We start from the raw sequence: 72,089 nt of genomic DNA, 5'->3' as shown, positions 1-72,089 counted from the left end.
AGGCTATGGCTGCACGCTGCAGCTTTTAGCCACACGACTGTGCCGCTACAGCCGTGCTGCTGACAGGCGCGCAGTGTTGCTGCTGTTTGTCGGCAGGAGAGAAGTGCCAGTGTAGACTAAGCCTGAGACTGTTACTCTTGGAGAAGAGACGACTGGGGGGGGGAAATATGGTAGAGGTCTATAAAATCATGACTTGTGTGGCGAAAGTAAATAAGGAAGTGTTATTTCCTTATAACACAAGAACTAGGGGTAACCCAGTGAAATGAACAGGCAGCAGGTTTAAAACAAATAAAAGGAAGTATTTCTTCACACAACACACAGTCAACCTGGGGAACCCCTTGCCAGAGGATGTTGTGAAGGCCAAGACACTAACAGGGCTCTAAAAAGAACTAGAGAAGTGCATGGAGGACAGGTCCCTTAGGGGCTATGTAGTGAGGCGGCCTGGCTCCCGACGGCCTCTGAGAGAGAGGAACCAGAACAGCCACCTCAGTGGGCGGAGCCACCTCAGTGGGCGGAGCCACCGCCGCCTGTTCCCGCCCCCCGGAAGTCAAGGGGCGGGACAGGAAGTATAAAAGCCCGGCCTCAACCCTCAGTTAGAGCCCAGCGGCCGGAGAGGACGGACGCTCCTGTTCAGGCTCCTGACTGGCCGAGCCTGCCCAGGGCAAGGTACCCGGACGCGGATGGACCAAGCCTCCCTCAAGCAAGGTACCCGGACGCGGACAGACCGAGCCTCCCTCGAGCCAGGTACCCCGAGGTGGACTGGCCGAGCCTGCCCCGAGCCCGGTACCCCGAGGAGCTGCCCGAGCGTTCCTGTGACCCAAGTCCAGAGGAGCAGCCCGACGTAGACCGCTTTCAGCTCACCGAGGAGCCCATGGTATGGGACCCCGCTGCCGAGCCCAGCGACGAGCAGGTACCCGAGGAGGGGGAGATGGAATGCAGCCCGGGGGTAGCCGAACCCTGTCCGGCTGAGGGCACTGACGTGCCCATGTCAGTGTGTTGCGGCCAGGATCCCCACTGACTGCAGCGGATCCACGCCGCTGTTAGGGCCCCGGGCTGGGACACAGAGGAGTGGGTGGGCCTGTGTCCCCCCTGCCACCCCACTCACGGGTGGCAGCCTCCCCCTCCTACCAGCAGGCAGGCAGAGAAGCCTGCACTTACCTGGGCTTCTTGAACTGCTGCCACAGCTCAGTTCCTGTTACAAGGCCCTGAGCCTTGAGCTATTGTTTGTTGCCCTGCCCTGACTGAGGGCCTGGGCCTCCTGAGACTGATGCCGCTGCTCTGCTCCTGCTACAAGGACCTGAGCCTTGAACTGTTATTGATACTCAGCTCCTGCTACAAGGACCTGAGCCTTGAACTATTGTGTATTGCCCCACCCTGGGGCTTACTGACTCTTGTGGCTCAGCTCCTGAGACAAGGACCTGAGCCCCTGGGACTATTGGTTGTTGCTCCACCCTGACCTAGGGCTGGGGATTACTGAACTATTGTTATTACTCAGCTCCTGATGCAAGGACCTGAGCCCTGAACTGTTATTGATACTCAGCTCCTGCTACAAGGACCTGAGCCTTGAACTATTGTGTATTGCCCCGCCCTGATTAAGGGCCTGGGCTTCCTAAGACTATTATTGTTGCTCAGTTCCTGAGCCAAGGACCTGAGCCCCTGGGACTATTGGTTGTTGCTCCACCCTGACCTAGGGCTGGGGCTTACTGACCATTGTTGCTCAGCCCTGCTGTGAGGAGCTGAGCTAGAACTGCTGTGTTGCTGCCCCGCCCTGACTGAGGGCTTGGGCTTAAACTAGTGACTTTGTTGCTCAGCCCTGCTGTGAGGAGCTGAGCTAGAACTGCTGTGTTGCTGCCCTGCCCTGACTGAGGGCTTGGGCTTAAACTAGTGACTTTGTGTGCTCAGCCCCTGCCTGAGGGTCTGAGCTAGAACTGCTGTGTTGCTGCCCCGCCCTGAGCTAGGGCTTGGGCTTTACAGACGTAGACTGCTGCTCAGCCCTGTAGTGGGATCTGAGCTCCCTGGATTCTGGTGTGCTGCCCCGCCCCGACCTAGGGCTTGGGGCTTACTGACTGGGTAACTGCTCAGCTCCGGCTGCCAGGACCGGAGCCTAGACCTAGTGTCTGCTGTCCCGCCCTGACTGAGGGCTGGGGCTCATAGCAGGAACTGTGTGCCTTCTGTTCTGCCCCTGCTTGAGGGGCAGAACCCCAAAACCCTTCAGAACCCGGAGACTGATAGGGCCGTGTAGTGAGGCGGCCTGGCTCCCGACGGCCCCTGAGACGGCACGGCCCCTACCTCGGACTATTACACGCTATTAGCCAGGATGAGTGGGATGGTGTCCCTAGCCTCTGTTTGCCAGAATCTGGGAATGGGCAACAGGGGATGAATCACTTGATTCCCTGTTCTGTTCATTCCCTCTGAGGCACCTGGCATTGGCCACTGTCAGAAGACAGGATACCGGGCTAGATTGGCCTTTGGTCTGACCCAGTCTGGCCGTTCTTATGTTCTCTGTTCCCCCATTACTGAGCCGCCCTCTCCCTGTTGCAGAAACAGACGGCAGCTGAGAGGCAGAAGATCGTCTGGGAGTGGCAGGAGCTGCGAGGGTTTCTGGAGGAGCAGGAGCAGCGGCTACTGTCCCGGCTGGAGGAGCTGGAGGGAGCCATTGTCCAGCGAAGGGATGAGGGCGTCTGCAGCCTGTCCTGGCAGATTTCCCTGCTCAGCGAGAGGGGAGGAGACGAGGGGCAGCAGCCGCTGAACCAACCCCTGCAGGTCAGGCTGTCATTGCAATGATCATACACAGCGTTTCTCTAGGCGCTTCTGAGCCCTAGACCCCAAAGCTCTTTACAGAGTGGGATCAGGGGCATTATCCCTATGGGACAAATGGGGAAAGTGAGGCAGAGGGAGCGGCAGAGCCCTGCCCAAGGTCACCCAGTGAGTCTGGCAGCGGTGCCAGGGATGGGCCCTGGGAGTCCTGGATGCTGCAGCCCCAAGACCTTCTCTCCTGGAAATGTCTCTCTGCGTTTGCTCTTGGAGGGTGAAATCCCCTCCCCCACCATGCTGAGGTCCCGAGCCAGGCCCAAGGCCCCTGTCACTGCAGGTTAATGGGTTTAGTGGGGCCAGGGGCCTTCTGGGTCTCTCAGCCCTGGGGGGAATTTGATTCTCAATGCAGAGAAATATCTTCTGCCTGTAAAGTGCCTGGGGAGAAGATTTCCACAGTGGGACCTGCCCGCAGGGATTGCTGGGGCTGGTAGGGGGGCAGCAGCTCTGGGAATGTAAACCTGAAATTCCCCTACTGCCCGAGGCCTCAATGGTGACCCCTGCAGAGCAGGAGGCCTCCCCGCCCAGGGACACTCCCCCTGACGGCCTCCTCTTTCTCTCCTCTTTAGGGTGCTGGGAGCACTGGGGGCAGGTAAGTCCTGGGCTCCATTTCGCTCCCCCTCATGGGCCGCTAGGTTTGATAACTGCACTGAATAGGAAGCTGCCCCCTGCCCTGGGAGCGTGTGATTCTGGCTCCCCTAGTGGCTGACTCAGGTAGGAGACGAGCCGGTTACTGTCTGGTCGCTCATGAGGTCACAGCAGGGCTGCTAGACCCAGGGCCAATGGGACAGACCAGGCCTGTCTCCTGGACTGACGTGGCCGCGTCACGTACTCAGAGGGCGCAGAATCTCAGCTTTCGCATTTGTTACAGTGAGTTGCCGGCCCTCAGCACCTCCCCAGTGTAAACGGAGACAGTGTTGCCTTGCTGGGGCTGCCAGCAGCCTGAAGCCGTAGCTCTGAGAGCGTGAACTCTCCTGTCCCCTGTTAATGTCATTGGGGTGTCAACTGAAATGGCAGCACTTTGATGCGAACATTAAACGTTCCCTGGCTGATCACTCGCGCAGATGGAACGGGGAGAGGGCGGGAGTGAAGCCTTTGTGGGGTGGGAATAGGGGGTTGCTGTAGGGAGGGAAGAACAGAGGAGAGACAACAACAAGGAAGCGGGAGAGAAATGGGGAAAGGAGGGTGGGAAAGGCAGGGAAACACAGGGAAGAACCAGTAGGGCCCTACAGGGGTGTCCAGGAGGGGGCTGTTTTCCTCCTGAGTGACACTGAACGTGACAAACAAAGACTTGGCAAAATACTAAGAACTAAAATTTATTTCCCATACAAAGGGCAGATTCTCCCCTTGTTCTTTGTACGTGGGTGTCCCATGGAGAGCAGTGGGTGTTCTGCTGTGAATGGAGCAGGGCACAGAGTCCTAACCTGATGCCCTGGCCACTGGCCGTAATGGACAGGGCACTGTGGCCCTCTCTGCCAAATGAGCTGGATGCCCCAGGGTTACTGCTTCAGCTGAAGGGTTGGGGGGTTTTGGCATTAAAGGGCCCACGTTCATTCCCTGCTGGAGTGCTGGGCTCTGTCTGTGGCCACTGTCAGCATGTAGGACCTGCCCACTCTTTGGTCTGTGTCTCCTCCCTTTCCACATAATCCCCGTGCTGGTGCCCCTTGTTCCTGCAGTAACCCAGCGTAGGGGGTGGCTCTGCCCCCCACAGAACCAGAGCGTCCCTGAGAAAGCTCCTGAACAATGTCTCCGTTCCTTGCTCTAGTGTCTCCCCACTTCCCGTCTCTCTGGGGAGCACAGGGCTGGGGTTTGACATTGACTATCTCAGGCTACAAAGCTCAGATCCAGGTTTCGTGAAGTTTGGGGGTTGCTGGGCTCAGGGTCTGGGGCTCAGGCCTATTTCTCACCCCTCCTTTCCCCAGCAGGGAGGACGGGACGTTTCGGAAGCCAGAGCCGTTGTTTGCGGAGCTGGAGAAGAGACTCAGCGATTTCTCTCTGCAAAGTGCCGTGCTGCAGGAGGTGCTGCTGGGATTCAAAGGTGAGTTGGAGTCTGGGGGTGGCGTCTCCTCTGGTTAGAGCGACCCTGACCCTTGGGAGGAGTCGGGGACTCTAGTGATGTCACTGATCCTGGGCTCCATCTCACAGCCCAGCTCAGCGAGTCGCCCTTCCCCATGGAGCAGCCCTGTGGGGCTGGCTCTGTCTGCAGCGGCTGCGTTATCGGCCTCTGATCTCTGTCACCATCTCGTCGTTAACAGCAGTTCCATTAATAAGCAATGGGGATTTCTCCATGAATGTGAGGGCCTGAATTCTCACCTCTCCCATCTTCTCCTTCCCCTAGAGACGCTGCGACAGGAGCTGGGGAGCGACACAGGTACATGTCTGTCTCTGACGGGCCGTGGGGAGATTTCAGACTCATAACCATGTTAGCGACAGGGGATTGCAGCCTCCAGCCCCGATGTGCAGCTGGAAATGGTGGAACAATGTGAAGCCGGGTGACCCCCGTGGCTGACTCACTCCTGCCGTGACGTGTGACAGGGATTCAGAGCGAATCCGGATCTCAGGGGTGTGTTTCCCTTTGGGGAAAGGAACAACCACCCAAATGGTGTGAGAGAGGATGAAACAAGGACAATAATCTCCAGACCCTGAGGCGTCTGAGAGCTTCTACGAGCGAGTGGAAGTGATCAGATGTGGGCAGCAGAGTCTCGGGCGTGAGGAGGGGGGGGGTCACGTTTTTCATACTGACTTCAAAAAAAGGGGTCCCCCCCGTTTTTTTTTTCTTTTGGCAAACCCCTGACAGTTAGCAAGGAATAAGAATAAAACCCGTAACAAGGCCGATCCTATAGAACGTGCATGTGTGCGTCTCAAGAGGCTGATGGAGAAGGGGTGTCCCTGAGGGCGAAACGTGCAGGAAGTGAGATTTCCTTTGCTGAAGATGATAAGAAATCCGTCCCCCTGTGCTGGGGGAATGTGCCGACAGGCTCAGATCCAGTTCCTGTCTCGGCACCGGACGGGTTTTGCGTGGTTCCCCCTCTGCTGTCTCCCAAAACTAAGTGATTGCAATAGCAAATGAAATTGAATGTGGATAAATGTAAAGTAATACACGTTGGGAAAAATAACCCCAACTATACATACAATATGATGGGGGCTAATTTAGCTACAAGTCAGGAAAGAGATCTTGGAGTCATCGTGGATAGTTCTCTGAAGATGTCCACACAGTGTGCAGAGGCGGTCAAAAAAGCAAACGGGATGTTAGGAGTCATTAAAAAGGGGATAGAGAATAAGACTGAGAATATATTATTGCCCTTTATATAAATCCATGGTATGCCCACATCTCGAATACTGTGTACAGATGTGGTCTCCTCACCTCAAAAAAGATATTCTAGCACTAGAAAAGGTTCAGAAAAGGGCATCTAAAATGATTAGGGATTTGGAGAGGGTCCCATACGAGGAAAGATTAAAGAGGCTAGGACTCTTCAGCTTGGAAAAGAGGAGACTAAGGAGGTGTATGATAGAGGTCTATAAAATCATGAGTGATGTTGAGAAAGTGGATAGGGAAAAGTTATTTACTTATTCCCATAATACAAGAACTAGGGGTCACCAAATGAAATTAATAGGCAGCAGGTTTAAAACAAATAAAAGGAAGTTCTTTTTCACACAGCACACCGTTAACCTGTGGAACTCTTTACCTGAGGAGGTTGTGAAGGCTAGGACTACAACAGGGTTTAAAAGTGAACTGGATAAATTCATGGAGGTTAAGTCCATTAATGGCTATTAGCCAGTATGGCTAAGGAATGGTGTCCCTAGCCTCTGTTTGTCAGAGGGTGGAGATGGATGGCAGGAGAGAGATCACTTGATCATTGCCTGTTAGGTTCACTCCCTCTGAGGCACCTGGCACTGGCTAGTCAGTAGACAGATACTGGGCTAGATGGACCTTTGGTTTGACCCAGTGTGTCCGTTCTTATGTTCTGTCCTGGGGAACCATCTCAGATTTAAAGGGTCTCGGTGGGTTTAGCCCTGGTGGGAGGGGATGGGTCTGCACTGCCACAATGGAGTTGAAAACGTCTCTGCAGAGAAAGCGCCAGTGAGACTTGTGATGTGAAATGACCTAAAGTCTGATCCGAAACCCGCCCCCCGCAAATAACCCTTCTCGCCCCGACAGGCTGCAGAATAACATTCCCGGGTCCCTCCAGATTCTCCCAGCCTGCCCGGGGAAGGGAAATGGATGCAGCAGACCTGGCTCAGGTAGGGATGCTGAGGATATGCGGCGGGGCGGGGGTGGGGGGGGGAGGTTCCTGTACGAGCCAGAGGGACAGGGAAGACACGGGAAGTGGGAGTTTGATTTAAGGGTGGGAGGGTGCAGGCCGTGCACGGGGTGGAGAAATGGAGGGGGACAAGGTGTGATGGACCTACTGGGACTTGGTAAACCTAGGGCCGAGTTTTTAGGAAGAGCCACGTGGCGGTTGGGTTGTGGGTGGGACTCCCCTGACGCTGTATCCATTTGATGGGCTCCTCTCCCCCAGGAATAGTGGGGCTGTGAGTGGGGCATCAGGTTCTGAGTGTTGGACTCTTGCTCTTTCAGGGGCTGGTGACCTTCGAGGAGGTGGCTGTGTATTTCACCAGGGAGGAATGGACTCTGCTGGACCCCACTCAGAGAGCCCTCTACAGGGATGTCATGCAGGAGAACTGTGAGAATGTGACCTTGCTGGGTAAGGGTTCCTGACCCCTTGGTTCTTGGAAGGGGAAATGCAGAGTTAAGGTTCACGCTACCCCACAATGCCACCTCTACTCTGTCCTGTTTCAGCATCACCCCAATATGCCAGTGACACACACACAGCACCACAGACCCTCCCCTGCTGCAGAACAGTTTGAGAACAGCACAAAGTCGAACAACTTCTCTTGGCTGAGGCAAAACTTGGCTTTAGGTCCAGCCTAGCAAACAGAACTGTCCGATCCCTGGCCTGGCCCGCAGAGGTGGAGCCTACACCACACGAGCCATCTCAGACCTGCAAAGTATCACCGCGTCTTCGCCCCTGAGGGTTGAGAACGGCCAGGCTGGGTCAGACCAAAGGTCCATCTAGCCCAGTGTCCTATCTGCCGACACTGGTCAATGCCAGGTGCCCCAGAGGGAATGAACAGAGCAGGGAATCACCAAGGGATCCATCCCAGCTGCCACGGAGTGTGGGGGAGTCAGGGCCCTGCACCCCCACTCCCTGCGATTCACCATGACTCTCAGCCAGCCAGTAACACAGGTGGTTTATTAGACAATAGGAACACAGTCCCGAGCAGGGCCTGTAGGTACAACCAGCACCCCTCAGCCAGGTCCCTCTGGGGAGCAAGGAGCTTAGACCCCAGACTTGGGGTTCCTCCCTCTTCCCAGCCAGCCCCAAACTGAAACCCAAAACCCCTCCAGCCGGCTCTCCCCCTTTGTCCAGTTTCCCTGCCCACCCCCCTTCCTGGCTCAGGTATCGTCCCTCACCTAAAGTCGTCCCCTGCTCTCCCATCCCCCGTGCAGACAGTCCCTGTAAAACTAAACGACGTTCCCAGGTCAATCCGCCCCGCTCCCTCCTGCGTCACACCAGCGTCCTGCAAATGATTCCTTCTGAGTCATTGCGTCTATGACCGTTCTCGAGGGCCAGCACGTGTTTTCCCCCAGGGTGCCGACACCGCTCACGGCAAGAACACACCGTTGTGCGCCTTTAGTGTTGCAACCTGCAACGCTCGGGAATGAAATGAGGCATCTTTGCTCCTTCAAGGATCCCACGCCCCTCCCTTTATATCAGTCACAGCTCTGCCAAGCTGCTCCAACGACTCCCTCCATCATCCAGTTACAGCTGGATCTGGGCACGCCGCTAGAGGGCGTGCGGATAAATGCTGGGATTCCCATCTCTGAACACAACACAAACAGTGGCACGTTCTCTTAGTCCTTCCTCATCTCTGTTACAAATTTGTAGATTTTATGGCCAAAGGGAGTATTCAGTTGTCTATTCTGACCTTCTGTATAACACCGACCGTAGCGTTTTCTGCTGTACCTTTTGTATTGAGTCGAACACCTTGCGTTAGACTAAATCATCATCCAGAAAGGCATCCAGTCTTGACTTGAAGACTCCCAAGAGAAGGCGAATCCCGTTTCCTCGGTAGCACAGTAACCTTTGCACCATCCTTACTGCACTGTGGTCAGGGGTTAGAGGGCAGAGTTAAGGTGATGTTGCCAGGATGGTATGAACTTTCACACTTCATTTCCTGGTTTTCAGAGCTCTACAATTAGTCACCGTCCACGTTCTGGAAGGACACACGGCAGCCCTTGGCAACCCTAAGTGAATTCCCTGAGCCTAGACTATCTTTTTTTTTTTTTTTTTTTTTTTTTTGGTTCAGGGTGTGAGTCTTCGTACTGTGTAAGCGTGTGACCGAGCGAAGTGTGCTGCCAGATTTGAAAGCGCAGACCAAGTCGTCATCTGCCGGTGGATATTAGAGCACTGTAAAATATTGCTCTTAGCCCAGAAATTGTGGTTTCGATGGGCACAATGCCCCAGAGGAGCTCCTGCAGAATGCAGGAAAAATGCATCACACGCAGTAGCTCCCTGAACCCCACCAACTCTTTCCACCTTCTGTGTGACTTTGTTTTTCGCTTGTCCTCTCTTTCTCGGAAAGAAGCAGGTGGTTTCCCTGCTGGCTGCAATCTTCACCTGCTAGGCCATGGAGCTACAGTCTCAGTGTTTTAAGGACTCCCCTGTGAGGATGATTGTCTGGCAGGGTGTTTTCCCAGCAGAGATGGAGTGTGTTCAGTCCCTCTTTAAGCAGAACGGCCTACACGTTTGAGCCTCCTTGGCGCTAGCCTCAGCATATTGCTAGGTTAAAATGGCCTTGGGTTAAAATAATAATACATTTGTGAGCAATCCCCTTGAGCTCACCTGATATCCTTTCCCCGTGCAGAGTTTCCAGTTTTCCCACCTGATGAGCTCTCTCAGCCTCAACAAGGCAAAGACCTGTGCGTCCCAGATCTCCATGATTCAGAGGAAAGCGAGATCCTGAGCGGTACCTGCCCAAGGGAAGAATCATTCAGCCAATTCGAAATCTGTCCATGGCTGAAGGAAACAGCTGGGATTCCCGACAGAGACCTTGGGAGTTCTCCGAGTTCAGGATTGTCTCCAGCAGGTATGTATCCTCCGGGCAGATGTCGCTCGTGACTTCCTACCTATCCTGTGCGACACCTGGCAGTAGCTCCCTCCTTCCCCTGCCTTCCCCTGAGTGCTTTGACGGGATTTACAGGCAGAATTGATTCCCCCCCTACCCCGTGGGAAAGAATTTTGGGGAAATTCAGTCCCTGAGTTATGTCCATCTTTCCAGCCCTTCTTTGGTTGACCAGGATGGTGATAGTGACCATGAAATGCTCAGGGAGATTAGAGAGGCTGTAAAAATAATCTCCGTAATGGGACATTTCAACTATCCCCATGTTGAGTGGGTCCATGTCACCTCAGGCTGGGATGCAGAGAGAAAGTGTCTTGACACCATAAATGACTGTTTCTTGGAGCAGCTATTCCTGGAACCAGAGAAGAGGCAATCCTTTTTTTAGTCCTAGGTGGAGCCAAGGATCTGGTCCAAGAGGTGAATGTAGCTGGACCACTTGGTAATAGCGCCCATAATATAATTAAATTCAACATCCCTGTGGAAGGGGGAAAACACCAAAGAACCCCACCATAGTAGCATTTAATTTCAGAAAGGGGACTGGCACCCACATGAGGACGTTGGTTTACCAGAAATTAAAAGGTACGGTCTCAAAAGAGAAATGCAAACTGCATGGAAACTTAAAAACATGACAGTGGAAGCCCAAATTAAGTATGTGTCCTAAATTTAAAAAAAAAACCTAGTAAGGCAACCAAGAAAGTGCCGCCGTGTCTAACCTACGAAGTAAAAGAAGCTGTTAGAGGCAAAAAGGAAGTAAAATCCTACTGAGGAAAATAGAAAGGAACAGAAACTGTGGAAAGCCACAGGAACCGAGCCTTTGTGGGTCACAACTGACAATACCCAAATTCAGGACAAACTGCTGAGAAATAGGGCAGAGAGACCCCAAAACAGGAGGTTATTTTCCCCTGAGAGATACCAGACCAGCAACAAAAGTAAACTTCCGTTTCACCCCACTGGCTAACAAGAAGTCAGAACAGCAGTTTCCTTGGGAATTCCAGTCCCTTGTGTCACCAACAAAAACACTAGACTAGAAATGAGTGGTTCTTTAAAACCAATTTCAGCAAATAAGAGGTTCTTCTGATCCCAAAGGACTAGCCACACACCCGGGTCAAATCAGATCTTACCCAAAAATCACGCTGCTGCTAATACTTTAGGATCTAAAATCTAAAGGTTTATAGAAAGAAAGAAAGAGGAGAGTTAAGAATAATTAAAAAGGGATAGAGAATAAGACAGAGAATATATTATTGCCCTTATATAAATCCATGGTACGCCCACATCTCGAATACTGTGTACAGATGTGGTCTCCTCATCTCAGAAAAGATATTCTAGCACTGGAAAAGGTTCAGAAAAGGGCAACTAAAATGATTAGGGGTTTGAAACGGGTCCCGTATGAGGAGAGATTAAAGAGGCTAGGACTCTTCAGCTTGGAAAAGAGGAGACTAAGGGGGGATATGATAGAGGTCTATAAAATCATGAGTGATGTTGAGAAAGTGGATAAGGAAAAGTTATTTACTTATTCCCATAATACAAGAACTAGGGGTCACCAAATGAAATTAATGGGCAGCAGGTTTAAAACAAATAAAAGGAAGTTCTTCACACAGCGCACAGTCAACTTGTGGAACTCCTTGCCTGAGGAGGTTGTGAAGGCTAGGACTATAACAGGGTTTAAAAGAGAACTGGATAAATCCATGGAGGTTAAGTCCATTAATGGCTATTAGCCAGGATGGGTAAGAAATGGTGTCCCTAGCCTCTGTTTGTCAGAGGATGGAGATGGATGGCAAGAGAGAGATCACTTGATCATTGCCTGTTAGGTTCACTCCCTCTGGGGCACCTGGCATTGGCCACTGTCAGAAGACAGGATACTGCGCTGGATGGACCTTTGGTCTGACCCAGTACGGCCGTTCTTATGTTCTTGGTTCAGACTTGTAGCAGTGATGGAATAAACTTCTGGCTTGATTAGTCTCTGGTTGCTTCTAGATAACTGGACGGTCCTCAGTCCCTGAGTCCCATCAGTATAAGTCCATAGTCCAGAGGTTTGAGTAGGAAAGAGGGTGGAGCAGGATAGAGACACGGTGGAGGTGTTTCCAGGGCCTTTTATAGCTTCTGCCACGTGGAGAGAAACCCATGGCTTCAAACAAAGCCCTCGGCACAGCTAGTGGAAAATTACAGGTCCAAGATGGAGTTTGGAGTCACGTGGCAATGCCTGACTTCACTTAGTCCTGGCAGGAAAGTCCATTAAGAATAGGGTGCTCAAGGCAGGACTAATCCCCAGATAGATTTTTGGCCCAAATCCCTAAATGGCCCCCTCAAGGAGTCAGCTCACAACCCTGGGTTTAGCAGGCCAATGTGCAAACCACTGAGCTATCCCTCCCCCCTTTAATGGGCCACGCAATTTGCATAGTCCCTCCAGGATGCGCTGGCTAACTACCGCGTGGGTGTTACCCCAGGAGCAAACGTTTGAAATACAGGTAGAGCCAATATTCATAACTACATGCATGCTAAGAGCATAATCATCTTCAGCAAATCATAGCCTTTCCATAGACATCTTCCATGCCCCATTTTGTAGAAGATTGGTTGCAAAGCTCTAACAACAGTGGTTGCAACAATGACCTATATGGTCATAGTTTAATCAGAGAACGTCACAACCACGTGTAAAAATATAACCTGGCAGGCCAAAAAAGAATTTGCAGAGCAGCTAGCCGAAGACTCAAAAAGTAACAACAACAAAATTTTGAAGCACGCCAGAAGCAGGACGCTTGCTAAATAGGATGCTTGCTTATAACAGCACTCAAGGATGATAAGGCCATTGTGGAGAAACTAAATTAATTCTTTGCGTCAGTCTTCCCTGCAGAGATTGTGAGGGAGATTCCCAGACCTGAGCCATTCTTTTTAGGTGGCAAATGTGAGGAACTGTCCCAGATTGAGGTGTCATTGGAAGAGGTTTTGGGAAAAATTATAAATTAAACTACAGTAAGTCCACAGGATCAGATGGGATTCACCCAAGAGTTCTGAAGGAAGTCAAATGTGAAATTGCAGAGCTGCTGACTGTGGTATGTAAGCTATCACTGAAATCAGCTTCTGTACCAGATGACTGGAGCATAGCTAATGCAATGCCAATTTTTTAAAAAAGGCTCCAGAAGCGATCCCAGCAATTACAGGCCAGTAAGCCTAACTTCAATATCGGGCAAATTGGTTGAAACTCTAGTAAACAGAATTATCAGACTCATAGATTAACATATTTTGTTGGGGAAGAGTCAACATGGCTTTTGTAAAGGAAAATCATTCCTCGCCAATCTACTAGAATTCTTAAGCAAAGTAAACTGTCATGGATTAAGAAGGAAGGTCCTCTCAGGATCTGGTTAAAAGAGAGGAAACAAACCAGGAATAAATGTTAAATTGTCAGAATGGAGAGAGATGAACAGTGGGGTCCCCCAGGGGTCTGTATTGGACCTGCGCTGGTCAGCATATCCATAAGTTATCTGGAAAAGGAGGTGACAAAATGTGCAGACAATACAAAACTACTCAGGAGAGTTTTAGTCCAAAGCAGATCCAAAGGGATCTCAGAAATCTGGACAACCGGGCAAGAAAATGGCAGATGAAATTTAGCGTTGATAAATGCAAAGTAACGCACATTGGGAAACAACATCCCAACCCTATGCACTGAATGACAGAGTCTAAGTTCGCTGTTACCACTCCAGAAAGGGATCTTGGAGTCACTGTGGATAGTTCTCTGAAAAGGTAACAATATTGGGGATTATTAGGGAAGGATAGATAAGATACAAGATATCATGTTGCCGCTGTATAAATCCATGGTGCATCCACATCTTGAATACTGTGCTCAGGTGTGGCCACCCCATTTCCAAAAAGATAAATTGGATTTGGAAAAGGTATAGAGAAGGTCACGAAAATGAATAGGGGTGTGGAACAACTTCCGCATGAGAAGAGATTAAAAACCCTGGCGTTTTCAGCTTGGAAAAGAGACGACGAAGGGAGGATATGATAGAGGTCTATAAAATCACGACAGGTGTGGAGAAAGTAAATAAGAAAATTTGGTTAACAGTGGCCTTCACACAAACAGTTTTTTTACAAAAACCTTCAAAAAATATACAGCAATTTTTATAGTAAGCAAAAAAAAGCATTACAAATTAAACCTTACTACATTTTGTAATTAAAACAGTGCACATTGTGGCCTGAGCCTTTAACATTCCTCTCATTTCCTTAACGTAAACCCAATACAAAATTCTATTTTTTACTTACTAAACCTTGAAACAAAAACATTGATATTTAACTGAAATGTCTAATTTATAATACATATAAAAAAACATTATAACTTTTCCATTATATAGATCTTCTAAAGACACTTTAAGTGGATGCATCATATCTTCTCCTCTTCTTCTACCATTGCGACTTCTATTCAGATTACCCATGAAACTGAACAATCCACCACCAAAATGTGAGAGAAAATATCGTCCATTCCACCACTTCCCCCCCCTATACACTGCGGGGATCGACCTAAGATACACAACTTCAGCTTCGAGAATAGTGGAGCTGATGTCAATGTATCTTAGGTCAACTTACCTCGCGTCCTCACGGCGCGGGGTCAACTGCCGCCACTCTCCCGTCGACTCCGCTACCGCCTCTCGCCGCGGTGGAGTACAGGAGTCGACGGCAGAGCGATCGGGGATCGATTTATCACATCTACACTAGATCCCCGATAGATGGATCACCACCCACCGGATAGTGTAGATGTACCCTTATTCTAAACCAAAAAAATAACCATAATCAATCTTAAAAATTATTCTAATCTGTCCCTGCCTTAACATCAATACAAACACTAGCAATCGATCAAATGCGTTTCTACCAATATCCCAAAAAAATCATTCCTTTTCGCTATTAAAAAAAAAACTAACAAAATAATTAAACCATACATTAATTCTTATAGTACTGTCAGAGAAAAACTCAGTTCTCGCTTTTTTGTTTGGATGCAGCAGAGTCAGATACTTTATTCTGTTTAGCAGCTACAACAGGGAGAGAGTGCACTAGGAGATAGGGTCTCCCCTTCCTAGACAGGTCTCTCAACAGGTAAACAATTACAGCAGCATTTATACTTTTGTTACGGACAATAATAAGCAACAGCTGCATTTTGTTTATACATAGATCATCCTGCTATCTTATTTTTCTCACTTCTAGAAGACGCCAGTCTACGTATTTTGCTATCAATGCAAGGTCGCAACCACTTCTCACACAGTTCTTTTCCACTTGCCTCACACAATCCTCGCTTCTACAGATCTCGCGTTATTAGGGTTACAGCTAGCCTGACTCTGGCTAACAGCTAGTCTGACTTTTGCTAACAGAGACTGTCATGCATTAAGATCCCCTACAAATCCCTGCCAATTCTTTCTCTACTTCCACACTCCCCCCTTTTGTACTTCTAGTACAACAAATATTTTCAAACCTCTATTTGCATTAAGCCGTGGATTTCAGATTTTACATCAGATGTTTCAACCTTAGGGGTTTTGATTGGATGTAATGACAATGCATAATTAGCATGGACATGAAAGGTATTACTTTTAGTACATCCTTTACAACAACATAATCCTAAGCTAACTAATAGCAATACAAGCAATAACATTTCCATAGCAATAATATGATGGGATTGTTATACAGTTTTGGTCACAAAGCACAATACATCATACTTAGTACATAAAATAGACACTCTATAAGCTGTATGAAAGGCATACTTTTCAACTTGATATATATTTTGAAACATGAATTTGCCCTTGTACTTCAGAGATTCTTTGAACCTCTGGTAACAACGAAAGCAAATCTTGAAACCATTCAGGTACTAAACTAGTCCAATTAAAGAGTATCTGGAACCTAAGGCTACTTACAAAATTGTATCTGCAGGCCAGTAAACAATATGATTGCCTGCAGTGGTAATGAGATTAAAATGTATATCTTGCAATGTGGTGGTTTTAACATACACACAGCTATCATTAGCTTGAAAAAGTAGGTCTCCTGTCAGGATAGTTCCTTGTCCTCTGTCCTCCCAGCAAACGTTATCATGAACAGTGACAACTTCCCCTGGCTTCAGTTTATGGATACACTGAAGCTGTAGGGATTCTAACAGCCAAAATGTCCATTGACTCCCTATTCCTATCCAAAATGTCAGGTGTTATTCTAGGGGCACTGACTATAAATCAGTTAGGTATACTAGGTGGTCTAATCTCCCAGATGTCTCGGTGAATAATCCAGTCCCACATGCATCCTCCCCATGGACCCGGCAAGATTCGATATGTGGGAGCCCACACCCCCCTAACCGGTCCATATGCTTGGAAGGAGCACTGTGAATGTCCACACTTCCACCCAGAAAGCGTCCAAGTATGTCTCCATGGCCGCAGATCAGATGGTTCCTGATGTGTCTGTAAGGACAGTGGGCCAAGTCTGGTGCTCAAGATCATTCCGAATAATCATAGATTTTTATTTCCACTGATCCATTTATTCGCCACTCAATTGTTTGCTTATATGGGATATCCTGAACTTTAAACATATTTTTTTCCAAACAATCTTTAAATAAATCACTAAAGTCTGAGGGCCTTGGCCATTGGTTTTATCAGATATATGGCATTGTCTGTATTTGGATGTATTACAGGGGTAATAGTGTAATGGAGGAGATGGGCAGGGGCAGTGGCAACAAGGTGCCTTTGGTACTTGTCATTTAAAAATCCAATTAAGGAGGGCAATACATGCTGAAGGATTTATCCAGAACACAGGGCGCAGCCTGTAGAATAAACCCCAAAATCCAATCAATACCACATTCCCAAGCAGGGGTCCCACAAATTTCTTCCTGCCAGTGTATAATTCTTTGTTCTTCTTCGAGTGCTTGCTCATATCCATTCCATGTAGGTGTGTGCGCGCCGCGTGCACGTTCGTCGGAGACTTTTTACCCTAGCAATTCAGTGGGTCGGCTGGGCGCCCCCTGGAGTGGCGCCATCATGGCCGCGGATATATACCCCAGCCGACCCACCCACTCCTCAGTTCCTTCTTACCGCCCGTGTCGGTCGTTTGGAACTGTGGAGTGCAGCGTAGCTGACCTCCACCTCCCTAGCATTCTCTCAATTTTCTATTCTTATTGTGTATATCGTTCTCTAAGTTGTTAATTTAGATAGAGTAGTTAGTGTTAGTTGATTAGTTACAGTTTAGTTAGTTAGTCGGGTTCTGGGCTTAGGCCCTCCCCGCCCGCGGTCGGAGCTCTTGCCCGGCTCCCCGGGATTCAAGCCGTGCTCGGCTTGTCATTGCCTGATGCCGACGGGGGATCCACATTCCTCCTGCTTGAAGTGTCTGGGGGAGTCGCACTTAACAGCTAAGTGCCCAATTTGTAAGTCGTTCAAGCCTCGATTCCACACCCACCCTCCTTCCCCACTGTCGGAGTAGCCGGCAAGAAGGAACTGAGGAGTGGGTGGGTCGGCTGGGGTATATATCCGCGGCCATGATGGCGCCACTCCAGGGGGCGCCCAGCCGACCCACTGAGTTGCTAGGGTAAAAAGTCTCCGACGAACGTGCACACACCTACATGGAATGGATATGAGCAACACATCTCGAAGAACAACAGTTACAACGGTGACTAACCGTCTTTTTCTTCACCAGGATCAGTTCTTAATGTCCTTTCTAGTCAGGAATTCCTGGACTTTGGCAATGGCAGTGGAGTGAATGTTCCTTCTTCTTTCCCGAAACAGTCGTGGTTCAGCATCCTACAGGGGAGAGGTTACCAGCACATCACCCTGTAATGGTTTTGCTTCTTCTAGAAAAATTCAAAGGCACAATAGATCTGTCAGTGGACAAGGGAGAGGTTACTAGCACTTTACCTTGTCCTTTTTCCCTGCTGTCCAGAAGGCACAGCAGAGCTAGAAGAAGGAAGAGACTAATCATCAGTAGGAGAATCCTCCCGAGGTGGAGGGGTCTTTTTTGAAGTGTGAATCATGGGTCCAGGCAGTTAGTCTTTGGCACTTCACAGCCATGCTGGTAGTCAGCAGGACTTAATAAGGGCCTTTTCAGCATGGAGTCAAAGCAGTCTTTCATTGGTGGACCTTTACATTGATCCAGTCTCCTGGTTCCAAGGAGTGGCAGGGCTGCTAGGGTCTTTGGGTAGCGCTTCTTTACCTGTGAGAAAAGAAACCTAACACGTTTCATTAGTGCCTGGCAGTGTTTTGCAGATCTCATAGCTGCTTGGGCACATTCAAGCCCCCCCTCTTTTCTTGGTTGTCAGCCAAGTCTTAGCTGTGAGCAGTGTCCTTGACTGGGGCCAGTGTCTTATCTTTAGCCTGAGCTTGCTAGTTATTTTTTTTCCAGTTAATTCATTCTGTTCTTTTTCCTTCTCCCCTTCTTGGCTTCTTTTAACCTACAAAGGAAACTTCCACTCTTCACTGATACACCTTTTCCCAACCATGAACACATAAACATTGCCGTTATACAGTACATTAGTCTTATTATGCAATGTATGCGACATATACCCTTCCACTGAAATAACTTTATTACAGAGCTTTGGCACAACAAGCCAGAACAAGCACACCCACTTTGAGGCGTTCACTCAATATAACCTCTAGTCCAATAGCTTCCCGCCATCCCCAGCCCTCTGGCTAGAAATCTGAGGTAGCCAGAATGAGCCCATGTACAATATGGGGAGTGAGTTAACTTTACATGTCCTTGCTTCCAAAGTGTTGGTATGCAAATTTTAACAACAATTTTCAATTAACAATCTGGCCAATGAAGTTTCTTTTTCTTACTTAAGGAAATGTATTAGACTTTAGTATATCACATTTTCCTGATTTATCCAAACACTTTGTATTCCAAGTTGAATAAAACAAGTATCTGCATTTTAATTCTTCTGTTTGATTTTTTTTTTAAACTAGACCATCCTATGAAAATATTCAACACAAGAATTCTGGCCACGAGACAAACACCACAAGACAGGACATAGAACACAAAACATAATTCCTATTGTGCCAGTACATGCATGGTACGTTAAATGCTGTTCAGCTGGCGTCAGTTTTCTCTGATTATCTGAAAGACAAAAACAGAGGTCTACCCCTTCTGGGCAGTCAATTATTGCTTAAAATATACAAATACCCTCGTTGATTTCTGGCAAAATAGAGGAATTACCCCATATTTTATTGTATGTGTTTCATAGGCAGCCTAGGTTTCAGTGGCTTCTACCTTATCAGTTAGATAATTTGCATTAATACAGTTGCTTTCTGGCTTGCTTCTGGATCCAAAGCTATTCACAGCTTAAAGATTCTTACCTTAAAAGGGACATAATTAACTTTACCAGAATTTTGATGGCTTTTTTTTTTTTTTCACATCTAACTCCTGCTTTCAAACACTGAAAGAAAAGCACTTCTTAGGCCTGGTCTACACTAGGGGAGGGGGTCGAACTAAGGTATGCGACTTCAGCTATGCGAATAGCGTAGCTGAAGTCGAACTACCTTAGTTCAAACTTCTTACCTGTCCAGACGCCGCAGGATCGAAGTCCGCGGCTCCCCCATCGACTCCGCCACCGCCGTTCGCGGTGGTGGAGTTCCGGAGTCGACGGGAGCGCGTTCGGAGCTCGAACTATCGCATCTAGATTAGACGCAATAGTTCGAACTCCGAGAAGTCGAACGCCACCCGTCGACCCGGACGGTAAGTATAGACCTACCCTTATAAGGCCCCTTAACGCCTAATAGGATTTCAATTACATAGCACTGTATACATTTCTTTAGCTAGTTCGACTAAATTGTTGATAGCCAAATAATTGCAATCTAATAATTTCTTTGCCTGAATTTATTTACAAACATTTCAAAGACACCAAGAACTTTCCTCTTTAGCACTTTTACAAAGTTCAACTGCTGTTCCCTCCAGCAACTACAGAGGTAACATCTCACTTCTTCCTTAAATCACTTGCTTGTCTCCCAACAGCCACTTTTATCAACTCAAACCACCATTTCAAGTATTGTCCTGGGTATTTGAAATCCCCATGCTTATACTTACTTACTCCTTCCTTCCACTACACCCTCAAAATTTTCCAACCTGTTTTCCAACTTGCTTTCCAACTTGCTTTTTTTGCAACAGTGTAGCATTGTTGACTCATATTTCGCTTGTGATCCACTGTGACTCCCAGATCCGTTTCTGCAGTGCTTCTTCCTAGGCCGTCATTTCCTGTCTTGCATGTGTGCAACTGATTGTTCCTTCCTAAGTACTTTGGATTTGTCCTTATTGAATTTCATCTTATTTATGTCAGACCATTTCTCCAGTTTGTCCAGATGATTTTGAATTTTAATTCTGTCCTCCAAAGCACTTGCAACCCCTCCCAGCTTATCGTCCACAAACCTGATAAGTGTAACACAGAGACTCTGTTACTGGGAGGGTTTCACCATGTCTCAGAGGGTTACACCCTGCTGGGTAGGGACTAGGCCTGTACTGGGTTAAGGTCACTCTGTCCTTCACAGTGTGGGAGAACCTAGAATGTCCATTACCAGAGAAAAATCCTGTGGGGAATCGACATATGGAAAGGACAGAAACCCTGTCTGAATTCTCTCACATTGCCCTTCTCACCCTGGCAGGCTACAGAATAACGTCCACGTTTCGCCCCAAATCATCCCCTCCTCCCAGCGGGAAGGAAATGGCTGCAATGGAGCTGGCTCAGGTAAGGGATTCTCAGGGAGCTGATGGTGGGTTCTGCTTGGAGGGAGAGGAGCAGTAAATGTATAGGAGGGTGGGAGGCAGGAACTATCTAGAGTGCGGAATGGGAGGGGAAAGGATGTGACAAACCTGCTGAGACTTGTATACTCTAGGGTGTGATGGGTTGTCACCCCGGGGTGCAGTCTGGGGGGCTTCTGGGAACCGCTGTGCCCTCGAACCCTCAAGCTGGGCTGGCCCTTCTCACGCTGCTTTGCTGGAGATTCAGCCAGCCTCTCCAGGGCCTGTTATCACCCAGCACGACAGCAGGTGGCGCCATACACCCAACTAAGCTACCTGAATGCTTTACCTAAACCACTCAAGGAGAGAGAGAAGACAACAGCCAATTTCCCAGCGATAAGTGTTAGCAAACAGATCAAAGCAGATTACTTAGCAAATAACCAAAAACTCAAACTAAGCCTAACATACTATCTGGATAGAATTTGAATTAGCAATTTCTCACCCTGACTGATGACTGAAGCAGTCCACCAAGTTTCCATACACAAGCTAGAAATCCCTTTACCCTGGGACCAACACTTCCCCGAGTTCAGTCTTTGTTCCTGAGGTGCTTCCAGGAGTTTTCTTGTGTGTGGAATGAGGCCAAGAGATGATGTCACACCCCACCTTATGTAGCTTTTCCATATGGCAGGAACCCTTTGTTCTAAACTCAGTTCCCAGTCCAGTTTGTGGAAAAATACAGGTACCAAAATGGAGTTTAGTGTCATATGGTCTGGTCGCATGGCCTGCTGAGTCATAGTAGCCATGACTCATAGGCTGGCTGAAACATTCCCAAGGAGGCTAAGCTCTTCCACGGTCCATTGTCTTTGTCGATGAGCCATGAACACTTTCTGTCTTCTTTCTTGTACCTGAAAGTCTCGTTGTGGATGTTACCCAGAGTAAGCACATTTGAAATACAGATACAGAGTCAATATCCATAACTTTAGACACGAACATGATACATGCACACAAATAGGACAATCCTATTCAGCAAATCATAACTTTTCCAATGACACTGAACATGACGCATCTTGCACAAAATGCATCATAATTATGTCCTAATCATTTGATAATCATACCACTATGCTGAATGTGGGGTGTAGTGTCAGGGCCTAATTTCAAGGCACAGGTGTTGGGAATGGAACTTCCCCTCTTTGTGGAACAGGAAATAACCCTCCAGCCAGGGCTGGGAAAACTTCCCAGACTCCCAGTACTGGAGCCTGAACCTACTTCATTAGTTACCATCAACCCCTATCTTTGTGGCAACTGCAAACTTTATCAGTGATGATTTTATATTCTCTTCCAGGTCATTGATAAGAATGTTAAATAGCACAGGGCCAAGAACCAATCCCTGTGGGAACCCCCTAGAAAGAAATCTACTCAAACATGGCTCCCCATTTACAATCATAGTTTTTAATCTATTTAATGTATGTTGTGTTTATTTTGTATCTTTCTAGTTTTCTAGTCAAAATGTTGTGCTGAACCAAGTCATGTGCCTTACAGAAGTCTAGGTATATTACATCAATGCTATTAGTTGCAACCAAACTTTTGATCTCATCCAATAAGGATAACCAATTAGTTTGATTGGATCTGTTGTCTCTGAACCTTTGTTAATTGGTACTAATTATATTACCCTCCTTTCATTCTTTATTAATTAAATCCATATTCACTGCTCCATTATCTTGCCCAGTATCAGACTAACACTCCTGTAATTAGCTGGGTCATCTCTTTTACTCTTTTTAATATTGGCACAGCATTAGCTTCTGGAATTTCCCTAGTGTTCCAAGTCCTAATTAAAATCACCATTAACAGTCCTCCACACTCCTCCACCAGGTCTTTCAAAACTCTTGGATACAAGTTATCTGGACCTGCTTATTTAAACATGTCTAACTGTAATAGCTGCCGTTCAACATCCTCGTGAGTTATTGTTGGGATGGAAAGAGCGTCGTCGTCAGCGTCTTATGACTTACATCATCTGTTTTTCTCCAAATCCAGGAGAGAAATATTTATTGAACACTTTTACCTCTTCTGCATTATTTTGATAATTCTGCCATTTCCATCTAGTAATTTACCACTATCATTGTTAGGGATTAATTTTGTACTTAATATACTTTTTAAAAACTACCTTCTTATTTTCATAAATTGGTCATTGATTTCTGATAGCTTCCCTTACCAATTTTCTACAATTCTGACCTTCTAACTTCTATTCTTTACTATTGACTTCCCCTTTCTTCCATATATTTTATTTGGAGAGTGTTGGGATTCCTACCAGGGAGCCACCAGCAGGATCCAGGGACAGCTCCATCTCCTATATCTAGCCCTGGCTAGTGGGTATGTGATAAATGTGAAGACCCTGCCTCCGTCTGTCAGCTGGGAGACACAGAGGTTCTCTCTTTCTACCCTCTGATGCCACCTGGCTGCTCTAAGCAAGGTGAGGTGGGACTCTGTTAACATGTGCCTCCCGGAGCTTCCATTTCCCTGGTGCTGCTGTTCTGTGAATAGTGGGGCTGTGAGTGGGGCAGCAGGTCCTGAGTGTTGGACTCTTCCTCTTTCAGGGGCCGGTGACCTTCGAGGAGGTGGCTGTGTATTTCACCAGGGAAGAGGGGGCTCTGCTGGACCCCGCTCAGAGAGCCCTCTACAGGGATGTCATGCAGGAGAACTATGAGACGGTGACCTTGCTGGGTAAGGAGTCCTGTCCCCTGGGTTATTAGAAGCTGTGGGGTCTCTAAAGAACCTGAGCAGTAATAACTTTATTCATCATCCAAGTTTAACAAGTTTCTTTGCCACCTTTTTTTCCTTCTCTCCCATACACTAGCAGGCAGCAGGGAGGGAGGAGGTTGTGAGAGACGAGGAGGGAACACAAGAAGCTCCCAATGTGCCGGGAGGTGGTGCCGGCTGAGAATAATGGGAAGAAGGAGAGGGGAGTGCGGGGGAAGGGCACCTAGGAAGTGGGCTGGGTGGGTCAGTGGGAAGGAGGAGAGGTTTGGGGATCTAGAGCTGTGGGGGATCCCAGACCTTTAACCCCGAATCCCTACCCAAACCTCAGGTAAATCCCAGACTTCAGCATAACCACTCTCACAAAGCCTCAGCTTAATATAAGGCTGAACTGTAGCAAGCTTAGGCCACGTTTACTAAATCGACCACGGCTAGATCGATCTCAGAGCGTCGATCCCGGCTGTAGTGTCAACCTGGCTGGTAACGTGCACGGACGGAGCGGGGCAGCCACGGAGAGAGAGAGCCCCCAGGAATGGGGCGGTGACCACGGCAGGGGGCTAGGGAAGGGGAGGAGGGGATGGGAGAGGGTGTGAGTTGAAATTAGAGGGTGGGGGCAGGTTCCCAGATCTCTGACCCCCCCCAAGCACACTCACTGCAGCGTCCCTGCCCAGGGTCACTTCCCTGTGACCGAGGTGAGGAGCAGAGAGAGGAAGAACCAGCCCCGGACTCTCCCTGTCCCCCCTGCGGCAGGAGTGCGCTGCCCTGGGGGCAGGGTCAGGGGGACCCCCCCACAAGGGGCTCCATTGAGTCTGGTCTGGTCCAGGGTTTGGTTCACACCCTGTTGCTGGGAGGGCTTCAAAATGTCTTGGTTGGTTACTGCTGCTGGGGGGAGCACAAGGGGGACAGGAGGGGCCAGGGGCCAGGTCTGTGCTGCACTGTGGGGACTGAGCATGTTCCCAGCCTGGCAGAATCTACAGTCTCTGTCTGCAGGGAAAGAGCCTGGGGGAATCGTGATGTGAACTGAACTGAAGCCTGTTCTGAAACCTCCACAACTGCCCTTCTCGCCCTGCCAGGCTGCAGAATGATGCCCACCTCTCACTCCAGCTCGTCCCAGCCTCCCATGGGACAGGGAGGAGAAATGGCTGCAGTGGAGCCAGCTCAGGTAGGGGTTATTGGGGGGTTTCTGGTGGGTTCCTGCTGGAGGGGGAGGGGCAGGAAATACTGAAGATGTGGCAACTTCTGGGAGTTAGGTCTGGAGGGGGGCAGGGAATACCCTGGGTGAGGAAAGGGAGTGGGGACAGAGTGTGACAAACCTGCTGGGACTTGTTTAACATGGGGCTAGATCCTCAGAACAAACACTTGGGTGTTGGGGGAGAAAATTCCATAATTTGTGAAACAGGAAACAGACAAACCAACCCCCTGGGCAGGGCTGGGAAAATGGACCAGACTTCCAGTGCTGAACCCTCAGCCTGCTAGCCAGGGGCTGATGTGTCATGGAAAGGGGTCACCCACCAGGGAGGTGTAGGGAAGATGCCCCGGCCACATCCAGCTGCTGGCAGTGGGGAGGGTGTTGGGGTTACTACCATAGAGCTGTTCCTGGACCCTAGTGGGGGCTCCATCTCCTGTATCAGCCTCTGGCTAGTTGGTGTGTGCTGGATCCGCTGGGAGAGACAAGGTGTCTCTCTTTGTTCCCTCACCCTGATGCCTTCTGGCTGTTCTCAGCAGTGTGGGGGTAGGACTCTGCTGACTGTCTCTCTCTCAGAGCTTCCATTTGATTGTCTTCTTTTGCCATGAATAGTGGGAATGTGAGTGGGGCAGCAGGTACTGAGCGTTGGACTCTTCCTCTTTCAGGGGCTGGTGACCTTCGAGGAGGTGGCTGTGTATTTCACCAGGGGAGAGGGGGTTCTGCTGGGCCCCACTCAGAGAGCCCTCTACAGGGATGTCATGCAGGAGAACTATGAGACGGTGACCTCGCTGGGTAAGGAGTCCTGTCCCCTGGGTTATTAGAAGCTGTGGGTTCTTCTTCGAGTGCTGTCCCTGTGGGTGCTCCACTCTAGGTGATGGTGCGTCCCGGCGCTGTCGATCGGAGATTTTCGGTAGCAGTGCCTGGTTGGGGCACATGCACCCAGATGGTATCTCCCGTCTAGTTGGAATCTTCCTGAGTGCATGCGCCCCACACCCTCCTCAGTTCCTTCTCAACCGTCCTCGGCTGAAGACGGGACTCGGAGCAGTGCTGCCTTCTCTTCCCTGGTATCTATAGGAAACAGTAACAAAGAACATAGAAATAATTATTAATTACTTCCCAGTTGTTTCCCTTCCTTTAGTATAGTTACATAGTTAGTTACTTAGTTTAAAAAAAAAAAAAATCACTTCAGACTTGTCTCTCACTGAGACACTCTCCCCTGCCATTTCTAATTTACAATGCCAGGGGCTTCAGGATTCAAGAGGTGTGTTTTTCTGGCACGACTCCATACCAAGGTTGTATGGGCACTCACATTGTGTGAAGTGCCTCGCGGAAGCCTACATCCCCGCAAAGTGCCTCCACTGTATGAGCCTCGAGTCGAGGGCTCGGCACGACAGAGACCTGCGGCTTAAAATGCTTCTCATGGAGAAATCCCCGCAGCCGCTTTCGGAGATGGGGAAAGTTAAACCCACTCCCACATCCTCCTCAGCCAGATCGAAACCGGTGGGGAGCGTTGCTTCACCCTCCCTGGAGCGGAGGCAAGAAGCAGAGCAGTCTCATAGGAGAGACTCTAACAAGGGTAAGGGGTCTCCTGCGAGATCCCTACCCTCTGTGCTGACAGCGCCAAAGCTAGGCGCCTCAGCCCTGGATCACGCCTCAACAACGGCTCCCACAGACCGTAGAGGCGGAAATTCAACCTCCCGAACACAGAAGGATTCCGCGGCACCAAGCACCTCAGCGCTAAAAACAGCCGCAGAGCCGGCTGCGCGCTCTGCCCCGGTGCCGACAAGGACGTCGGCACCGCAAGCCTCAGTGCTAAAAATAGCCGCGGAGCCGGCTGCGCGCTCTGCCCCGGTGCCGACAAGGACGTCGGCACCGCAAGCCTCAGTGCTAAAAATAGCCGCGGAGCCGGCTGCGCGCTCTGCCCCGGTGCCGACAAGGACGTCGGCACCGCAAGCCTCAGTGCTAAAAATAGCCGCGGAGCCAGCTATGCACTCTGCCCCGGTGCCGACAAGGACGTCGGCACCGCAAGCCTCAGCACTAAAAATAGCCGCGGAGCCGGCTATGCGCTCTGCCCTGGTGCCGACAAAGCCGTCGGCACCGCAAGCCTCAGGGCGGGGGGGGGCGAAACGCGGCTCCGACCGCGTGCTCTGCCCCGGTGCCAGGAAGGACCTCGGCACCGAGCCTGCCTTCCGCCCCTGCACCAACAGCAGACCCCCTGCAGGGCACCTCCAACTGACCCACTGCACCGCTCACACTTTCACTTTCACTTCTTAACATGACACAGCGCAGTCGCACCACCTGAACTGGCTACCTTCACTGAGCGCGAACCTGATCTACAACGGCAAGCAGAGTTCTTCGCACCTCCTTCTCCTTCCCCACTGGAGCCTTTTTCCACCTCAGGCTAAGGTCCGCAGCTACCAGCCTCAGTTTCCCTACTTCGCTCCCTATAAATGAGGCACTCTTGGAACCAACTGACTTCCTTTTTTTTTTTTCACAACTGAACTCTTTCATTATCGATGCAGTCGCACAAAGAACGAAACAGCCACAATATCAGTCCACCCCGCAAGACATGAACCTTAAACGCCTTGACGTCTTGTGTCGCAAGGTTCACACAACCTCCACTCTACAATTCTGGATCGCAAACTACCTTGCACTCCTTGCCAGGCATGACTTTGATAACTACAATAAACTTTTGAATTCGCCTCTTACATTCCAGAGGACAGGACAGCGGACTTTAAATCAATTCTGAGCGAGTGCCAATTGATTTCCAGAACAGCCCTACAAGCCTCTTTAGACGCAACAGACACAGCAGCCCGTACAACTGCACCGGCTGTGGTTATGCGCAGATCTTCATGGCTTTCTGCATCTGGCATCCCTAAAGACCTGCACAACAAAGTGGAGGACCTCCCCTTTGATAAATATAAACTGTTTTCTTTAAAAAAAAGAAAAAAAAAACACCTGATGAACTACTTCATACAATGAAAGATTCTAGAGCGACACTGCGCACCCTGGGCATTCACCCATCTCTTCCCAGGGGTCAACGATATCAACCCAAACCTTACCACATAAATAGGAATCGCGCTAGACCCCCTAAGCGCAGACAAGATCAAGCTCAAGCAACCACTTCCCATCCATCTGGGAATAAACAACAATTTTAAAAGGTTGATTCAGGGGCTGTGCGACCACTCCTTGATTCCACAGCCTATTTGCCCATTTCGCCACCGCCTCCAGAGTTTCCAACATGCCTGTCAGCAAATTACACGGGACCGCTGAGTCCTCGAGATAGTTCAGTCCGGTTACTCTAGCCCATTCATATCCTTTCCTCCTCCCCTTCCCCGTCCTTCTTCAGGGACCCCTCTCATGAGCACCTGCTTCACGCAGAAGTTGCTTATCTTCTACAGCTAGGCGCAGTGGAGCCTGTGCCAATGCTACATCCAGGGAAAGATTTCTACTCCCATTACTTCCTGACCCAGAAAAGGACTGGGGGCTGGAGGCCTATACTAGACTTACGCCAGCTGAACAAATTCGCGAGGATACAAAAATTCAAAATGGTCACACTGGCCATATTAATTCCTGCACTAGATCAAGGGGACTGGTTTTCAGCCCTCGACCCACAGTACGTCTCTTTTCATATATCAATTCATCCAGCTCTCAGACGCTTTCTAAGCTTCACAATCGGTCACGACCATCTCCAATATGGAGTTCTTCCTTTCGGACTCTCCACAGCGCCAGGAGTTTTTTTCCTAAATTCTAGCTGTGCTTGTGGCTCACCTCCACAAACATGGGGTCACGCAGTTCCCCTACCTGGACGATTGCCTCATCAAGGGCAACTCCTATGGCGAGACACTCCAAGCTACTCTTTCACTATCACCCTCTTTCACAGCCTAGGCCTCCAAATAAACGCCCAAAAATCCACCCTGACACCTACACAACAGATTGAGTTCCTCGGAGCTCATCTCAACTCAATCCATAACAGAGCCTTGCTCCCATATCACAGATTCCTCGCTATCATGCAGCTCAAACGCACGCTCTCTATTCATCCAAGGACACAGGCAAGACTCTGCCTACAGCTCCTTGGTCATATGGCAGCCACCACCTTCATACTCCAGTACGCCAGGCTGCACATGAGATGTCTTCAGGGCTGGCTCAATTCCAATTTCAAACCCAACAGACACACCTTAGGGATGCGGTTAACTCCGCCTCCCAACGTTCTAGCTTCCCTACAGTGGTGGACAAGACCAGAGAACCTCTACACTAAGGTTTCCTTCCAGAACTGATCCCCAGCACTCGTGCTCACCACGGACGCTTCCCTAATTGGTTGCGGAGCGCATTTAGGGGGACACAGGGCACAAGGCCAGTGGTCTGCATCAGAGTCACACCTACACATAAATCTCTTATTGCTCAGAGCTGTAAGATGAGCGTGCCTTCATTTCTTCCCCTCATAAAGAACAAATACCTGCGAGTCTTAACAGACAACATAGCATGTATGTACTACATCAACAGACATTCTCTTTGCATGGAAGCCATCCGTCTATGGAATTGGTGTATATAACGTCAAATACAGACCACCGCTTCCTACCTGCCAGACTGCCACAACACTACTGCCAACGCACTCGGCAGGCACTTCTCAACGGAACACGAATAGGAACTGCACCCCACAATATTTCAACAGCTCTTCTCCCTCTGGGGCACCCCGTCAGTAGACCTCTCTGCCACAATTCAGAACCGAAAATGTCCCCAGTTTTGCTCCAGAGTGAGACTCAGAACTGCATCCCCAGGAGACGCATTCCTCATCCCGTGGAACACCTCTCTCCTGTACGCCTTCCACCAATCCCTCTGCTACACCGGGTTCTTCGGAAGATTGTGGACCATAAGGACCGGGTCATACTTATTGCCCCGGCTTGGCTGAGACAGACGTGGTATCCCTACCTACTCTGCATGTCCTCCCGTCACCCACGGGCTCTCCCCAACAGGCCAGATCTCCTTTTCCAGAACAATAGACTGGCTCTTTACCCTGAGCTCCTCAAGCTCCATCTCACAGCGTGGTTCCTTCATGGTTCCAAACCCATGAACTAGCCTGTTCTGAGCAAGTCCGATATGTCTTCCTGCACAGTAGGAAAGACTCCACTCATAAAACCTACCTGCAGAAGTGGAAGAATTTCGCCCTCTGGTGCTTACGTAATCACTTAGCGCCCAATATGGTAACCCTCCCTATCATTCTAGACTACCTCTTGGAACTAAAACAGACGGACATTCGCTCAGCTCCACCAAAGTGCACCTGGTGGCACTTACCACCTTCCATGACCTCTTAGCAGGTTATTCACTCTTTACTCACCCAACCATAAAACGATTTCTCACAGCCCTGCAAAACCTCTACCCTGAAATTCACCCAATAGCTGCTTCATGGAATCTTAACCTCGTTCTATATGCTCTCATGAAGCCTCCATTCGAGCCCTTGGCTACCTCCTCTCATCTCCATATATCCATGAAGGTGGCTTTCTTAGTTGCCATAACATCAGCAAGGAGAGTAGGTGAAATGACTGCCCTGATGGCCCACTCTCCCTACACAATCTTCTCCAAAGACACAGTCACTTTGAGACCACATCCTAAATTTCTTCCTAAAGTGGAATCTACCTTCCACCTCAACCAACCTATATACTTACCTACTTTCTATCCCGAACCTCACAAGACTCCACAAGAGGCAACCCTGCATACTCTCGATGTCAGGCGAGCAATTGCCTTTTATTTAGACAGGACTAAACCATTTCGCAAGTCTCCGCGACTCTTTGTTTCCATTACCGAAAAAATCAAACGGTATGGCTATCTCTAAACAACGTCTGTCCAAGTGGATCTCTGACTGCATCAGATCCTGTTACCGTGCGAAGAATCTTCAACCGCCTGAAGGCGTTAGAACTCATTCCACTAGAGCCATGTTGGCATCCATTGCCTTCTTACACAATGTTCCCATTCCTGATATCTGCAAAGCGGCTACTTGGTCATCTAAACACATGTTTGCAAAACACTATGCTCTAACGCAAAACACCACGGCAGACACAATAGTAGGTCATACAGTACTATCTTCAGTACTCCCTGCCGTATCTCCAAAGTCCCACCAACCGTAGTGGGTACTGCTACACATTCACCTAGAGTGGAGCACCCACAGGGACAGCACTCGAAGAAGAAGAGAAAGTTACTCACCTTGCAGTAACTGAGGTTCTTCAAGATGTGTGTCCCTGTGGGTGCTCCACTCCCTGCCCTCCTCCCCTCTACTTTGGAGTACTAAGATTACTCTCCACGGTAGAGAAGGAACTGAGGAGGGTGTGGGGCGCATGCACTCAGGAAGATTCCAACTAGATGGGAGATACCATCTGGGTGCATGCGCCCCAACCAGGCACTGCTACCGAAAATCTCCGATCGACAGCGCCGGGACGCACCGTCACCTAGAGTGGAGCACCCACAGGGACACACATCTCGAAGAACCTCAGTTACTGCAAGGTGAGTAACTTTCTCATCTCTAAAGAACCTGAGTAGTAATAACTTTATACCTTTATTCCTCATACAAGTTTTGACAAGTTTCCTTGCCCCCATTTTTTTGCCTTATCTCCCACCCACTAGTATAATTCTTGGACATGTGCCTTTTTGGTGCCATCAGACATTTTAAAATTGCATTGAATGTATCCTTATTGGCTACATTCATAACTATATTAATAATTGTAGCTTTCATGCCTTTTCCTCATTTTAAGAGGAAAATATGCTGCCTGTAGAATTCTAAATTGAGTAAATAGGTGTATGACTCATGCATGGCTTGTGTGACAGTCAGATGAGCTCCTCTTTTGATAGGAGAGCGTATAATGTTGCCATTCAGGACCCCACCGGTGAAGGGAGAACAGAGCTGTGGGAGGGGAGGAGAAGGGGGGAGTAGCTAATTCTGGGGTGCCAGGACATGGGGAGGGTGTGTGCAGGGTTAGAGCTAAGAAGCAGCAGGGAGGGAGGAGGTTGTGAGAGACGAGGAGGGAACACAAGACTCTCCCAAGGTGCCGGGAGGTGGTGCTGGCTGAGAGTAATGGGAAGAAGTGGAGAGGAGTGTGGAGGAAGAGCACCGAGGAAGTGGCTCATTCGCAGGTGTTGAAGCTAAGTGGCCTGTCCTTGTGGAAGAGTGGGCCCCTTAGGGGTCTAGTGCACTCAAGTGGCACCTCCCAAGGACTGTTTAAAAGCCAGGGCATTGCACAGATCCTATGGATCCATGACCATGTGCCGGAGGTTCAGCCTTATGGGGAAAAGATATAAAACAAGAAAAGGATCTAAATGCGTATTTACCATCAGCCCCTCATCAGTCCTCATGGGAATCCCTGATCCGTTCCAAAGTGTATTAAAACCTTCCTTAAAGGCTTACCTCTTGGTTATCAGGTCATGTCAGTTTTGTTACAGGGCTTTCCCTTCACCTTCCCACTTCCCTGGTTCTTGTCACGCAGACAGCAAGCAGCGAAAGACCAGAAGTCCAAAGCACAGATAATGCGATGTTTATTGGGGTTATTTCCAAGCAAGCATATTCCACTACCCTAATTAACTTACACCTAGAAAAATTAATTATGCAGCAGACAGACACAATTAGGAGCCGGGCAGTGTGAGTGCCACTGAAAATCAGCACCTGTGCCATAGGTTGCCTACCCCTGATTTAGCTTGTAAATTCTTCAGGGCATGGGCCATCTACTATTCTCTGTTTGCACTTTGCCTAGCACAATGGGGACCCACTGTTAGTTGGTCCTTAGGCACTAAGGTAGTGAATATGATTTGTTATAATAGTAACTCTCCTGCCACTTTGGGCCAAGGAAGATGGCCTTGGGATGCGTAGCCTTATTTGGGGTGTGTTAGTAATGTTGATTTGATTTATCAACTTAATTTAATTTGTATTGTAATTATTTTTAATTAATTAATACTAATACTTAATCATTTATATTAATTAATATGGGTTTAGGCTCGCCAATTTGTTTGATCAGATCATAAAAGTTTGTGTTTTGAATCAGGTTCCACAGAATTGATAAAGGGAACTTCAGGGGTATGACAGGAAGCTCACAGGTAGAATTACAGAGTTACAATTGTATTACTGTTATTCAAGAGATTCATGTGATAGTACAATATTATGTGCTGCAAACTTTGGTTAATATTCACCTCCTGTTTTGATAAACGGGCGTTGACCTCGCCTCTGGCGGTTCTGGTTTCACAGCTCTTGCAAGGGAAACTAACCCAAAGAGCTGTCAAAGCTACTTTGGAATTTACTTTTTAGCTCAACTAAATCATCTAATACACAAACTAAAATAAAGTTTAGCGAGACCAAGCTTAGCCGAGTCCCTTTTGAACTTAAAGTTTGAAAAGAAAATAAGTGTGGCCTATTACTGGTTAATAGCCGTCGTAGATGGATAGCATGAATACGTAGCTGAAGATGGTGAAGTGTAGTGAAGAAGGAGGAGGTGGGGGTGGGGATACCATAGTGAGGTAGGTTACCTCTTTTTATAGAAATAAATGCCGGAAATCCTTTCTCTTATGCCCAAATTTCAGTCTTCCCCCATAGAAATGTTAGGGTACGCTTACTCCATAGGCTAGTGTGTGTGTGCGTATGGATGGCAGGTGTCTGCGCACTTGTGGGGTACTTGTTAAGTCTGTGAGTACAACTCTGAAAAGTCCCTTTTGCTATTCTTCATTGTTTATTGGTCTAGGTAAAGGGTCTTAGACCTAAGCGTAGGCACTTTATTTGGGTATAGGAAAAACAGTTCCTTTTCTGGGTAAAAGGGCACAGGATATAGCTATGCTAACTTTGCTTTAGCTTAAAATGCAGGTTTTTGGCCTGTAGGTTTCTTGCATTACAGCCAAACTTATTTTTAATATGAATTAATAAACCTATCACAATAAAGTACTTATAAGAAAAGAGATATTGATGCAGGCAAGCAGATGAATCCTGAGGGCTACAGATGTTACTGCCTAAAAATGAGATGGAGTTAAACCATGGAATATTCTTTGTGACAAGTATCCCACAAATTCCACTGACCTCCCGCGTTTTCTTTGCCTGCAGTAGGGTTTCCAATGTCCAAACCTGATGTGATCTCGCAGCTGGAACGAGGGGAAGAGCCGTGGGTCCCGGACCTCCAGAACTCTGAGAAAGAAGTGGTCCCGAGAGCTGCCTTCGCAGGTGAGGAATTGGTTAAACAACTCAACAATTGTGTGGGAATGCAGGAAACATTTGGGATGCCCTACAAAGACCCTGTGAGCTCTCCAAGTTCAGGATTGTTCCCTGCAGATGTGGAATCATTATGGCAGATGTCACTCATGGCTTCCCTCCTATTCTGACTGACAACTGGCAGCAGGTCCCTCCCTGACCTCACTTTCCCCGACAGTTATGGTGCAATGAGGACCCAGAACTGATCCCTTCCTCTCTTCTCTGTGGAAGGGTTTGGGGAAAATCAGCACCTGATAGGTTTGATCTCTCCCACATATATTTTGGTTTGTTCATCCCTTTTTCCATTCCTCTCTCTGACATTTCCTTTTTCTCGGGCACAGGGAGTGACCTATGTCTGGATTCTCTCTGTCTCCCATCCGGCGATGGGATGGTGAGTGAGAACGAGGAGGAGAAACCCCAGCAGGAAGACCCTGTGCAAGTAGAACCACATTGGATGTTATCAGGAAGATCCAAAGGGGATGTTTCCAGGAGTTGTGCACTCCCAGAAAACACAAAAGCCTGTGAGACTCAGCAGAGGCCAGAGGAAAACTACAGTAGCCACTCAGACCTTATTCCACGCAACAGAATCAACTTGGAAGAGACACGCTACATGTGCCATGAGTGCGGGAAAAGCTTTGGGTGGAGCTCTCACCTTATCAGACATGAAAGAATCCACACAGGGGAGATGCCCTACACGTGCTCTGAGTGCGGGAAAAGCTTCAATCAGAGCTCTATCCTCAGCGCGCACAGGAGAATCCACACAGGGGAGACACCCTACACGTGCTCTGAGTGTGGGAAAAGCTTCAGTCAGCGCAGAAGCCTTATTAGACATCACAAAATCCACATGAGAGTGAACTGTTATAAATCCCTTGACTAGCGCTGGCCAGAGTTTTTGGTTTTGTTTTGTTTTGTTTAAAATCACATTTGCTAATTCCCACATAGTGATTTTTGCACCATCTTCACCGTGGTCTCTCAGCTCCACCAGATCAGTTGCCTGCTTCTGCCTTTTGCAGCTCACCCTTCTTTGGGGTCAGTCCTGTGATCTGTTCTATCAGCTCCTTTCCTTTTGAGTCGTAGGAGTGTGTGTCCCTCCTGCCAGGAATGTTCATCAGCTCCAGGTGGGGGGAGAGAGGTTTGATCCCAACAAGCTACACTGAGGCTAAAACTACCTGTGCCTGACAGCCACTAGGGCTGTACATGGCATTGGCTGCTCAAGTTAGTGATCTTGGTGTAACAAGACAATTATAGTTGTAGTGCAGATGCAGCCCAGGTGCAGGGGTTGGCATTAGCTTCCCCCTTGACCTGACCTAAACTCCATCACTTTCCCTAGTCTAAACAAACCCTGAGCATCACGGTTATACTGTTCCCCCGTTTCAAAGCCATTGTTAGTCATCGAGTTCACTCTTGGGGAAGAAGTTGTTTCATTCCCAGTTGCTCTGATGTTGGTTCAGGTTGTGCTGCAGAGCAGATATTTTTACTACCATTTTTCTCACTTAAAATATATTGAACTATAACAAAGAGCAGGAACAGGGCAGGGATAGAGAGTGAAATGTCATTTCACCCTCTGTAACAACAGACGTAGTTAGGGTAAGTCAGAGGGATTCCCTTATTCCCCATCACCATCCCAGTTCCCCTGTTGTGCAGTTGGTTAGGTCAGTATTTTTTCTAAAGGGCTGGGAAGAGGATTCCCTCGTAAATAAGTTGTAACTAAACAAAGTGCCCATGCATGTTGCCTATTATTTGGGAAATACAATCCCTATCGAGGTAGAGATGGGAAACATGGAAGTGACTTTTCTCTTCAGCTCACCCCTGGGAGATGCTGCAAATGTGTAGAAAATGAAATCCGCGTTGAATGTGATATAGCTGCAGAAAGATACCTATGTTTAAGAGAGACCTGACATTTGTTGTCTTACGGGGATTCTAAGTCGCACCTGAATTTAGTCCCTAATTTAAATCTGTGCCACCAGATTAAAGAAATAAAAGGGCATAATTGGGGGAGTTGTACCTCACTGTCGCTACTGATCTGTTGTGCGGTTGGTGAAGAATTCTACGCCAGAGAAGTGTCAAATTACTCCAAGTAAGGTCAAAGATTTGACAAGAACTCAGGCAGAAATTGCAGGTACTAGTGGTTGATTTTCACCCCTGAGATGGAAGCTGTGGTGACTTGTGGCCCAGGTAAACTATTTTTAGAACCTGCTCCCTAGTTAAGTGGCATTGATCACACTCCTGAAGGATGCCATGATTAAATCGGGCACAACTGTCTTTTACCATTTGGATCCAAAGTTAGATGAAGCACAGAGAGAAACAGCTGATTCCTTCAGAGCCATTCCATGCCTCTAGGTCTCAATCTGGCTGCCTTGTTGGACAAGAAGCACTTCCCTGCTGGCCAAACAATGGTAGCCAATGAGGGAATGTATCAGATGCGAAGTTCAGACTGCAGGATACTTGAATGCTGAGTCCAGTCTGTGGTTTAGTCTAGGCCTGCACAACTCGTAAAGCGGCGAGGGCAATATTACTCCAAAGAAAACAGCTGAGGGATGAAACCCCCCCGGCCTCACCAAACACCACCCCCCAAGTGCCGCAGAGCCCCCCCCCCGAAACAATCCCCCTCCAAGTTCCGCCCACCCCATGGAAACAAACCCTCCTTCCCTAGCACCGTCCTGCCAAAACGGTGGCATTGAACCTTGGTAATATGTTATAGCGGGCCCCTATGGTAGTATAATTAAGGTAAAAGGAAAATGTCTTTTTGCTAGAAGTAGAATAAGATCTTCCCCTCACTTTGTAATCAGTTGCCTGTGGAGTGAATGAGGTGGGACTGAGGAAGGCGTGGAAGGCAGCACCTCCAGATGGCTGCAACCCTTGCAGAGGGGCTGGGAGCCAGACCAGATCAGCAGACCAGGTCAGCCACCGACTCATAGCTCGTCTCCTCAGTCCCCTGCTGCCGGCTCACCAGCCCCTCCCACTCGCCTCAGCACCCCCCTTCAGTGCCCCCGGCTCACCTGCCACACGCCTCCTCAGCCCCCCTCCCTCACCTGCTATTGTCATACAGGAGGCCTGTGATATGCAGGGGGTCAGATTAGATGCTCTAATGGTTTCTTCTGGCCATAAAGTCGACTAATATCTGAAAAACTGAGTGTAGCATTGGGAGCAGCGTCTGATGTTTCCCTGTCTAGCCGGCTTGCTGCCTAGAACGAATGCTCCTTGAGTGGGGTGATCCACAGGGAGTAGCTCAAACCTCCAAAGTGCCTGGCCAGGGGCAGGACATTAGCCCAGCAAGGGAGGGGTGTGGCAGTGACATCACAAAGGCCTTTTGCAGGACCTCAGACTATTGGTCCAAGGTGGTGGGGAGGTGGTGACCTCACAGAGAGATGCTGACATCAGCCAGGCAGGACAGGGGCGAGGGGCCAGGGAGACCTCAGAGACCCCTGTGGCTTTGCTCCAGCAAGTCTCCTTCTCCAGGTCTCTCTTTGAGGACTGAGAGAGTATTCGGTTTCACGGACGTGAGCGCCAGGAGGAACCTCTTTCAAGTTTTCTCCTTCCCGTTTAGTGATTTTACTAGAAAACAGCCGTCCCTGTTTAGAAGGTAAGAGCCTCCTGGAGGTTTGAAACCTGTTCAGTCTGATCCAGCTGGTGACAGTTGAATTCTAGGCATGGAAAACAGGAGCTTAAGAAGGCAGAATTTTATTGCGCACCTGAGATTTTGTCTCTTAAAATCACTGGGGCCATTAGGGTTTGTCCTTTTTCTTTCACCTTTTCCTCCATCCCTCCCTCCTTTCTCTTTGTCTCTTGCTTCTTTTGTCCTTTCTCCTGTTCCCCTCACAACACCGGGAGTGAGGGAGGGGTGTGTGTGTGTGTTGCGTTGCGTTGCAGGGCAGTGCTCTGCAGCTCCCACTGTGGGAGGTCCACCCAAAAATGTGGGGCTGAAATAGTGCTCGGGCAGTGATCCCCACCAGTGACCTGGGCCATCCTTTGGGCTCTCTGGTGAGAACCCTCAGCCTCCCGTCCTCAGTCTCTACCCTGATTGGCTGAGCAGGGGGTTATTGACAGGGAGGAGACTCAGGTCCTTGTTGGTCTCTTTCAAGACCAAGGAAATAAGTCAGAACCAGTTCTATGTTTGATGAATTTTGCTGCTTCTCTGCATTAATGGTCTCTGAGCAGTTCACGATTCTCTCTAACATTGCAATTCTCCTCAAATACTTGCTGAATAATTACTGTCACTGTTGTTGGTCTGGAGCTCATCTGAGAGCACTTTATTCAGGTCATTCAATGACTGAAATTCAAGATCTGATGGTTAGTTTGTAAAAGCAGCAAAGAGTCCTATGACACCTTGTGGACTATCAGATGTTTTGGAGCATGAGCTTTCGTGGGTGAATACCCACTTCGTCGGATGCTTGTAGTCGAAATTGCCAGGGGCAAGTATATTGAAAATCAGGGCTCTTGGGTCCTATTCCCAACTCTGCCACTGACTGGCTGTGTGACCTAAGACAAGTCAATTCTCCTTTCTCAGCCTTAGCTTCTCCCTCTTTTGAGTAGGGATAATAATGATCCACTCCTGCCTACCTCACGGTGCGTGGAGGCAGGGCCGGCTCTAGGTGTTTTGCCGCCCCAAGGAAAAAAAAATTTGGCTGCCCCCACCCCAGCCCTGGGCTCCCCACCATAACCCTTGGTGCCTGAGCCCTGGGCTCTGCCCCCCCACCCGCACCCCCTGCCGCCCCAGCCCTGGGCTCCCCCCCCACATCTGCACCCTCCTTCTGCGCCAGCGCTGGGCCACTGGTAACTTGCTCCCAGGGTGGGTCATTCAGCAGGAATTCTGGATGTGCACAGAACACAGACAGGACTGGTTCCCATATGGTTACAGAACTGCAGTAAAGTGGAACAATTTTCAGCTTGTGTGATTGGAGGATCTCTGGATGCATATTATAAGACTGTCCTCCATGAATGAGGAAAAGTTGAGGTGCCTTTATTATTCTTTGTTTCTATGGGGAATTTGCCAGTGCAATATCACTGTCTTCCTTTTAAACAAACAAAACTAGAAAAAAAAATGGCAATCACTGTTGAAAATAGCAATTCCAGTCCTAATAACTCCTGGGAAATATTTCTTGCTCAATTTTATCTAGTAGGATGCCCCTGGAACAATGGGAGAGAGAAACCTGCATCACTGAAAGTGCAGCCATGGAGACACCACACAGCAGCCTTCCCTAGCAGGGGCAGGGGGGCGAGAAGGGACATCATCCGAGCTCCCTGCATCCAGGTCACTTTCCTCAGCCGGGCTGCGCCAGGGGAGGGCAGAGAGCAGCAGCTTCTGATGCTCCCCTCACAGCCCAGCCCAGGTGGGGAAAGTGACCAGGACGCAGGGAGCACATAGTGTTGCTCCTCGCTCCCCCCACCCTCTATGGGGCCACAGAGGAGCACTGGGGCAGGGGAGAGCAGTGAGCACCTTTGCACGGCCACACGGTGCCCTTTGACCCCCTGGAGCCCTGGGCGGCTGCCGGGGGCAACACCCCTAAGGCCGGCCAGGTTCCCCAGCACGAACAGCAGAGACACAGGGAGACTGGCCACCCACTGAGCAGAGGTAGCCTGGGTGGCTCGTAATGGAGGCTCAGGGGGGGCTCAGCCTCCCCAAACCTTGCGTTGCCAAGGGGACAGTGGGGCCCATGACTAGGGGCCCTGGCCAAATTAGGCCCCCCTGGAAAACTCTCCCCCATGTTGGCCCCAGGGCTGGAGGAGCTCCCACTCCCTGCTACGGCCCAGGGGCTGCAGCAGGGGCACAGAGCTTCTCTGGTCTCGGGGCCGCAGCGGGGCCGGGGTAAAGGAGTGACAGGGTGGGGCCAGTGGGGGAAGGGGTGGAACAGATGTAACAGTGGGTGGGGCCATGGGTGGAAGGGGTGGAAGGGGGCGGCGCCACACACAGAAGTGTGGGGGGGTCATGGTTCCAGTGCTGGGGCCCCCGCACTTGTTCTCCCTTTCCCTGGGCTTTGGCATCACTAGCCCCTGCTTAGCGAGTAGGGGTCAGTGGTCCCCAAAATGTGGGGCATGACTCCTAGGGGGACACAGAGGAAGATTGATGGGGGCACCTCAGGGCCTGAGCCAGCCCCCATGGCGGGCAGGGAGGGAGCCCCACTCTGTCCCAGCTCTTCCCCAACCCCACCCTCAGCCTGGGCCCCTGGCTCCCAGCCCAACCTCGACCCCCTTACCCCTGTCCGCACCCCTCTCCCCAGCAAGCAACGGCCCCACTCCCAGCCCCGGTTCTCGACCGCGGCTTCCGAGGGGCCACAGCCATGGATACGAGGGCGCAGTGTGAAATGTTTGGGGACCACTGGGTTAGGGTGACGTCCCCAATCACTTCTCTGCCCTCCAATGAAAGTGATTCCTCCCCCTCTCCGTCAGGACGGCCTAGGTACGTTCCGCTGCCCTTCACTTGTACAGGAAGGAGAATAACATTTCATTCCACTCAATCCTAAAGTGATTTGTTACCCGCCACCATCCCAAACTGGTCATTTTGGGGAAGCGGCCCCATCACGCTCCATAGCTAGGCAGAGTAGGGGTGTCTGTGCAAACACGGCCTGTTCCTGAAGTCTTCCCCCAGCTCCTCACTAGATGTGAGGGGGGAGCTCATTCAGCCCCTGCTTATGCTTAGTATTGGTAATAAAGGTAATAATTGGAGATATACCAATCTCCTAGAACTGGAAGGGACCTCGAAAGGTCATCGAGTCCAGCCCCCTGCCTTCACTAGCAGGACCAATTTTTGCCCCAGATCCCTAAGTGGCCTCCTCAAGGATTGAACTCACAACCCTGGGTTTAGCAGGCCAATGCTCAAACCACTGAGCTATCCCTCCCCCCTATCTCTGCCGGCCTTAGATTTCTCCTCCTGTCCTTGTCTTAGCAGCTCAGATGAGGTGGCTGAGTGGTTAAGGTGATGGACTGCTAATCCATTGTGTTCTGCATACCTGGGTTCAAATCCCATCCTCATGGGCTGCATTTAGTCTTCATTCTCCTTTACAGACAACCCTCTCCCCCCTTGGTACAATGACAGATCAAACAATATTGCTTCTTGCAAACAAAAACCTTCTCAGAATCTCAGCTGCCCCTCCCCCCTTGCTTCAAATAAAATATCTAAATCCCAGATTTCTAAAAAAATTCTCTAGTCCTGCATTTCTTAGTTTTTATCTCAAAAGGGAACAGCCTCATAATCTGCCCCGAACACCCTGGGACCTCCCCAAATAATTAAAATACCCGCAACCTGAGCAAGGCCACAACAGTGAACCAGACCTAGTGTCTAGACCAAGCTGTTCTGAAGGAGGCAACTCAACCATTTTCTCTCTGCTTCCCTTGGCAAAGTCTGACAGAAAACAAAATTCCCCAAACTGAAAATTTTCTGCTGAAAAACCACTACTAGTCTGTTTGGGGACTTTGGTTTGAATGTACTATTATTATTCTCTTCTGATTTCTGAATCAGTTTTGTCATCCAGGTGTATTTCCAGCTGTTGAGTTGTGGGGGAGAGAGGCCAACTCATGATGTCTCTACGCCCCCTTTCATAGTTTCTTCCAACTGGCTAGGAAGTACCTTTGCTAGGATGTGAGTCAAGCAGTGCCCATTGTCGCTGTGCTATCTCGGAGAAGTCTGCATTGTACACGGTTCCTGGGACAGTCCTTGGGAGTGTGGATCCCTTTAATGGGTCAGCAGCGAGTCTGGCTCCTCCATTTTCACACCTGAAAGGCTGGTGGGGGGCATTTCCCAACCTCACCTCAGTCACACACACAGAGCAAAACTTCCCAGCCAATGCTACACACACAATCCAACCCAATATTAAGGTTCAACAGACCAAGACTTTTGAAATGATACCTCACCAGGCAGACTTTGTACAAACCGTATCATCATTATAGGAGAGTGGTGAATATGGGGCTTCCAGGGTGCTGCTTTGAGCACAGCGTGCCACCCCTGGGCTGACATTGCAATGGAGACGTACCCTTAGAGTCCATCTCTCCTGGGATAAGATGGCAGCATGGCTGGCCTGGACCATCTGACGTGGGCTCATGAAGCTAAAGCTGAGAGGCTAAAAACTGTGGTGCAGATATTTGTGTTCACACTGAAGCCTGGGTTCGGAAACCCTCACCCCTCGTGGGGTCTCAGAGGTTGGGCTCAAGCCCATCTGTCTGCCCTGTAATTTTATAGTCTTGCAGCCCAAGCTCCATAACCCTGAGTCAGCTGACCCGGGCTTTGCGACAGGTGCCCTGGGTGTGTTAATCGCAGTGCAGACATAACATTAGGCTACGTCTCCAGTGCAATGAAACACCCACGACTGGCCCGTGTCACATTAATCAGGGTCATGCGGCTTGGGCTGTAAAGTTGCAGTGTCCGTGTCTCGGCTCAGGCTCAGTCCCCTGCTCCAGGAGCCCAGAAGGTTGGGAGGGGGTTTAGCAAGTGGAAATGGTAAAACCGCAGGGGAGTATTACCCTGGACTCATGGCATTTCTCCATTGGTCTGTCTGCTCTGGGGCAGGGACAGAAACATGTCCTGCTGCTTTTGTTATTTCAAAGGGCGGTTTAGGATTTTCATTCTCAGACTCAGTGCACAAAACAGGACTCAACCCTTGGCATAAACTAAACGAGCTGCCCACAGATTCTGGCAGCCACAATGAGCATTTGGTGTGAGAGCTCAGACCTGCCCCTGTCCCAGAGGGATGGGGTCGTCTGTGAGGGGACTGGACCACTGACCTATCAGCTCCTAACTCCCAAACTTTCAGTAACTCTATCCTCAGTGCCTATGAGCGTAATTTAAACCATAAGAAAAACCACACTAGGCTAGACCGAAGGTCCATCTAGCTCTGAATCTTGTCTTCTGACAGTAGCCAATACCAGGTGCCCCAAAAGCAGCTCAGTAAGGTACCACTGGAACTTGAACCCAGGATCCCCTGTATACAAAACAGTGGTTTTAGCCAGCTAAGCCATGGTGCCTACAGCTGCTGAAGGGATCATGTCTGCACACACCTGACTCTCTGCCAACCTCCATCTGGGCCTGACAAGCTTTGCTGGTGTTTGGATTCAGTAAAGCAGAGGAGCAGGTGAAGTTTTACTCCCAAGGTTCTTTGGACAGGTCGACACTACAAAATTAGATCGGTGTAACTACATTACTCAGGGGTGTGAAAAATTTACCTCCCTAAGCAATGCAGTTATATCAGCCTAACCCCGGTGCAGATAGCGCTGTGCCAACAGGAGGGCTTCTCCCATCAACATAGCTTGGGGAGGGGCTTGGTTAGTGAAGATGAAGAGAATAGGTGGCCCATCGCTCTTGCATTTGGGGAGGCTGGGTGTGAGCGCTGGAAGCTCCCTGGAAGTGGGGGGCCCATTGGTGCCCAGACCATGGCACTGCCCTCCCCCTTCTCCTGTTTCTGAGGACCCCTCTGTGCTCCCCCCTTGCTCCTGTTTGGCCACTTCCCACCCACCTCTCTTCCTCTTTGGCTGAGGACTGCTGATCCACCTGTCGCTCACTGCTCTCCTCCCCCAAGGCCTTCCTGCCTGCTGCTCGTGCCTCTCCACCCCCTACCACAAGGTCTGCCCACCAGCCGCCACCTCCCTGACCCGTCCCTGCAACCCACCCTGCCCACCACCCACACCTCTCTGCCTCTCCCTTGAGACCAGCCCTGCCCACTACCCCCACCTCTCTGCCCCTCCCCTGAGACCTGCCCTGCCCACTGCCCGCACCTCCGAGACCTGCTCTGCCCACCGCTCGAACCTCACTGACCCTCCCCTGAGACCCACCCTGTCCACGTCTTTCTTTGGTCATCTGTTGTTATTCCATGAAACATCAAGAATGGAATAAAAGATGAGTTTACTCAGGGTGAGGAAAGAAAGGAGCCACCAACCCCGGCATTGCTGCTTTAGTTAAAGTGTTTTAATTAAACAGCTATTGAATGTCCTCCTATGCCCCTTGTGTCACCAGAGCACATCCATGCTAGCAGTTCTTGGATGGCAAGAGAGAGCAGTGCACTGTGGGTAACTATCCCACTGTGCAACTGGCTGCAGGGTGTTTTGGGAAGGGTTTGCAATGCCTCCCAGGCTGGTACAGCATCACATGATGCAGGTTTCTCTATCCCACCGTTCCACGGGCATCTTACTAGATTACCAGCTGCTTTTCAACTGCAGTGTGCATGGCGGGGTAGAGACTGTTTGTGTGTGTGTTGGGGAAGAGTGAGAGTGTTGAGCTAGGTAGGAGCAGATCATTATTATCCCTACTTGAAAGAGGGAGAAGCTACGTCTGAGAAAGGCGAATTGACTTGTCTTAGGTCACACGGCCAGTCAGTGGCAGAGTTGGGAATAGGACCCAAGAGCCCTGATTTTCAAACTAACCATTGGATCTTGAATTTCAGACATTGAATGACCTCAATAAAATGTCCTCAGATGAGCTCCAGACCAACAACAGTGCACAGGAATTATTATGCAAGTATTTGAGGAGAACGGCAATGTTAGAGAGGAGAATCATGAACTGCTCAGAGACCATTAATGCAGAGAAGCAGCAAAATTCATCAAACACAGAACTGGTTCTGACTTATTTCCTTGGTCTTAAAAGAAAACAAGGACCTGAGTCTCCTCCCTGTCAATAACCCCCTGCTCAGCCAATCAGGGTAGAGACTGAGGCTGAAGGTTCTCACCAGAGAGCCCAAAGGATGGCCCAGGTCACTGGTGGGGATCACTGCCCGAGCACTATTTCAGCCCCCCAGTTTTGGGTGGACCTCCCACAGTGGGAGCTGCAGAGCACTCCCCCGCAACACACACACACACACACACACACACACCCCTCTCTCCTGGGAGGTGAACAGGAGAAAGAACAAAAGAAGCAAGAGACAAAGAGAAAGGAAGGAGGGAGGGAGGGAGGCGAAGGTGAAACAAAAAGGACAAACCCTAATGTCCCCAGTGATTCCAAGGGACAAAATCCCAGGTGTGCAATAAAATTCTGCCTCCTTAAGCTCGTGTTTTCCATGCCTAGAATTCAACTCTCACCAGATGGATCAGACTGAACAGGTTTCAAACCTCCAGGAGGCTCTTACCTTCTAAACAGGGACGGCTGTTTTCTAGTAAAATCACTAAAAGGGAAGGAGAAAACTCGAAAGAGGTTCCTCCTGGCGCTCACGTCCATGAACCCGAATACTCTCTCAGTCCTCAGAGAGAGACCTGGAGAAGGAGACTTGCTGCAGCAAAGCCACAGGGTCTCTGAGGTCTCCTGGCCCCTCGCCCCTGTCCTGCCTGGCTGATGTCAGCATCTCTCTGTGAGGTCACCACCTCCCCACCACCTTGGACCAATAGTCTGAGGTCCTGCAAAAGGCCTTTGTGATGTCACTGCCACACCCCTCCCTTGCTGTGCTAATGTCCTGCCCCTGGCCAGGCACTTTGCAGGTTTGAGCTACTCCCTGTGGATCACCCCACTCAAGGAGCATTCGTTCTAGGCAGCAAGCCGGCTAGACAGGGAAACATCAGACGCTGCTCCCAATGCTACACTCAGTTTTTCAGAAATTAGTCGACTTTATGGCCAGAAGAGACCATTAGAGCATCTAATCTGACCCCCTGCATATCACAGGTCTCCTGTATGACACAAGAGCTACTTTGGGGGCAAACACATTCCAGAAAGGCATCTAGTCTTCATGAAATGACATCAGGAGATGGAGAATCCACCACTTTCCTTGGTAGCTTGTTCCTGTGATGAATCATCCTCGCTGTTGAATATTTGTGCCTTTGTTGTAATATGAATTTGTCTCTTTTCACCTTCCAGCCATTGGGTCTTGTTAGGCCTTTCTCTGCTAGATTCAAGAGCCCTTTAATACCCAATCTTTTCTCTCCATTAATACACTTCAACACTTCAGTGAAATCACCTTTCAATCTTCTTTTGATAAGCTGGACAGGTTGAGCTCTTTCAATAGCGCACTAGAAGGTATTTTTCTCCAGCCCTCAGGACATTTGGTGGCTCTTTGCTGCCCCAGCTCCAGTTTCACAACATCTTTTTCAAATGAGGACACCAAAACTGGAGGCAGTATTCCAGTATCAGTCTCACTGATGCCATGTCACCTCCTGTGACATTACTGACATAATCTGTAACTGTATAGATCACCATTGCGACTGTTGTTCTATATTTGCAGACAATATTGTAGAAAGGTTGTCGTGTAAGGGGTCTATGGAGAGGTTCTGATTGGCTGATTATAATGATGCCATCTCTAGATGTGTATCATTTTTGTAGTTGATGTTATAAGTATTGGCTCTGTTCTGTCCATATTTCAAACTTGTGCTCTGCTTCTGGGGAACACCCCAGATAAGTTGGTGTCAGTTCTGCCTAGCCTGCTTGATGGCCCATTAAGAACCATCAGCTACACAATCAACCCATTGAGAGAAGGCAGATACGCCTTGTGACTCAGCAAGGTAGCAGGGACCTGCCTATGGACAGAACTCTAAGGTTTTTCTATGCCACGTGCTGGATAGAGTGTCCTTGGCACAAAGAAAGCAAAGACCACATGGCAAGAGACTAGAAAAGGCTGATGCCTCATCTCCATCTTGTCTTCAGTCCTGCTTCATACCTCTGGAGGGACTTTGCTACAAACTGAAGCTCTGTACAAAGGACTGAATGACCCATCCCAGTGGGGGATGTACTCCAGAGACTTGATTTGAACCTGCAGTTTATTCCATCACTGCTACAAGCCTGAACCAAGAACTTTCCCATTACTGTATGTGAAGGGTTAAAATCCATGTGCATTTTATATAACAACCTGGTCTATGGATTGTGCCAGCTCTTTTTCCAGACCCGAAGTCCAGACTATGGTCTAGCCCACTATGACTCTTTTGATGGTTTAAATTACACTCACAGGCACTGAGGATAGAGTTACTGAAAGTTTGGGAGTTAGGAGCTGATAGGTCAGTGGTCCAGTCCCCTCACAGATGACCCCATCCCTCTGGGACAGGGTCAGGTCTGAGCTCTCACACCAAATGCTCATTGTGGCTGCCAGAATCTGTGGGCAGCTCGTTTAGTTTGCACCTGAGGGTTGAGTCCTGCTTCGTGCATCATGTGTGAGAATGAAAATCCTAAACCGCCCTTTGAAATAACAAAAGCAGCAGGACGTGTTATTGTCCCTGCCCCAAAGCAGACAGACCGATGGAGAAATGCCATTGAGACCAGGGTAATACTCCACTGCCGTTCTACCTTTTTTTTTTTAACTCCCTCCCAGCCTTATGGGGTCTCAGAGCCCGGTATTGAGCCTGAGCCGAGATGTCTACACTGCAAATTTACCACCCACAGCCCAAGCCCCGGGAGCCTGAGCTGGTATGGGGCAGCCCTGGGTGTTACATTGCAGTGTGGACATAAGCCTATTGTGTTTCATTTCTTAGATTCTGCTGCCATCGTGTGGCCATTTCCTTCCCCTCCTTTGTGTCAAAAGCGCAGAGCCCGGTTCCTCCAGGGAGAGGACATCTTTCTTCTTTCCTTCCTCAACAGCCCCCTTCCCTGGGGAGCCCTTTGCTGGGGTCTGGGTGGGGAACAGCCGTTTCTGAGGATTAATTTCATATTAATGGTGTTGATCTATAGATTTTACAGCCAGACTAGATCACTAGGTACCTCTGCTCTGACCTGATTCAGAACAGAGACCAGAGAATTTTACCCAGTGACTCCTACATCCACCCCAAGATCTTCTGGCTGAACGAGGAGGGTTCATTCAGAAAGTCATCGTGTTTGGGTGTAAAGGTGTGAAATGATGGGGAAATTGGCCCCTCTTTCAAGTTTAAATGTTGTGACTTCTACACCTAGACCGGGGTGGCCAACCTGAGCCTGAATTTCCCAGTGTAACTGCCAAACCTGCACCTTTGTATGAGTCAATTGTGAACCTTCCCATCATTGTCCTTTGCTCTTAACCCTGAGGCTATTGCCCCATCATGGGGCCATTTCCCGCCTCTCTTTCGTACAGAAGCACAATTTTCTTTGCACAGACACAGGAACAGCAAGGTCTTTCTCTGTCCCTTGTGCAAAGCAGGGGGCCAAATTCCATGGAAACAATGGACAAGCAGGGGGCTCTGGGCACAGCCAGCCCTGGCCGTGAGATGTTCCCTCCTCTTTCTTTATGCTGCTGCTATTTCATGGATTGTCTGGGATGGGGAAAAAGCTGAGTTCACTCCAGGTGGAGGGGAAAAGAACCCTGAAAATCTCAGGACCCAACCCTGCTACCAGGATCACTGAGGTGCTGGGAATCTGCCTGGGAAAGGGCCTGTGTGAATTGTCAAGGTGGGGAATGAATAACAATCTACAACTAGATCCACCTCATTAACCACTGACGCAGGCTAATCCTGCTGCCGATAGAAGGGAAACTGGGAGCCATTCTTTGCTGTTCAGCCATGGAAACAGTGACCCAATTGCACCGCAGTGAATGTGCTGGGGAAAGCTAGAGTTTACAGGCAGGTGGAAATGCCTAGCAGATCCTAGAAACAGCTGGAGCTCCCCACACCACTTCTGCCACTAGGGTGAGGTGTTGAGCTGCTCACAGCATCCCCCACCATGACCTTGCAGCAGGGGATTGCTGCACCCCCAACCCAATGCAGGGGAGATGGCTGAGTGTATCTCTGCACCCTGAGACCAGGGCACCCACTCTCTCTGCCCCACACATAGAATCTGGCCCTGCTGAAAAGTGACCCCTATGAACAAGTCACCTCCAGGAGAGCAGGATTGGTCCTCAGAGAGGGGAATGGGCTTCTTGTGAAGCTTATAGGTCACTGGATGCTCTGGAAACAGGAGGGCTCTGAGTGTAACCCATAGCAAACACAACCTGCTAGGGGATGTAGCTCAGTGGTTAAGCACATACTTTGCATGTATGAGGCCCTGGGTTCAATCCCCAGCATCTTTATGATCATTTTTTCACCCTGCTGCTTTGCTCATGCCCAGAGGGGATGTGGCCCACCAGTCTCCCTGCACCAGTTTCAGTCCTGCTCAGTGAGGGGCAAGTGACAATTGCATGGAAGGTCTGGGGGGGTTCTGCTCCTATGTCACCGCGGTACATTTAAGATTCCCACCCGCTGTGCTGCTTGGGACAATGGTAGATGAGAAGGGCGAATCCTCCAGCACTGGAGGGAAAGGTCCCATCTGCACAGCCTGAGAGGCAAGGAAACAGAGGGGCAGGGTAGAGAGAGGTCAGTGATTTACTCCCAGCAGGGGACACTGTCTTTTTGAGTATCAGAGGGGAAGCCGTGTTAGTCTGGCTCTGTAAAAGGCGACAGAGTCCTGTGGCACCTTCTAGACTAACAGACGTATTGGAGCATGAGCTTTCGTGGGTGAATCCCCACTTCGTCAGATGAATGGAGTGGGAATTCTGTGACTGGCTTGCCAACTACAAAAGCAGTTTCTCCTCCCTTGGTGATCACACCTCAACTGCTAGAAGAGGGTCTCATCCTCCCTGATTGAACTAACCTCGTTATCTCTAGACTGATTCTTGCCTGCATACTTATACCTGCCCCTGCAAATTTCCACTACATTCATCTCACAAAGTGGGATTCACCCATGGAAGCTTATGCTCCAATATGTCTGTTAGTCCGTAAGGTGCCACTGGACTCTGTCTTTTTGAGGCGAGTGCTGCTGGCTTGGGATGGTGCTGACGATGGATAGAAAAAAGGCTGGAGTCAATGGCAGATGGGACCACAGAAGGGGAAGGGGAATGGCAGCCCCACAGAAGGTCCTGGGTGCTCAGATGCCCCCAGTTATTGCACCTAGACAGAGAAAAGACACCGAGGGACCCAGCCCCCCTACAGTGATCCCATGGACAAGAACCTGGTTAGGAGTGGGGTGAAGGTTCCCTCTGGGCAAAGGGGAGCTGAAATCCCTCCGCATCCTGGAATTTAAGCAACGAAAGCTTCAAACCTTGCATGGGTGTGGGCTGAGGTGCAGGAGGTTTGTATAATTTTTGGTGGTGCCCAGAATGGGACCAAGTCCTGCCCCACACACCTGTGTAAGGCTCTGGGAAGGAGTTTGGGTGTGGGAGAGAGAGGGGTTGGGCTCTGGGAGAGTTTGGGTGCAGGGTCTGGGCTCAGTCAGGGGGTTGTGGTGAAGTAGGCAGTGTGGGGGGCAGGCTCTTGGAGGGAGGTTGGGTGCAGGTGTGGGGTCTGGGCTGGGGCAGGGGTTGCAGGAGAGGGTGAGGGGTGCAGCATTTACCTCAGGCATCTCCCGAAAGCAACCCGCAGCCCCTAAGCTGGAGGGCCAGGGGCGTCTCTGCGCACTGCTGCCCACAGACTCCACCCCCGCAGCTCCCATTGCCACAGTTGGCAGAGTTGGCAGTTGGGGCAGGGGCAGCATGTGGAGACCCCCCACCCCCACAGTTGTTCTTCTCACAGCTGGCTGATGGGGGGGCAGCAGGGGATCTCCCAAATCTGGGGGAATCTCTCTGTGCCCCAGTTAGTTCTCCATCCTGTCTCCCCCTAACCACGCACCACTCCCCTCCCCATTATCAATGTTTTAAAGTAAACCTTCCCTCCCTTTATGGGATACAGACTCTGTGACAGAGACTGACTGGGGCTCCTCTCTGCATGGCCCCAGTGGGGAAGGAAAGAGACTGGGGGAGGGGGAGAAGATGGGCAGAAGGAGTCAAATGGGGCAAAGCCAGAATAGAGATTTTCTTCCTGTTAAAATGCACTGGAGTCTCATCGCTGAAAGGCCGCATCTTGAGTTAAGTTTGAACCAGCAGCCTTTCAATTACCAGGCAAAGGTGTGAACCACAGAGACTGATAACTGCCTGCTTCCCAAATGTGTTTAAAAAACATCTTTAGGGGTGCAACTGGTTAGTGCAGAGGGCCATCTGTTGGGGTTATGAGTTCAAGCTTTCTCTCAAGCCCTTGTTTCTCTTACCTGTGTAGTTTGTTTTGCCTAATTCATATACAAAGTGCTACACTAGAAAAAGGAGAGTAAGTTCTAAAATGTAGAGGTGGGTGCATACTTTAGAAACATCCCCCCTGTGCTGCCATTAGTTCCAGTAGATTGTTCACTGGAAGGGCAAATTGATTTCTTTGCTGCTGAGAAAGATGCCAGGACAGGTCTGTGGGCACCAGATCTCTCTGCTTCTTCCAGTTCCTTCCCTGCTCCAGTCACTGCTGTAGGAGGATCCTATATGCACTGAGCCTAAACATTTTCCTGGGCCTTCTTAGCATAGTTGGCAGCATGTCAGTCTCATACTCAGTAGGTCCTGAGCTCACACCTCAGAAAAGACAATGGTTTTCTGCTCCCTGCTTCAGATTTTCTAAAGGAAATCAGAGAAAAGAAGCTATAGGAGAGTGGTTCCTAGACACTCTAACAGACACAGATTTTTCTAAGGCATTAACTTTTTCCTTCTCTGTGGCGTTTGTATTCTCCATAGAGCAAAATAAAACAAAAACATGCAAGTCTAAGACTAATACAGTATGAAACTCAATACAGATAAAATCTCATCCTCAGAGATCTTCCAATAAGTTTCTTTTGCAGACTAGACTTATTTCTTGTCTGGGCCCAATATTTTCACCTGGTATAGTCCTCGTTCCAGCTCAGGTGGTAGCTAGGGGATTTCTCATGACTGCAGCCACCTTTCTTCTGTTCCACCCCCTTAAACAGCTTTGGTACAAGGCAGGAATCTTTTGTCTCTCTCCTGGGGAAAAGCCCCAGGTTTAAGATGGATTCCTGTACCAGGTGACATGGTCACATGCCCTGTGAGACCCCAAGCCTTCATTGTTCCTGGCCTGACTCACAGATGGTGCAGGACAGAGCGATCTCCAGTCACTTGTCCTGGTTAATGGGAGCCATCAGGAGTCCAAACCACTATTAATGGCCCACACTTTGCATCATTACAACAGGACCTCAGAGTTATAGTTCATATTTCTAGCTTCAGATACAGGAATGATCGGTTCATACAAATAGGCTGAACACACACAGTAGATAATGTGCAGTATCATTACAAAGCTTAAGAGACCTTTTGCATGAAACATGTTCCAGTTACATTATATTCACACTCATTAGCATATTTTCATAAAATCATCAACATCACAGCAGGGAAAGGGTTTTACTGCGGCACCTGGGAGCAGTTGAGTTTCATGTTCAGGCTCTGCTATGAGTTCCTCCAGGTTTCCCATAAGCACACAGGGCCCTTAGCGGGTACTCTCGATACAGGAATGGCCCAGATACAATGAAGTGATGGGAATTGCATTTTCCTTTTTAATTTTTGAATTTCCAATGACATTTCTATTTGTGATTTTGTTTTGCTTCGTATAACTGTGTTTTCTCAGGGACTTGATATTTACCAGGCTAACTAACAGCTAATAACGGGAGACTTCCAAGCAGGGCGTGGGCGAGCAGAAAAGAACTGTAAGAGATGCTGGTTTTCGACCTTGTGTTAGATAAGAATAGAATGCAGATTGTAGCAGAAATTGCTGAGAGAAGTAAGCTATCAGAAAGGAATATGTACAAACAAAATGCAGTTGTTGCTCCTTACTGTATGTCACAAAAGGTATAAATGCTTGCCTTAATTGCTTATCTAACCGAGACCTACCTCGGGAGGGGAAACTCTGCCTGTCTGTACTCTCCCGAATAACTGCAGTTGCTCGAAATAAACGGCATAATATAATAACATTTAACATCCCTGTGGTGGGAAGAACATCTCAACAGCCCAACGCTGTGGCATTTAATTTAAAAAAGGGGAACTATACAAAAATGAGGGGGTTAGTTAAACAGAAATTAAAAGGTACAGTGACTGAAGTGAAATTCCTGTAAGCTGCATGGACACTTTAATGACACCATAATAGAGGCCCAACTTAAATGTATACCCCAATTTAAGAAGCACAGTAAAAGAACTAAAAAAAAGAGCCACTGGGGCTTAACAACCATGTAAAAGAAGCAGTGAGAGACAAAAAGTCTTCCTTTAAAAAGTGGAAGTCAAATCCGAGAAAGGAGCATAAACATTGCCAAATTGTAGGTGACAAATCTGAGGAATTGTCACAGACTGAAGTGTCACTAGAGCGGGTTTTGGATTTAATTGATAAACTCAATATTAACAAGTCACCGGGACCAGATGGCATTCACCCAAGAGTTCTGAAAGAACTCAAATGTGAAGTTGCGGAACTATTAACTATGGTTTGTAACCTGTCCTTTGAATCGGCTTCGGAACCCAATGACTGGAAGTTAGCTAATGTAACGCCAATATTTAAAAAGGGCTCTAGAGGTGATCCCGGCAATTACAGACCAGTAAGTCTAACATCGGTACCGGGCAAATTAGTTGAAACAATAGTAAAGAATAAAATTGTCAGACACATAGAAGAACATAAATTGTTGGGCAAAAGTCAACACGGTTTCCGTAAAGGGAAATCGTGTCTTACTAATCTATTACAGTTCTTTGAGGGTGTCAACAAATATGTGGACAAGGGGGATCCAGTGGACATAGTGTACTTAGATTTCCAGAAAGCCTCACCAAAGGCTCTTACATAAATTAAGTTGTCATGGGATAAAAGGGAAGGTCCTTTCATGGATTGAGAACTGGTTAAAAGACAGGGAACAAAGGGTAGGAATTAATGGTAAATTCTCAGAATGGAGAGGGGTAACTAGTGGTGTTCCCCAAGGGTCAGTCCTAGGACCAATCCTATTCACCTTATTTATAAACAATCTGGAGAAAGGGGTAAAAAGTGAGGTGGCAAAGTTTGCAGATGATACTAAACTGCTCAAGATAGTTAAGACCAAAGCAGACTGTGAAGAACTTAAAAAAGAGCTCACAAAACCAAGTGATTGGGCAACAAAATGGCAAATGAAATTTAATGTGGATAAATGTAAAGTAATGCATATTGGAAGAAATAACTCCAATTATACATAAAATATGATGGGGACTAATTTAGTTACAACAACTCAGGAAAAAGATCTTGGAGTCATTGTGGATAGTTCTCTGAAGATGCTCACGCAGTGTGCAGAGGCGGTCAAAAAAGCAAACAGGATATTAGGAATCATTAAAAAGAGGATAGAGAATAAGACTATTATTACCCTTATATAACTCCATGGTATGCCCACATCTTGAATACTATGTACAGATGTGGTCGTCTCATCTCAAAAAAGATATACTGGCATTAGAAAAGGTTCAGAGAAGGGCAATTAAAATGATTAGGGGTTTGGAACGGGTCCCATATGAGGAGAGATTAAAGAGGCTAGGGCTTTTCAGCTTGGAAAAGAGGAGACTAAGAGGGAATATGATAGAGGTATATAAAATCATGAGTGATGTGGAGAAAGTAGATAAGGAAAAAGTTATTTATTTATTCCCATAATACAAGAACTAGGGGCCACCAAATGAAATTAATAGGCAGCAGGTTTAAAACAAATAAAAGGAAGTTCTTCTTCACACAGCGCACCGTTAACCTGTGGAACTCCTTACCTGAGGAGGGTGTGAAGCCTAGGACTATAACAGGGTTTAAAAGAAAACTGGATAAATTCATGCAGGTTAAGTCCATTACTGGCTATTAGCCAGGATGGGTAAGAATGGTGTCCCTAGCCTCTGTTTGTCAGAGGATGGAGATGGATGGCAGGAGAGAGATCACTTGATCATTGTCTGTTCGGTTCACTGCATGGCTGCTTCTGCTCTACAACTATAATTGTCTTTTTACACCAAAATCACTAACTTGAGCAGCCAATTCCATGTACAGTCCTAGTGGATGTAAGGCACAGGTAACCCTCTCTCCCCCACCTGGAGGTGATGAAATTCCTGGCTGGAAGGACACATGCTCCTACAAGTCAAAAGGAAAGGAGCTGATAGAAAAGATCACAGGACTGACCCCAAAGAAGGGTGAACTGCAAAAGTCAGAAGCAGGCAACTCATCCGGCAGAGCTGAGAGACCACAGTGAAGATGGTGCAAAGATCACTAAATTGGAATTAGCAAATGTGATTTTTTTTAAAACAAATCTTTGGGAAGCCCTAATAAAGGCATTTCTTACAGTTCTCTCCCATTTGGATTTTCTGATATCTAATAGAGAATGACATCTGATTGAAGCTTTTCCCAAATGCAGAGCATGTGTAAGGTCTCTCTCCACTGTGGATTCTACAATGTCTGACAAAGTCTGAGTGCTCAGTGAAACTTTACCCGCACTCAGAGCATGTGTAGGGCGTCTCTCATGTGTGGATTCTCTGATGTGTGATGAGGTGTGAGCGCTGACTGAAGCTTTTCCCGCACTCAGAGCACGTGTAGGGCTTCTCCCCTGCGTGGATTCTCTGATGTGTGATAAGGTTTGAGCGCCGACTGAAGCTTTTCCCGCACTCAGCGCATGTGTAGCGCGTCTCCCCTGTGTGGATTCTCTGATGTGTGATAAGGTGTGCGCGCCAACTGAAGGTTTTCCCGCACTCAGCGCATCTGTAGGGCGTCTCCCCTGTGTGGATTCTCTGATGTGTGATAAGGTGTGAGCGCTGACTGAAGCTTTCCCCGCACTCGTGGCATGTGTAGTGTGTCTCTTCCAAGTTGATTCTCTCATGTGTAATAAGGTCTGAGTGGCTACTGAAGTTCTCCTCTGGCCTCTGCTGAGTCTCAGAGGCTTTTACTGTTTCTCGGAGTGCACAACTCCTGGAAACATTCCCTTTGGGTCTTCCTGATAACGTCCCACGTGGTGCTCCTTGCTCAGCATCTTCCTGCTGGGGTTTCTGCTCCTCATTCTCACGTACCATCCTATCACCTGATGGGAGACAGAGAGAATCCAGGCATAGGTCACTCCCTGTGCCTGAGAGAAAGGAAATCTCAGAGACAGGAATTTTAAAAGGGATGAACAAACCAAAATACGTGCAGGAGAGATCAAACCTATCAGGAGCTGATTTACCCCAGAGGCGAGAGGAAGGGATCAGTTTTGGTCTGCATTTCACCAGAACATGCAGGGAAAGTGGGATCAGGTAGGGATCTGCTGACAGTTGTTAGTCAGGATAGGTGGGAAGCCATGAGTGACATCTGCCTAATTATTCCACATCTGCAGGGAACAATCCTGAACTTGGAGAGCTCACAGGGTCTTTGTAGGGCATCCCAAATGTTTTCTGTATTCATGGACAATTTTTGACTTGCTTTAACCAAGTCCTCACCTCTGCAGGCACCTTTCGGGAGCACTTCTTTCTCAGAACCCTGGAGGTCCGGGACCCACGGCTCTTCCCCTCGTTCCAGCTGTGAGACCACATCAGGTTTGGAATTTAGAAACCCTATGCCAGGCAAAGAAAACCAGGAAAGTCAGTGGAATTTGTGGGATACTTGTCACAAAGAATAGTCCATGGTTTTAAGCTCAGATCATTTTTAAGCAGTAACATCCCAAGACCAGCTTCCTTGGCTCCAAGTGGCAGGAGAGTTATTATTATTAATCATATGCATTACCTTAGTGCCTAAGGACCAACTAACAGTGTGTCTCCGTTGTGCTAGGCACAGTACAAATGCAGAATAGTAGATGGCCCATGCTCTGAAGAATTTACAGTCTAAATAGACAAGACAGACACAGCACGGGGGAAGGGGTAGAACCCTCTGTTAGAATGGCGATATTCAGGCCTGCCTGCAAAGCCTATATTTTAAGAACTTAGGTGTATTTTTATCACTTAGCTAGTTACAGGAGTATGAAAACAAAGAATCAAAATCACAGTCTGCCTGTGTCTGGGCCTTCTCTCACTAGGATAGTCTGAGGCCTTGTTCTTAGGCTAAGGCCTTTGGCTAAACAGCAGGGGCAGCCATAAGCTAGGAAGTGAAGGGTCACATCCTCAAATCCCAAACCCGTCACACTGAAATAAGGTGCTACTGGGCTGTTAGGAAGTCGATCCTGTCCGGATCTTAAGATGGTTAAAGAAACCTTAATTTGATAGCATTCTGTCTGGCAAGAAATCACTTATCAATGGTTGTGGTTGTGAAACCCTCATTTCTGTATTGCTTTATCTTTATGGCCACCACTTTTACATTGTTAATCAGTCTGGTTCTCTAATTGTTTCTCTCTGCTATATAATTAATGTTGCCAGGTGTAAGTTAATTAGGGTAGTAGTTTATAATTGGTTAGAGCAGGAGTAGGCAACCTATGGCGGCACACGAGTTGATTTTCAGTGGCACTCACACTGCCCAGGTCCTGGCCACCGGTCCAGAAGGCTCTGTATATTAATTTAATTTTAAATGAAGCTTCTTAAACATTTTAAAAACCTTACTGACTTTACATACAATAGTTCAATTATGTATTATAGACTTATAGAAAGAGACTTTCTAAAAACGTTAAAATGTATTATTGGCACATGAAATCTTAAATTAGAGTGAATAAATGAAGACTCAGCACACCACTTCTGAAAGGTGGCCGACGCGTGGGTTAGAGAATTATGTCACAATATGTTAGAATTGGTTAGTTAAATTTCAGCACAGTGATTGGTTAAGGTATAGCTGAGAATATTACTCTATAAATGGGGTCAAACTGGAGGGGGGAAGGAAATTGGAATTATAGAATCTCAGGGTTGGAAGGGACCTCAGGAGGTATCTAGTCCCACCCCTGCTCAAAGCAGGGCCAATCCCCAACTAAATCATCCCAGCCAAGGCTTTGTCAAGCCTGATCTTAAAAACCTCTAAGGAAGGAGACTCCACCACCTCCGTGGGGAACCCATCCCAGGGCTTCACCACCCTCCTAGTGAAATAGTGTTTCCTAATATCCAACCTAAACCTCCCCCATTGCAACTTGAAATCATTACTCTTTGTTCTGTCATCTGCTACCACTGAACAGTCTAGATCCATCCTCTTTGGAACCCCGCTTCAGGCAGTTGAAAGCAGCTTTCAAATCCCCCCTCGTTCTTCTCTTCTGCAGACTAAACAATCCCAGTCCCCTCAGCCTCTCCTCAGAAGTCATGTGCTCCTGCCCCCTAACCATTTTGTTGCCCCCGCTGGACGCTTTCCAATTTTTCCACATCCTTCTTAAGAGTGTTGGGCCCAAAACTGGACCCAGTGCTCCAGATGAGGCCCCATGAATGTCGAATGTTGGTGGGGGGGAAGGGGAACAGGGACACAGGCCAGGCTCTGCGGCGTCAGAGCTGGGAAGGGAACAGAGGGTATCGGCGCATAGAGATCAGCCCGACGGGTGTGAAGGGCTTTGGAATGTGTCATCTTATCGGTGTAAACACTGCACAGACTGTACCAGCCTGTGACATCAACCAAGTGCCCATCTGTGCCTGGGCAGGGGCCCTGTTCTGGGCGGGAGGATGCAGCAAGGACTCAGGGTCGGTGGCCGGGGTCTCTGTGCACAGAGATGGGGAGGTTATGTGGGGAGGGGGGTAATGAGCGGGAGAGGGAGGTCAAGTGTTAAAATAATAATATTTGGGGAAAAAATGTATAATAAAGTGAAACTGAACAGAAATAAAACTGGAGTGGAGGCTCTACAGCAACAAGGCTTGGGTAGGGATTTGGGGTTAAAGGTCTGGGATCCCCCACAGCTCCAGATCCCCAAACCTCGCCTCCTCCCACTGACCCACCCACCCCACTTCCTGGGTGCCCTCCCCCACACTCCTCCCCTTCTTCCCATTACTCTCAGCCAGCACCACCTCCCGGCACCTTGAGAGCGTCTTGTATTTTCTCCTCATCTCTCACAGCCTCCTACCTCCCTGCTGCTTCTTAGCTCTAACCCTGCACACACCCGCCCCATTTCCTGGCATATCTACTACCCCCCGTCTCCGTCCCTCCCACAGCTCGCTTATCCCTTCAGCCATGGGATCCTGAACGGCAACATTACACGCTCTCCTAAAAGAGCTCATCTGACTGTCACACAAGCCAGGCATGAGTCACACACCTATTTACTCAATTTAGAATTCTACAGGCAGCATATTTTCCTCTTAAAATGAGGAAAAGGCATGAAAGCTACAGTGATTAATGTAGTTACTAATGTAGCCAATAAGGATACATTCAATGCAATTTTAAAATGTGTGACAGCACCAAAAAGGCACATGACCAAAAATGATACTAGTGGGTGGGAGATAAGGCAAAAAAAGGGGGGGCAAGGAAACTTGTCAAAACTTGTATGACGAATAAAGGTATAAAGTTATTACTACTCAGGTTCTTCAGAGACCCCACAGCTTCTAATAACCCAGGGGACAGGACTCCTTACCCAGCGAGGTCACCGTCTCATAGTTCTCCTGCATGACATCCCTGTAGAGGGCTCTCTGAGTGGGGTCCAGCAAAGCCCCCTCTCCCCTGGTGAAATACACAGCCACCTCCTCGAAGGTCACCGGCCCCTGAAACAGCAAGAGTCCAACACTCAGTACCTGCTGCCCCACTCACAATTCCACTATTCACAGAACAGCAGCACCAGGTAAATGGAAGCTCCGGGAGGCACATGTTAACAGAGTCCCACCTCACCTAGCTTAGAGCAGCCAGGCGGCATCAGAGGGTAGAAAGAGAGAACCTTTGTGTCTCCCAGCTGACAGACGCAGGCAGAGTCGTCACATTTATCACATACCTACTAGCCAGAGTTTGATATAGGAGATGGGGCTGGCTCTGGACTGTACTAATGGCTCCCTGGTAGGAAACACTCTCCAAATAAAATATAAGGAAGAAAAGGGAAGTCAGTAGTAAAGAATATTAGTTAGAACAGGGGTAGGCAACCTATGGCAGGGGGGCTGAAGGCAGCACGCAAGCTGATTTTCAGTGGCACTCACAATGCCCGGGTCCTGGCCACCAGTCCGGGGGGCTCTGCATTTTAATTTAATTTTAAATGAAGTTTCTTAAACATTTTAAAATCCTTATTTACTTTACATACAACAATAGTTTAGTTATATATTATAGATCTTCTAAAAATGTTAAAATGTATTACTGGCCCACTCAAAACCTTAAATTAGAGTGAATAAATGAAGACTTCTGAAAGGTTGCTCACCCCTGAGTTAGAAGGTCAGAATTGTAGAAAATTGGTAAGGGAAGCTATCAGAAATCAATGACCAATCAATGAAAATAAGAAGGAAGTTTTGAAAAGTATATTAATCCTAACAATGGTAGCGATAAATTACTAGATGGAAATGGCAGAATTATCAAAAATCATGCAGAAGAGGTAAAAGTGTTCAATAAGTGTTCTCTCCTGGATTTGGAGAAAAACAGATGCTGTACTCGTATCATAAGATGTTGACAACGACACTCCTTCCATTCCAACAAGAACTCACAAGTACATTAAACAGCAGCTATTACAGTTAGACATGTTTAAATAAGCAGGTCCAGATAACTTGTATCCAAGAGTTTTTAAAGACCCGGTGGACTATTAATGTTGATTGTAATTAGGACTTGGAACACTGGGGAAATTCCAGAAGACTGGAATTAAGCTAATGCTGTGCCAATACTAAAAAGTGTAAAAGAAATGACCCAGCTAATTACAAGAGTGTCAGTCTGATATCAATACTGAGCAAAATAATGGAGCAGTCGATACTGGATTTCGTTAATACAGAATTAAAGGAAGGTAATATAATTAGTATCTATTAACAAAGATTTAGAGAAAATAGATCCTATCAAACTAACTGGATATCCTTATTAGATGAGATCAAAAGTTTGGTTGCAGCTATTATTGATGTAATATATCTAGACTTCTGTAAGGCATATGACTTGATTCAGCACAATATTTTGACTAAAAAACTAGAATGATACAAAATAAACACGGCATACATTAAATAGATTAAAAACTGGGATTGTAAATGAGGAACCATGGTCGAGTGGATTTCTTTCTAGCGGGTTCCCACAAGGATTGCTTTTTGCCAGTGTGCTATTTAACATTCTTATCAATGACCTAGAACAGAATATAAAATCATCATGGATAAAGTTTGCAGTTACCACAAAGATTGGGGGTGGTGGTAACTAATGAAGTGCCAGTAGATTGAGGCTCCAGCACTGGGAGTCTGGGAAGTTGTCCCAGCCCTGGGTGGAGGGTTATTTCCTGTTCCACAAAGAGGGGAAGTTCCATTCCCAAATCCCGTGCCTTGAAATTAGGCCCTATCTGACACTACACCCCATATTCAGCATAGTGGTATGGTTATAATATGATTAGGACATAATTATGATGCATTTTGTGCAAGATGCGTCATGTGCTGAATATGATTATCCTATTTGTGTGCATGGATCATGTTCGTATCTGAAGTTATGGATATTGACTCTGTATCTGTATTTCAAATGTGCTTACTCTGGGTAACAACCACATCGAGCCTTTCAGGTACAACAATGAAGAAGCCAGACAGAGCTGATGGCTTATCAACAAAGACAATGGACCGCGGAAGAGCTTAGCCTTCCTGTGATTGTTTCAGCCAGCCTATGAGTCATGGCTACTATGTAAATTAAGTTGTCATGGGATAAAGGGGAAGGTCCTTTCATGGACTGAGAACTGGTTAAAAGACAGGGAACAAAGGGTAGGAATTAATGGTAAATTCTCAGAATGGAGAGGGGTAACTAGTGGTGTTCCCCAAGGGTCAGTCCTAGGACCAATCCTATTCAATTTATTCATAAATGATCTGGAGAAAGGGGTAAACAGTGAGGTGGCAAAGTTTGCAGATGATACTAAACTGCTCAAGATAGTTAAGACCAAAGCAGATTGTGAAGAACTTCAAAAAGATCTCACAAAACTAAGTGATTGGGCAACAAAATGGCAAATGAAATTTAATGTGGATAAATGTAAAGTAATGCACATTGGAAAAAATAACCCCAACTATACATACAATATGATGGGGGCTAATTTAGCTACAATAAGTCAGGAAAAAGATCTTGGAGTCATTGTGGATAGTTCTCTGAAGATGTCCACGCAGTGTGCAGAGGCGATCAAGAAAGCAAACAGGATGTTAGGAATCATTAAAAAGGGGATAGAGAACAAGACGGAGAATATAGTATTGCCCTTATATAAATCCACGGTACGCCCACATCTCGAATACTGTGTACAGATGTGGTCTCCTCACCTCAAAAAAAGATATTCTAGCACTAGAAAAGGTTCAGAAAAGGGCAACTAAAATGATAAGGGGTTTGGAGAGGGTCCCATATGAGGAGAGATTAAAGAGGCTAGGACTCTTCAGCTTGGAAAAGAGGAGACTAAGGGGGGATATGATAGAGGTATATAAAATCATGAGTGATGTTGAGAAAGTGGATAAGGAGAAGTTATTTACTTATTCCCATAATACGAGAACTAGGGGTCACCAAATGAAATTAATAGGCAGCAGGTTTAAAACAAATAAAAGGAAGTTCTTCTTCACGCAGCGCACAGTCAACTTGTGGAACTCCTTACCTGAGGAGGTTGTGAAGGCGAGGACTATAACAATGTTTAAAAGGGAACTGGACAAATTCATGGTGGCTAAGTCCATAAATGGCTATTAGCCAGGATGGGTAAGAATGGTGTCCCTAGCCTCTGTTCATCAGAGGATGGAGATGGATGGCAGGAGGAAGATCACTTAATCATTGCCTGTTAGGTTCACTCCCTCTGGGGCACCTGGCATTGGCCACTGTCGGTAGACAGATACTGGGCTAGATGGACCTTTGGTCTGACCCGGTACGGCTGTTCTTATGACTCAGCAGGACATGCTAGGACATGTGACCAGACCACATGACAACAAACTCCATTTTGGTACTTGTATTTTTCCACAAACTGGACTGGGAACTTAGTTTGGAACAAATGGTTCCCGCCATATGGAAAAGCTACATAAGGTGGGGTGTGACATCATCTCTTGGCCTCATTCCCGCACGAGAACTCCTGGAAACACCTGAGGAACAAAGACTGAACTGGGGGAACTGCTGGTCCCAGGGTAAAGGGATTTCTAGCTTGTGTATGGAAACTTGGGGGACTGCTTGTATCATCAGTCAGGGTGAGAAACTGCTAATTCAAATTCTATCCATCTAGTATGTTAGGCTTAGTTTGAGTTTTTGCTCATCTGCTAAGTAATCGAGTTTGATCTGTTTGCTACCACTTAGAATTGTTGGGATACGTTTGGGTTCAGTAAAACAGCTGGGAAGCTGCTAATGTGCTGACATGCATTGGGGACAAAGGCATAAGCAGGCAGGAATTCTTTGCTTAACAAATAAGTTGCCATATTTTTCTGCTCTCTGTTGCTTGTAAGAATTGACATTGATGCAGCTGCATGAGAAATGTAGTTGCTGGAATGAACGTCCTTTGTGTGAAAGAAAGTAAAAGAAATGTTACCTCCCCCTCCCCCTTCCTTTCCCAGCTCCATAAACAAGCCCTGGCTTATGGCCCCACCCACCCACCCCCCGGACAGCTCATTGACCCTTCCTCCATACCCTGAGAACTGCTGTAAGGGGAAATTTGTGGCAACACGTTATTGCAAAGAATGGTATTTTCAAGGTAAAAACGCCTCTATGATATGTGTAATACTGTGACAGTGGATGGGGTGGGTTTGCTAATTGTATGAGTGTTTCTACTACTTAATGAGGGGTTTTGGGGTGTTGTAACGGATGTAGGTGTTTACATACAAACTTAGATAAAAGGCGGGTGATGTAACTAATCCAGTGCTTACTCGATAGTTGGGTCAAGGGGAACAAGTAACGCAATAAAGAAGCCTGTATTCATATCCGCCTCTGGATCAACCGGCTCCTTTTTTGTTCTAACAATAATTACTTCAAATCTACCTTTCTGCCATTAATAAACTTGTTTTATGCTTTATCTTAATCAGTGCATTTTGAGTGAAGTGTTTGGGGAAAAGCTGAGCTTGGTTAGCACAGGCTTGTTGTGCATATCTGTCCCATATCGAGGGGAAGGGGAACTATATTAATGAGCTTACATTATAGAGATCCCTGTGCACTATAAGATGGTATAATTCTGAATTTATACTACAGCAGGTGTGCAAGGTTCGGGAGCTGGGAAATTGGCTGTTGTTGTCTATCTGTCCTTGAGCGGCTTAGGTAAAGCACTCAGGTAGCTTAGTGCAGGGGTCCCCAACCCCCGGACCGGTACCGGGCCGAGGCCTCTTAGGAACCGGGCCGCAGCATATCAAGAGGCGTGTCTCCGGCGGGGCCCCTGAGCCCCGCCCCGCTCAGAGCCGCGTGGTGAGGGGGCGGGGCTGCGAGCTCCGGACTGAGCTCAGCTGCCTCCGCTCGGCCTGGAGCTCCCAGCCCCACCCCCTCAGCCCGCGGCTCTGAGCGGGACGGAGCTCAGGCCCTGCTGAAGCTCCCAGTCCCGCCCCCTCACCACGCGGCTCTGAGCGGGACGGAGCTCAGGTCCCGCCGGCCACACGCTGCAACTGTTCTGCGAGGCGCTGAGGCTCCAGGTGAGGAGGGAGCCGGGGGTAAGAGGCTGGGGCCGGGGTTGGCTAAGGGGCAGGGAGTCCTGGGGACAGTCAGGCACAGGGAGGGCAGAGGTTGGGGGTGGACAGGGAATGGGGGTGGATTGTGGGCGTTCTGGGGTGGATAGGGGTTGGGGCAGACAGGGAGCAGGGTGGGGTCCCAGGGTGGTGGTGGTGGGGGTCTCTGGGGATGGTGAGGGGACAAGGAGCAGGATGGGTCGGGATTCTGAGGGGGCGGGCAGTCGGGGGCAGGAAGTGGGTGGGGTCAGATAGGGGGCAGGGCCAGGCTGTTTGGGAGGCACAGCCTGCCCTACCCTAAAGCTCATTCAGCAGTTTGAGGCTTGCAGGAGAGCCAAGCTGTTCGCTTTTCCATTAGGGCTACCATCCCTTTCACTTCTCAAATGCCAAATTATAGTGTATATGTAATTTCAGTGCCATAGGGAGATTCATGTCATGTAGCTTCATTTAAAATTAGCCACTGGGGGGAGGGATCACATGAGAAGAGCAATATCCTTCCCAACCCTACCAAGGGAGACCCCCCTCCACTGCATTCCCTGAGGCTTCAGAGGGGTTAATTCAGTGGTTCTCAAACTTTTGTCCTGGTGACCCTTTCACATAGCAAACCTCTGATGCGACCCCCCCTTTTATAAATTGAAAACTCTTTTTTATATATTTAACACTATTATAAATACTGGAGGCAAAGCAGGGTTTGAGGTGGAGGCTGACAGCTCATGACTCCCAGTAATAACTTCGTGACCCCCCTGAGGGGTCCTGACCTCCAGTTTGAGAACCCCTGGATTAATTTAATTTAATTTTAGCACCCTGTGTCCATTCACATGCATGTGCTATTTTGAGCATTTCAGTTTTGACAACATAGGGTTTTCTGCAGTGACAGCAACCAAAACGAGATTACAGAGTAGACTGGACAAAAGCAACACACTTCGGGTGTCACTGTCTCCCATCACCCCCAGATGGGACCGAATAGTTGCAGGAAAACAAGCTCAAGGCTCCCACTAATTCTGCATTATGGTCAGTTGTATAATAATTATTTCATTATATATTACAATAATAATAGAAATAAAAGTACAAAAATAAATATAATGCGCTTGAATCGTCCCAAAACCATCCCACAGGTCCGCGGAAATTTTTTTTTCTACGGAACCGGTCCCTGGTGCCAAAAAGGTTGGGGACTGCTGGCTTAGTGGGATGCATGGCGCCATCTGCTGTCGTGTTGGGTGATAACAGGGCCTGGAGAGGCTGGCTAAATGTCCAGCAAAGCGCTGTGAGAAGGGCCAGCCCGGCTTGAGGGTTAGAGGGCACAGCGGTTCCCAGAAGCCCCCCAGACTGCACCCCAGGGTGACAACCCATCACACCCTAGAGTACACAAGTCTCAGCAGGTTTGTCACATCCTGTCCCCTCCCTTTCTCCACCCGAGATATTTCCTGCCTCCCACCACCTCCAGCAGCTCCCACCCTCCTATGCACGTACTGCTCCTCTCCCTCCAAGCAGAACCCACCACCAGCTCCCTGAGAATCCCTTACCTGAGCCAGCTCCATTGCAGCCATTTCCTTCCCTCTGGGAGGATGAAATGATCTGGAGCAAAACGTGGACGTTAATCTGTAGCCTGCCAGGACGAGAAGGGCAATATGAGAGAATGCAGAGGGGACTTTTGTCCATTCCACATGCTGATTCCCCCCTGATTTTTCCCTGTTAATGGACACTCTAGGTTCTGCCACACTGTGAAGCACAGAGTGATCTTATCCCAGTACAGGCCTAGCCCCCTCCCACCAGGGTGTAACCCTCTAAGACACGGTGAAACCCTCCCAGTAACATCCTCTGTTATACTTACCAAGTTTGCAGACAATACCAAGCTGGGAGGGGTTGCAAGTGCTTTAGAGGCTAGGCCAGGGAGGGAGAGCTCAGTGGTTTGAGCATCAGCCTGCTAAACCCAAGGCTGTGAGTTCAATCCTTGAGGGGGCCATTTGGGGCAAAAATATGTCTGGGGATTTGTCCTGGTTGGAGCAGGGGATTGGACTAGATACCTCCTGTGGTCCCTTCCAACCCTCATATTCTATGATTAAAATTCAAAATAATCTGGAGAAAAGGCCTGAAGTAAATACGATGAAATTCAATTAGGACAAATGCAAAGTGCTTCATTTAGGAAGGAACAATCAGGTGCACACGTACAAAATGGGAAATTCCTGCCCAGGAAGGAGCACTGCGGAAAGGGAGCTGGGGGCCATAGTGGATCACAAGCTAAGTATAAGTCAACAGTGCAAAAGGGCAAACATCATTCTGGGATGTATTTGAGGGAGTACTGTAAGCAAGACACAAGCAGTAATTCTTCCACTCCACTCTGTGCGGATTAGGCCATAACTGGAGTACTGTGTCCATTTGTGGGTGCCACATATGAGGAAAGATGTGGACATATTGGAGAAAGTCCAGAGAAGAGCAACAAAAACGATTAAAGGTCTAGAAAACATGACCTATGAGGGAAGATTGAAAAACCTGGGTTTGTTTAGTCTGGAGTAGAGGGGACATGATAATAGTTTTCAAGTACATAAAAGGTTGTTACAGGGATGTGGAAAAAACAATTGTTCTTAACCTCTGAGGATAGGACAAGAAGTAATGGCCTTAAATTGCAGCAAGGGCAATTTAGGATGGAGATTAGGAAAAAACTTCCTAACTGTCAGAGTGGTTAAACTCCAGAACAAATAGCGTAGGGAAGTTGCGGAATCTCCATCATTGGGGATATTTAAGAGCAGGCTGGACAAACACCTGTCAGGGATTCTCTAGATAATACTGAGTCCTGCCTTGAGTGCAGGGGACTGGCCTAGATGACCTCTCGAGGTCCCTTTCAGTTCTATGATTCTATGAACCAAAGGCCAGTGAAGAGCAGAATCAAAGGAGTCACTCTGGGGATTCTCCCGGTCACTGTCCCCAAGGCAGCTCTCTCAGGTTAACTAAGTTGTTTGATGCTTTAGCCTTTGTAGAGTCTCTCCTGGCATTGCCCCCTTCATGGGCTGGGCCTAGTTTTAGCTTTTGGGAAGCGTGACCCCGGGGCCGCTGAGACTGGGCCTTCTTGCCTCAGCACATCTTGTTCCTTTCTGTGGCTCCCCAGTGAGTCCCAATGAGTAGATACTCCTCATACAGACTGTGAACATAAGAAGGGCCCACTGCATCAGAGCAATGGTCCATCTAGCTCAGTGGCCAGTGCCAGGTGCTTCAGAGGGAAAGAACAGAACAGGGAATCATCAAGTGATCCATCCTGTCACCCATTCCCAGCTTCTGGCAAACAGAGGCTAGAGACACCATCCCTGCCCAGCCTGCCTGTGACACTGGCAGATGAGGTGTTAGCTCTTACACAAGCCCTCATGTCTTAATTGAACATGGACAAACACACAGTGGAATCGGTCTGACTCACCTGTGTTAGTACTGTTAAAACAGGTATTAGGATTATAAGAATGTGTTTAGACTTCATTAAATGCTTGTGAGTTGCTGCCTGGGTTAATATCTGACTAGTTGCATTGTGAGCCTCTGTGGCTCTGTAAATCACACACAGGAGAGAGACTTTACCTATGCGAAGTGCTGATTGACAGCCGAATGCATTACACCCTGCCTGGCAGGAAAGGTCCATCCACACCAGAGACACTATTATGGGACGTTAAAGAAGACACAAGGCTGTTGTTGTGCTCTTGATTTCCCATTAGCTGAGCTGGCAGCTCAGAGCACATGGCAGGAAGGGGATGAAAAACCCCACACAGAAGGAACTGATGATCTGTATGCTGCTTGGACTCTGGGGGGCAAAGTTTTTACGCATCAGCAAGAGATCCCCAGCTGCTTAGCCGGGGTTAGTCCTAAAGACTATGTAGAGCTTGCTTATTATAGAAGCTCCTATTACCTTTGAAATCTAAGACTGCAACTTGTCTGCATCTATAGGATTACCTGCTTTAACTTCGTAAACAACTCTCCTTTCCTTTTAAATAAGTCTTAATACAGGTTATTACAGGACTGGCTACAACTGTTGTCTTTGTTGGGAGATCTAAGATTCAATGGACCTACGGAAGTGACTGGTCCTTTGGGACTGGCAGTAACCTGAACATTGCTGTGACTCGTGGGGTAAGGCAGTGGTTCTCAACCAGGGGTCTGGGGCCCCTGGGGGGCCACAAGAAGGTTTCAGGGGGGCCACCAAGCAAGGCTGGCGTTGGACTCGCTGAGGCCCAGGGCAGAAAGCTGAACTCCCAGCACATGGGGCTGAACTCAGGGCCCTGAGCCCCACCACCCGGGGCTGAAGCCAAAGCCTAAGCCAGGGGTCTCAAACTCAACTGAGCACGAGGGCCACATGAGGACTAGTGCATTGAACCGAGGGCCGCATCACTGACACCCTCCCTTTGCTGCCTCTGGCCCCGCCCCCACTCCACCCCTTCCCTGCCCCAAACCAACCCCTGCCCTAAAGTCCCCACCCCAACGCTGCCCCCAGGGGGTGCAGAAACAGTGCAGGGTGCGGCGGAGGCTCAGGGCAAGGAGTTGAGGTGCAGGTGCTGTGCAGGGAGCTCAGGGCAGGGCATTGGTGGGTGGGTTGCAAGAGGGTGAGGGGTGCGGCAGGGGGCTCAGGGCAGGGAGCTGGGGTGCAGGAGGGGTGTGGGATGTGGTAGGGGCTCAGGGCAGGGAGCTGGGGTGCAGGAGGGGTGTGGGATGCGGCAGGGGGCTCAGGGCAGGGAGCTGGGGTGCAGGAGGGGTGTGGGATGCGGCAGGGGGCTCAGGGCAGGGAGCTGGGGTGCAGGAGGGGTGTGGGATGCGGCAGGGGGCTCAGGACAGGGAATTGGGGTGCAGGAGGGGTGTGGGATGTGGCAGGGGGCTCAGGACAGGAGCTGGGGTGTAGGAGGGTGTGGGATGCAGCAGGGGCTCAGGGCTGGGGGTTGGGGTGCAGGAGGGGTGTGGGATGCGGCAGGGGCTCAGGGCAGGAGCTGGGGTGCAGGAGGGTGTGGGATGTGGTGGGGCTCAGGAAGGGAGCTGGGGTGCAGGAGGGGTGTGGGATGTGGTAGGGGGCTCAGGGAAGGGAGCTGGGGTGCAGGAGGGGTGTGGGATGCGGCAGGGGGCTCAGGGCAGGGAGCTGGGGTGCAGGATGGGTGTGGGATGCGGCAGGGGGCTCAGGGAAGGGAGCTGGGGTGCAGGAGGGGTGTGGGATGTGGTGGGGGCTCAGGGAAGGGAGCTGGGATGCAGGAGAATATGTTTAGTGTTTAGACTTCATTGAATGCTTGTGAGTTGCTGCCTGGGTTAATATCTGACTAGTTGCATTGTGAGCCTCTGTGGCTCTGTAAATCATCAGACAGGAGAGAGACTTTACCTAGCTGAAGTGCTGATTGACAACAGAATGCATTACACCCTGCCTGGCAGGAAAGGCCCATCAACATCAGAGAGACTATTATGGGACATTAACGGAGACACAAAACTGTTGTTGTGCTCTTGATTTCCCATTAGCTGAGTTTCCAGCTCAGAGCACATGGCAGGAAGGGGATGAAAAGCCCCACACAGAAGGAACTGATTATCTGTATGTTGCTTGGACTCTGGGGGGCAAAGTTTCTAGGCATAAGCAAGAGATCCCCAGCTGCTTAGCTGGGGTTAGTCCTAAAGAATATGCAGAGCTTGCTTATTAGAGAAGCTTCTATTACCTTTGAAATCTAAGACTGCAACTCGTCTGCATCTCTAGGATTACCTGCTTTAAGTTCGTAAACAACTCTCCTTTCCTTTTAAATAAGTCTTAATACAGGTTGTGACAGGACTGGCTACAAGTGTTTTCTTTGTTGGAAGATCTAAGATTCTGTTGACCTAAGGAAGTGACTGGTCCTTTGGGCCTGGCAGTAACCTGAACATTGCTGTGACTCGTGGGGTAAGGCAGGGTTCTCAACCAGGGGTCTGGGGCCCCCTGGGGGGCCGTGAGCAGCTTTCAGGGGGCTGCCAAGCAAGGCCGGCATTAGACTCGCTGAGGCCCAGGGCAGAAAGCTGAAGTCCCAGCGCATGGGGCTGAAGTCCAGGGCCCTGAGCCCCACCACCAGGGCTGAAGCTAAAGCCTGAGCAATGTAGCTTTGTGGGGGCCCCTGTGGCATGGGGCCCCAGGCAGTTGCCCTGCTTGCTGCCCCCTAACGCCAGCCCTGGCTTTTATATGCAGAAAACCAGTTATTGTGGCCTACATGGGCAGTGGAGTTTTTATAGCATGTGTGTGTGTGGGGGGAGGAGGGGCCCTCAGAAAGATATATGGGGTCACCCAAGGGGACTGTCTGGGGTTCCATGTTGATGCTGTTACAGAGCCTGAAGCGTTTACACTGGATACTTGGTTGGTGAAATCTCCATACAGACCTCACACCCAGTTTGGGGTTTGTTCCCTGCTTCTTACCAGTCTGCCTGAGGCTGGTGCTCGTGCTCTCGAGTCACTGAAGACAACGTTACAGAGAGAGGGGCTGTGACTTCCCCATGGTCAGTAAACAGGTCTGTGACAGAGCCAGGAACAGCCCTGTTAACCCCAGAGCCCCGTCACCCGCAACTTGGGAAGGTCCCCAGAGCACACTGTATTAGGCTGCAGGAAGAGGTGTGCAGGGACTGCAGCTGAGCTGCCCTGCCAAGACGGCCTGTGCATCCGTGGACAAACCACCTCGCAGGGGGGTGTCCTCTGGGTCAGGAGAAGTCAGTGTCCAGCCCTGTGGGGCTGTGCTCCTGGCTCAGACCTCCAGCACTCACTGCTGCCCCTCCCTTCCCAGCTGCACTGTTCAGCCAGCCCCAGGCCTCTGTGAGGTCACCTTCCCCCCCGCCCCCTCAAACCTTCAAACTGGGACATGGTGCACCAGTACCAATCAGAGTGCACTAGTGTAAATTTTGTCTACACTAAGGGTTTGCACCAGTGCCTAAAACACCAGGGTGGCAGAGACCTTCAGAAACAGCAGTACGGTGGCACTAGAACCTATTTCTAGCTCGGTCACAGACAGCCTGGGTGACCCTGGACACGTCAATGTTTCTCCTCCCAACTTTAGTCTCTTTACCCAGCTGCCACTCACTGGGGTCTCCTCTCTCTCCAGAGCTGCTCACCACTACAGTCTGTGTGGGTGTCCCCAGAGCTAAGGCAGGTCAGCTCGGGAATAGTCTTACAAGGGGGGCTGGGGAGTCTCTGTCCCTGGAAGTTTTTAAGGACAGGTAGGACAAAGCTCTGTCAGAGATAATCTACAGATATTTGGTCCTGTCTCGGCAGAGAGCTGGACTTGATGACATCTTGAGGTCCTATCTAGCCCTACATGTCTAGGATGCAATGCAATATATACATATAAAAACCCAACATACAGAATAAAACCCACCACAACATAATGTCAGGCAATTCAGGGGGGAAAAAAACACAACCTACACTCCACAGCATAAAATGACAATACAAAGGAAAAGAAAGTAACACGATGCAAACGACGACATCCTAGGACAAAAGTACACAACGGAAAATAGCTCAACTCAAACCAACACAGCACAGGCACCAAACAAGCTGAGGCAAAACAATGCACCACAAAACTGCTACACAACATGGTGCGATCACAGTTCCAAATGGCACCATGCAAAACAGCTCAGCGTAGAACAGGACACAGCACAAAAGAGAATTATTTCAGTGTAGGCCTGGAAGGGATCTTAAGAGGGCGTCTACTCCAGCCCCCTGTGCTGAGGCAGGACCAAGTATCCCTAGACATTCCCAGACTGGTGCATCTCTAACCTGACCTTAAAAACCTCCAATGAAGGAAATTCCACAGTCTCCCTTGGAAGCCAATGCAAGGCAAACAACGCTGCACATACACACGCTGGGCCTGGGGTTAAGGGGAGAGGCAAGAATTCAAACAATCTGGGTTCAGTTCCCAGTTTTGCCCCAAATTCCCCATGCAAACTTGAGCAAATTACTTCAGCTCTCTGAGCTTCAGTTTCCCCATCTGTAAAATGGAGAGTCGCCTCCCACCATTGGCCTATTTAGCCTTTGAGCTTTTTGTGGCAAGGACTGTCCCTGTGGGCATGTCCACACTGCAGTCAG

General features: G+C 48.8%; 1 non-coding gene across 1 annotated transcript; it reads left to right on the top strand.

The window, feature by feature from the left end:
- Positions 1-48,610: 48,610 nt before the first annotated feature.
- TRNAA-UGC lies at positions 48,611-48,682 on the top strand. Its single transcript has one exon. It is a non-coding gene; the product is annotated as a tRNA-Ala (tRNA).
- Positions 48,683-72,089: the final 23,407 nt, after the last annotated feature.

Source organism: Mauremys reevesii, linkage group 14 (genome assembly GCF_016161935.1).
Source record: "Mauremys reevesii isolate NIE-2019 linkage group 14, ASM1616193v1, whole genome shotgun sequence".
Classification (NCBI taxonomy): Eukaryota; Metazoa; Chordata; order Testudines; family Geoemydidae; genus Mauremys; species Mauremys reevesii.
This window is presented reverse-complemented; position numbering and strand designations above follow the sequence as displayed.